Source organism: Filicampus tigris, chromosome 15 (genome assembly GCF_054856515.1).
Source record: "Filicampus tigris isolate MCC_2025a chromosome 15, RoL_Ftig_1.0, whole genome shotgun sequence".
NCBI lineage: Eukaryota > Metazoa > Chordata > Actinopteri > Syngnathiformes > Syngnathidae > Filicampus > Filicampus tigris.
In genome coordinates, this window is record NC_141231.1 from 1,417,853 (window position 1) to 1,478,800 (window position 60,948).

The window sequence follows — 60,948 nt, forward strand, 5'->3', positions numbered from 1 at the left end:
CAAGTTAAAATTAGCAAATGAGTCTGTGACTGTTGAAAGTAAAAGTGACCGACCAGACTTTTCATTGATTGAAGTTATGCTTGAATCAATTAAAGCTGATTGTCAGTGTAAAAATGAGACGAGATAATCATAACTAGTGTTTTTTTTTTTTTATCCAATCCTACTCTTTTTTTAGTTCCTAGCTTCTTTTGTTTTTTTTTTGTTTTTGAATAGCTGTTAGCTCTAGTGTTTCCTTATGGGGGGCCCTCACGTTGGGAGGTGTGGCTTCCTGAGCTATGTGATGGTTAATGTGGCCCGGCGGTCTCTGTGACTGTGGCGCCCCTCGTGGCCATAGGGTGTCATTCCTCTCAGCGTGGATGAGCTCCCTTGAACTCTTTCCTTATATGTTTCTCTGTGCCTTGCTGTTTTTTTGTTTTTTTTTTAATCACAATTCATCAGGTTAAATGTGTGTTTCGTGTCTGTGTGTGTGTGTGTGTGTGTGCGGGTGCGTGTGAGACAGCGAGCGCAGGTGTGCTTGTGGATATCTGTCTTTGTGTATATTTAGAGAGAGGGAGGGAAGGAGCGGGTCTTCTTTTTATGGTGTATTTTGATGTTTTTCTTGTACAGTGCTTTGAGTTGCATTTTTCTGTATGAAAAATGCCATATAAATAAAATTTGATTTGAACTCTCAGATAAAGAAACAGGACAGAATGTAGTTAAATGCGCAATGATACTTAACACCACCAGCAGTCCAAAATGTTGGTTGTAATAAAGACGACTGGCTCAAAGCTGCCAGAAAATATGCTCTGCAAAAATTACTTATCCAACAACAATTTAGAATGTTCTTTCAAGCCAAAAAGTATTTTTGATCTTGTTTTGAGAATAAAATACTATTGCAAGAGCAGAATTAGTAACCTTATTAATATTGTTTTAAGATTGTCTTTTATTTCTGACTTTGAAGATCCAAAAATTGGTTCATTTACATGCAAAATAAGCTAAATTACTGTCAGTCTCAGTTTGATGTTATAGTTTATGTTTTCAGGGGACTTTTAGCTGTAAAAAACTGTTTCAAGAACCTCCTAGTAATTAGTGTACCAATATCAACACGCTTCATTTGTTGTAATGTATTCCAGGGCGGCAGGGTATTGACTGCTTAGCACGTCCGCCTCACAGTGCAGAGGTTCTGGGTTCAAATCCAGCCCAGGCCCTCCTGTGTGGAATTTGCATGTTCTCCCTGCGCCTGTGTGGGTTTTCTCCGGGTTCTCTACACTCCCCCCCATTAAAGATTCAGCTTTATTTTGCCTAATATAGTGCTTATAATGTATAGTGTTAAACCACTTATTTTAAGGTATTTCTCTCTTTTCAAAAGCCAAGATTTTTTCTTATTTCAAGAAATCTTAACAAATGTAATTATCTTACTGCACTGGCCTATAATTTCACTTGTTTTTAATTCTGAATCCTCTCAAAATAAGCATGTATTTCTTAAATTTAAACAGTCCATTTTTGCAGTGTGTCTTCTATAGTAGCCACTGTTTATATTCAATATTACCTCCTAAAAACTTCTAGGTTTTGTACTCACTTGCTGTTGGTAGAAGTCATCTTTGATAATCTCCTCTTCATTATCAGCATAGTCTTCCACACCATCCCCTTCTTCTGCTGTCTTATAAGTAGTGTTTCTCTTTGCCACTTCCTAACACACATGCACACAACACATTAATGTCGACCTAAATCCAAGTCAAATGCATTACTGCTTGGGGTTGCAATGTGACAAACTGGAAATGTTCAAGGAGTGTGGAGTCTTTTGCAAGCTATTGCATTTGATGAACTTCACAATTCAACCACAGAAGCAACTCATCTCCCGCGCTTCTTGTTTAATTGCTGTCTCCATGAAACGTCAGCACGTAGGAGAGAACATCTCATTTCTCAACATATTTTTCTCTCCTCACTACTCGAGTGATTCTGTTGACTCCTTGACTTGCTGGTGTACGCAAACTGAGGAGTTTGCAAATGATTAAGATTCACCCATGGTCTCACCTCTCCCTGCGCATTGATCAAAACCACATGGACATCCTCCCCAAAACTCCAGGAGGACTGGTTCTTCCAAATCAGATCAGAGGGGGGTTTGTAGCTCATGCCAGCATCAGATGCCCAAAGCTGCAAACAGAGAAGGTTTCCTTGAGTGTTCATTAAAATCACATTGTGCTGAATTCTACTTAAAGGGGAAATCAACCCCAATCAAGAATATATTCCCAGCAGGCCCACTAGTTGAAACACAGCATTGTATATTGTTCAGATTTTTTGGGCAAGCTTTCTTTAGGTGTTTCAACTTTTTACATCAGAGGGTGACTTAGAACTCTTACCATGACTTTCTGTCCAGCCTTCAATGTATATTTAGGTGTGAATTTGAAAGTGGCTGTCACACTTCCAATAGTTTTAATCACTTCACAGCCCACCATGGGCTGGTCCTAAAACAAAGACAGTAATAATTAATTTGTATCGAGATGAGTACAAAGATGCTATTTTTAGATCTTACCTCATCACCAGTGTTCTGGAGGCTAATGAACTTGCCATCGGTGTCGATCTCATCGATAACTATGGGTCCTGTGGCTGAGGAGGCGTGAGCAATGGACACCGAGCTGCTAGCTTCCTGTTCCTCAACATCAACACGCTTCCTTTTTCCCTGAGTAGTCCGAACACTACGGCTGCTGGAAGAGACTCGAGACATAGTAACACGAGAGGAAGGGCTGGGAGACAGCTTCAATCTGCAATTGAAAGCCACGCGTGTTATTACACTGGCTGAGCTACACAAAAAACGGATTAGGTTGTTTCAACTGGCCCTCACCGTTCCTCTTCTCCTTCCAGAAGTTTGCGGTATGCATTGATCTCCATGTCAAGAGCAAACTTCACATCCAGCAACTGTTCATATTCATTCAACTGTTGCAGCATCTTTGCTTGAATCTCAGCCACTTCGCGGTCTTTTTCGGCCAAAAGTTTGCGGCTTGAATCTTTCTCCTTAGAGAGTGCCGCCTCCAGTTCTGCGATGCGACTGCGCCAACCACGAGTCTGCAGGAGATCAGAGAGATGATAATTGTACAGGATGTACACTTCCGAGTTACAATTGCAAAATAATCCAAAAGTCAATCACCATCAACATTTTAGCCCCCAATCAATACTTCAACAACACTTACTACTAGGGCCCAAATGATTATATTGGCCTATATTAGGCCTTTTGTGTGTGAATTGTATCCTCCTCCATCCACTCATATGCCCATTAAGATGCAATGCCTGTAAATATATGTACAAGAAGATTTATATTCATGCTTATAGACTAGTTAAAAGTGTAAATGTATCCATTTATTTGCTAACTCTGTTTTGGGTATGATGACATGCTGCTAAATACAATAAATACTGTGAACTAGGGCTGACCGATTTATAGCATTTGCAATATAATTGCGATTTTAGAATACGTGATTATGTAATCGCAAAAGCTGCAGTTTAAATGGTCATTACTGTATTGACAGCGAAGGGGCCCCTTCGGGGAAGGGGATTTACAGAGCGCTAAGATAATGCTGCCGCAGCTACGGCATGCTTGATCCTTTTCACCTAGCATGGTTAAAACGTCCCGCGTGTGGCTGGAAAAAAACTTGCCGTGTATGTGTCTTGTCTAATTTGGGATGATTTGGTTTCCGTCGTATGTCGGAGCGCGTGTGTGCGGAAGTGTCAGTCATGACGCCGGTGCGCGCCGCCGTTGACTTCAATTTACGTGTGTTCTAAGTTTGAGCACGCACACACACACACCCCCCACACACACACACGCACGCACACACACACACACACACACACACACACACACACACACAGACGTTAGTGTGTGGCTCCTTCAGCCACTACAAATAAAAACGCATCCCTGCAAAGTTGTCAAGCCGTCAACTACTAAGACGATGAATTCAGCCGTATGTTTCGAACCAAAAGACAGACAAAAAGATGTTTAATGAGACGCTGCCAAGAAGTAATGCCCACTGGCACTTATGTTTCATGTAACAAAGCGATATGTAGGACGTGGCAAATCTACTGATTTGTTGACATTATTGTTGTAATCTGCACTTGAGTTTGTTGCTTTACAGTATACTATCACTAGTATAGTATAGCATATACCTATGTTTACACCAGACGTGTGGCAGAATTATGTCGTGGTGAACGCTTACCAAACTGCACATCAGGGGCGGAGCCATGGGTGGGCTTGGGTGTGCACAGGCCCAAGTGAGATTCATGAAAAAATATATACTTTTACATTTTTTGAACTGTCCATACCTGTCAACTTGTACGTTTTCCCCGTATTTTATACATTTTTTGATCATTTCAAATTGTGTACGCCGTACGACAATTTTTGTACGGGTGAAAAAACAATTTAAAAACTCGTTTTTTGTTAAACCGATCTCGTCTTGCCCATTTCGGCTCTAATCCAGAGCATCCGTTAGCGATTCCGACTGCAAACTTCGGCCGACTTTCACAAGCAAAGTTCCCTGTAGAAACTGTAGAAAGTACAGAGAAAAAAAATTGCAACTCATATCACAATCACAATTTTTAGGGGGAAAAAAACAATCGCAATTAGATTTCCCATAATTATTCAGCCCTACTGTGAACGTATTCAGCCATTTTCTGTTTCACGTATCCATGATGGTGTCCTATTTTCTTCCTATTCTTAATGATGACACCATAAACTGGTTCAAATAACTCCACTAAAGGCTAAAGGCAAAGCTACAGCAGATTTTAGGGTTGTCTTTCTGAATCTTCTGCGTAATTCAGAGGCTTGTTGCAAAATAGACATATTCTTTATTTGTTAATAATATAATAGAGCTGTGGTGGCTGTGGTTTGCAATCACTTTGTGCATTCAATTATTCATAGCCACCCATGTAGCTTGTGATTCTAGTCATCCAAAAGCAAAGACTGATTGTGCATTTTGAAAGTGGCGAAAAATCCAAACAACCACTACATTTCACCTAACCTCTTTCTGTAGTCGTTCCAGTTGAGCAGTGAGGCTCTCAATCCTTAAGGTTGACTCTCTCAGCTCCTCTCGGGCAATGCTGGCTGACGCTCCATTCACTTCAGACAACCGACGCACGTTATCCATCTTCAAACAGAAACATCAACTTGATGCAGTTTGGTCTTACTGACACAATTAAAGAGGAAGTACGCTGGGCTGGTTTCTTCCTGACAAGCAGGAAATTAAGTCACTGAAGTGTTGGGCAGGTCAGCTCATTTGCCCGGTTGTCAGCAGTTAATGAGGAACAAGTTTCATCTTAGCTCGCAGTCCTTTGCTTGCCTGTGTGAATTGTTTGAATCAGTAGGTAATTTAATTGATGACTTGTTTTTTTTCTCTTTTGTAAGAGGATGCTCTACTTCAAGTCAGGTATATCAAATCAACTATTAAATTCACGCAAAGCAAGACAAAACTGAAACCTTAAAAGAAATGTGCATTACGTTTTGCAAAGTCAAAGGTGCTAAGGAGAATCATAAACTTCTTTTGCAACAATTAGGCAACTGCACTGTAATTCCATGTTTTAAAAGTAGAAGTCAAGTCAAAAATGTTTTTTACAATACAGTGCTCTGACCAAGTATTTGTCCCCTTCCCGATTTCTGTGTTTTTTGCATATCACTCCCAAAGGTTTCATTTCATCAACCGATTATTAACACATTGAGACAACCAAGGATACATAAAATGCAGTTTCTAAATTATTTTATTTACTCTTACCCCTAAGAGCGAGTTGTGCCACATTTGGCAGCAATATCTGAAAGTGATCGTTTGCAATACAGTCATTGGTGATAAGTCTTTCACACCGCTGTGGAGGAATTTTGGACCACTCTTCTTTAACTCTGCCATATTGGAGGGATTTCTAGCATTACTGCCTTTTTAAGGTCACATCACATATGCGATGTATCAGATTTTTTTTTATGACAGTCTGAACATCTCAATTCCAATTTTTTCAAATCCGACTTGGGTCGTTTCCATATGTGGTCCTAGATTGGATACCTATGGGATTTTTTTTTTGCCACACAACCGCAGTCTCAACGGCCAGGTTGCATATATCCGACATTGACGTCATCCGGAGCCCAAGATGCGCTCCGCGCAAGCAGACGGAAAGTGCTGGCAGCAGGGGGATCAAATCTACAAAGTTGTTTTGAGTAGGACTATTGACTTAATATTTTACTTTAATTTAATCCCACTTGAAACTTGAAGCATTAAGTGGACATTTATGGCGATCATAGTAATTCAGCAACGGCTCAGATCGATTCATTTTTACGCACGGCTATGACGTGACGTCATCATTAGTGCCGTCTCCATGAAACGAGATATGAAAGCGTTTCCCCAAATACTGTATTTATTTCTGCCTCCTACCTAATTGCTTTACTGTATAAATACCCCGACACGCTGGACCACATTTACTTCCGCAAACACAACGTCGGGAGTGACGTCGTCTCTTCTGCGCATACGGGTCACTTTGGTGACGCATGTGTTCATACAGCAGACAAGACCGAGGTCGCATTTATAATGTAATATGAACGCTTACACAAAGAAATTGAGCATTAACACCTGCGGTGTGAACATAGAACCTGTTAGACAAAGGCTATTTACCGGTAAGTGGTTTATTGATTCAACAAAGGTGGTGGCAATTGGTTTTCCACATAGGGTGAGATAGGTTTGTATCACCCGTCCCCCCTCTGCTTGGTAAATAAAATCATTAAAAAAATGTATCTTATCCTTGGGTTGTCTCAGTGTGATATTAAAATTGATTTCATAAAATGACACCTTTGCGAGTGATGAATAGGCAAAAAAATACAGAAATCAAGAAATCCTTTTTTTTTTTTTTACAGCAATGTATGTTCTAAGAGGCCCCACCAGGTTAAACACGGTATACAGATTATATTCCTTTTGTTGAAGATGAATGAAGCAGCACTTTCCACCCTTTTTTTATCTATCCCTGTGTGGCTATTTTGCCACTTGCTGTTGACCTGAAAATTACATCACAGTGCCAAGGGCAGGTTTTGGCAATTCCAGTTCTCGAGGGCCGGTGTCCTGCCCGTTTTCCATCTCTACCTGCTGCAACACACCTAGTTCAAATGATCATATAATCAGCTAATTCTGCAGAAGCTGGATAACGATCCTGATTATTGAATAAGGTGGGTTGCAACAGGGTGACAGAAAACATGCAGGACACCGGCCCTCGAGGACCAGAATTGTCCACCCCTAGCCTAGGGGCTCAGCAGCTTGCGCTTATCTTTGTGTTGAATCAAAGTAAGTTAAGTTATATGTTAACTTACACTATTCTATACTTTTTCAATTTTATAGTGTAACAAGAGTGTGAAGCGTATCCATACTTTGGCGATGTAAGTGCTCTCGATGCTATCTTTGTAGATCTTCATCTGCTCCTCATTTTGAACCCTCATGTCTGCTAGGGCCAGACTTAGTTTAGACTCATACTCCTCTTTGCGCCCAGAATCCACCTCCACTAGACGTGTCTCATACCGCTGCCGTGCTTCTTTCACTTCCTGTAACAAGAAATAAACCTACAATAGTCTGCACAACTGACAACCTCATGTTAACTATGGCTTAAATAAAAAAAACAGTAGTTTTAGTTAAGTCTGCACAATGTATCAAAGAAATGCAATATGCATATTGCAAAGACATGCAATACTTTCCTGATGGAATTGTTTACTTTTATCTGAATTTGACCAGTCAGACGCAAACTTAAATGTGCAACGCCACCCAATAGTTGGACATTATCGAAGGGAATTACAATGAATTAGCTAAGAATACAGTGAATTAGCTAAGAATACAGTGAGCTTGCTTTTTTTTTTTTTTTAATTCTCCCATTTGACAATTAGATAATAAAAATTTAATTTCTTTCAGTAGATGTTAAATACAGTGGTACCTCTACTTAGGAAATTAATTGGTTCTGGAAGAAATTTCTTAAGTAGAACATTTTGTAAGTAGAGACGCATTTTCCATGTAAATGCCCTAATCCGCTCCAAGCCCCCCAATATTCCGACATAAATGTTTTATAAAGCATAAAAATGCATGAAAACATGTAAAAAATACATGTGATTACTGCACAATAAATTAGAGTTGTGCATAATGTAAAAAAAACAAAGAATACAGGAAGGAATAAAAATTATGGTCGTTTACCTTTCAATTGCTGTCCTCATTGCTTTTTGCCCTCTTTGGTTCATGTTCTCTCTCAGAAGTGGTTTTTGCCTGGCGTTTTGTAAAGAACTGATTTAATAACGTGGCGACTGTCGATACATTACGGTCATATTCTTTGGCGAGATCAAACAAACGCATCCCCTTTTCATACTTTTCTATGATCTCTTGCTTTGTTTGGATGGACAAAAAAAACGATTTTCTACTTTTTTTCTTTTCCTCGTTTCTAATTCACGTAAAACTATCGGAAGACCTCATGGTCCGAGGGGCGAATGACGAGGACGATGCATCTATCTATCTATTTACCTATCTACCCGCACACATAGAGAGATACGGAAGAGGTCCCTCTTAGCCAATGCGATTTCCAGGAAGATTCTAGGCTAGCCAATGTCAGAGAAGCTATGAGTATGTTGCGTTCATGAAACTGCGGAGCTGCGACTAGCAGCCCATACTGCGAGTATCACCCCTTTCTTTTATCCTTCGTATGCTGAAATTTCTTTCGTAACTAGAGGCAACTTGGTTTCGTAACTTGAAAATTTCGTATGAAGAGACGTTCGTAAGTAGAGGTACCACAGTGTCGCAATATCGATATCGCTATATTTAACAAGCATATCGCGTATATGCACAAGCATATTATGCATGTTTTTCAAATCTCATGCAGCCCTACTACATATACATACATATACATACATACATATACATACATACATACACATATATATATATATATATATATATATATATATATATATATATATATATATATATATATATATATATATATATATATATATATACATATATATGCATGCTTTTTTCAGGTCCGATACCGATTATTGGTAGTCAAGGCGGCCAATAACCGATATTTGAAGCCGATATTTATTTGTAGAAAAAAGAAGAAAAATGGTGTCAAATTTATGAAAAATAAAAACTCCAACACTTGACTTCGTTTAAATGCCTTTAACCCTCAGATGAATAAGTGGGTCAAAAATGACCCGGTGAGGTTGCCTTTAAATATCTTCGTAATTAAAATTTTTTAGGGTTTCATGTTCCAGGTATTCCTCAAAAAACATGTTTTTGATATAATGCCACTCACATTTTTAACCTTTTATGCCTTTTAAGAAATTACAGTTTTTGTATTACTACCCCAAGCTTCCATAAGTGGGTCATGCATTTTCTACGTAATCCAATGGAAACCATTGATTTTTATCAACTTTAGCTGTCAGAAATAAATGAACTGTGAACCACACAGACTATATCAAAAGTTTCACCCTTCAGAAAGATTGTTTCACACCGCAAGAGCTGATGTGTGAAAGTATTATCTTCATATAATATTCTGTGTGTCTTTCATCATTGTTGTTATGATTATTTATCAAAAAATTAGCCTACTTTATAACTAGCTAACACTAGCTACCTATCTAAGATCGCTAACATTACTATATGTATTGTCTTAACGTTAGTGTGTGTGCGTGTCATTCATGATTGTAGTGTGAAAGAGTATATTATTATTTATCAACAAATTAGCCGACTTCATAACTAGTGTATATGCAAAAACGTTTTCTGGCCGTGCTGAGAAAGCAGGTGGTGCTGATGTATCATAACTAGCTAACACTAGAGTTAGCCAACATTACTATATGCAGTGTATGTGTGTGTGTGTATGTATGTGTTAAGGCTGCTAGATATAGAGGTGAAATTGTCCTACAGATGCTGGATGATGGAGGAGAGTAACAGGGTTGGACTCTTGAGTCTGAAATGAGGACCCAGACTATTGTCCAGGTGGCAGTGGAAATACAACTGAACAGAATCAATCTGATTCAGAAAATCTTTTATGTGTTCTCTGAAGAAGAAAGTGTCTAAATCATGTCTAACCGAATGAGTCGGAGGGGCTCTTACTGGAGCGAGTTACCTCCCACCCATAGGGCAGAACACAGAGCCACAACATCCTCAGAAGTCAGTCAGGGCCTGCACAAGGGCTTAGCACCACTGCCTCACCAAAAGATGCATGGGAGTTCTTTATCACTGATGATATCATAATACAAGGGGTTTGATGAAAAGATCAAACTTGGAAGGATGTAGAGTAGCAACAGCTACAGGAAAAGAATGGAAAAATGACCTTGGATAAAATGCAAAAAAAGATGAATTCATGACCTTCACTGGATTGGCCCTGCTTGCAGGAAGTGAGAAGAACTGGGATGTATCAATCCGTGAGTTATTTGGGAATTCTCTCCATAATCCCATGTACAAGGCCTCTATGGTTATTGGAAGATTTGCATTCACCATACCTTGCGCTTGGATGATCAGAGGATCACAGCCTTCTGACTGGAAACAGACCATATGGCAGCCTTCCGCAATGTATGAGACCAATTCCTGGTCAACTGCAAAAAGCAATTCATCCCCAGTGATGTGTGTCACTGTGGACGAACATCTTGTGTCATTCAGGTGTAGGTGCAAGTTTCTACAGTACATCCCAAGCAAGCCTGCCAAGTACGGCCTAAAGATCTTCTAGGTTTGTGATGCGCGCATCCCCAATGAAATAGATGGTACAGTTTACACGGGGAGAGAACCAGGGGAAGAAGTTCAGAAGAATCTGGGGGAAAACATCAGTTGTGTAGTAGATTTAGAAACGCAGGTCGCAACATCAAAAATGTTTAAAAGGGAAAAATGAAGATATTTCAAAGATGAAATCATTCTTGTGTGGTCCTAAATATAATACTAAATACTATACAAGTGATTATTCTTCAACAAAATGAAAAAAAATGGCATAAAACACAGATTCTTATATGGGTCCTTTTTGACCCACTTATGGAAGAGTGTAGGGTCCAGTCACTCGTGCATCTAAGGCTTAAGCCCATGTTTATTAAACAACTTTAGTGATTTACTAGATGTTAAAGCTTAAAAGATCTTAAAAAATAGACAACTTTGTTTTAAGTCTCACAAAAAAGTGCAAGGAGCTCTTAGGCTCAGCTGCATGTCTTATAGTTTAATGAAAGCAAGCATCTCCTTACAGTAAATACTTTTCTAATACTCCACTATAACTGAAATGTTTATATTTCACACATTTTTCACACACGTTTTAAAGTTCAAAAACATAAACGTGAATCCTCAACGCACATTCAAGACAAGGTCGATTCCTTTGTGTTTCTTGTGTATTGAACTGACTTTGTTGTATACTTATTGATGATGGTAGCAGCAGAATGAATTCTGATTTGTCTGGCAACTTATGGAAAAATGCATCCAAACTAATCGGGAGAAACATCACTTCAAGACAATGACCCAAAAACGAGCTGCCAACACAACAAAAGACTTCATCAGGAGTAAAAAGTCGAAGTTTTAGACTGGTAAGGTCAATCATATGACCTTAGGAGCATGCATTTCAAACTGACTGAAGGGAGAAACTCACAGAAACCAAAAACACTTGAAAGAGGCTAAAGTGAAGGCCTAGAAAAGCATTTCAAATGAAGAACGCAACAGTCTGGTGACGTCAATGGGTTGCAGGCTTGGTGCAGTTACAAGCAAGGGTTATTCCACCAAATATTAAATGTTATTAAACAAGTTATTTTAATAATGGCTGTTCCAATACCCTTGGTCACTTGCAAAATGGATGCCTTCGAACATCAGGTGCTCTGTCCTGAATTGTTTTACACATCAAAATAACAGCTGGATTTCTGAGCTTACTGTATGTCTCATATTCATCTTTTTATCTGAAACCCAGATGTATTCAGTATACAACAAAAACAAAGAAGTGACCTTGCCATTCCAATACTTTTGGAGGGGACTGTAGTAAGGAAATCCATAACAATGAGATCCATTCCACAAAAAAATTCTCTGACATAGGGGGACCACGTTAGGTAAACAAAAAGCAATATAGTGGGTCAGCATTGCACAAAGTGCTGGTGCATTCATTTGAACCGGACGACCTAATAAATAGAAAACTAGGAAACAAGTTAAAGCAAATCTCACACACATTCGCATACTGACGATAACCTCAATCGCTGGTAAAGCACAGTAAAAGTAAACCACTCACCTCCTGGTGCATGGTCTTACGAAACTCTATCTCCTCTGTCAGACTCTGATGGCGGTTTTCCAAGTCGACACGATGGAGCATCTCATCAGTAAGGTGCTTCTTGGTTTGGGCAAGATCGGAACTCAACTGACAGAGAAAGTTAAAGATTCTTTGTAATCATCGATCAAAAAATAATATTTTTTTGTGAATAAAATCTGTGATGATGGCTTTGTGATGTTAAAATCAATGTATAAAAACAAAACAGAAAAAGTGGAACATTATGTTGATATATTGTAGCCTATATTCAGTTAGTTTTAATTACTTTTTAAAATAGATTTGTTAGATTTTACTAGTTTTAGTTTTGGGAAAAATGCTTAGTTTTAGTTTTTTTAGAAGTTGATGTATTTGTCAGGTGAGGCTTTTTTTATTACAGTAACAAGTGTTATTTATTCATTCAAATAAAGATAACATTTGAAAAATGTATTTACTTACTAACAATGTATGAATATTTACTTACTAACGATGTATGAATAACTATCAACAAATAAAACATAACAGTCGACTTAAACCTAAGTGCAATAAGGCCAACAAAAGTGCAGTGCATTAATGTTACTTCTAAAGTGAAAATGCAGGTGAAACAAGCAACATAAAACATTAACATAAAAACCTAGCAATTGAACAGGAGAGTGCAGACTTGTAACATCAGAATATATGTCAACAAATTTAAGTCCCTTCATATAGACAGACAGACAGACAGACAGACAGACAGACAGACAGACAGACAGACAGATAGATAGATAGATAGATAGATAGATAGATAGATAGATAGATAGATAGATAGATAGAGAGCGAGAGAGAGAAAATTTTTTCCCCTCGAGCAATATGCCACACGAGACCCGTCTCCGTTACAATGCCTTTGCTTTTGTCCGAGACACAATCATAATCAAAATAAGCCCAATTGGGTCTCTGTCGTTTTCTCCCAACTTTCGGCATTGTAATGTTGTTTTAGTTTTGTTTTATACCCATCAGACCTAATTGTTTACGCATTACGTCACTTCAGACGTCGATGTGCCGCACGGCTATACAACTGTCGTAAAACCGGCAGCGCTGGTGTTTTACATTCTAAATGATGACAAAAGCTTACAAAGACGAAAACGAATGGTATTTTCGCTACGATTATCGTTCGTTTTTGTTAGTCTTGTGAGCAGACAATGTCGGTTAAGTTAGTTATCGTTTGGATAGGCTCCAGCACTCCCCGCGACCCTTGTGAGGATAAGCGGTACAGATAATGGATGGATAATATTCATTAGGCCAGAGCTAGGCCGTTTTTTGCCAGTCCGTCCTCTGTCCGTGGCTTGGGTACCCTTCTGTGCTCGTCACTCTGTCCTTATTCATAAAAATTATCGTCCTCCAACCCCGTCCGTCTTTGTCCTTTAAAGCGCTTCTGTTTTTACATTCCGTCAGTCCGCCCCACACACCCACCCCCCGCCGCCTTAAAGTAAAACAACAATGTTCTTGCATGACATTATTTCATGCTCACTAGCTGGCTAATTTCCTATGCACATCCACTAACCAGCTGGGAGTATCGGGAGTGGATTGAATTGAAACTGTTTAACTAAGATAGCTTTTAGCTGCCATCAACCACCGTCGGATGTGATGATGATGATGATCAAGATGATGATGATGATGAAGATGATGACGCGGGGCAAGCCAGGGGACATCACGATAACATTTAAGATTGCATAATAAAACAATACTATTGGGTTTTGTTTCACATTTTCACATATTCCGCAGTAAAAATGATTATTGCAAAATATGGCAACCTTATTTTAGGAGGAGACTTGCGGGTCATAGATTTCAGTGGGTTGTTTTTTTTCTCGGCAGTGAAATGGGCGTCTTCTCGTGGGCAGACAATGCCTGTGAGTATAATACTGCAAGGAGGGAACGCACATGAAAAAGAGCACTTCAGTGTTGTGCAGACTTAGCAGGCAGTCTTGCTTTTTAAAAGAACCCAACAACACGTCAGTCTGGACTTGACCCGGTTAGGGATGCTGAGAGGGACGGACGAAGACCTACCTCCGTCCTTGCTTAGTCCGTCCTTTTTAAAAGAGTTCTCATCCTCCATCCGATTGTCCACAAAATGGGCATCCGTCCGGGACAGACGGACAGACCGTCAAGTCCCAGGGACAGAATGCCCACCTCTGCATAACGTGTTGAATATTATATTTAACCCCTATAATCGATACAAGGAAATTGTTTTAACCTTATGTATTTTTTCTTGTAGATCAGCCATGGTGGCCTCCAAGATGGTCTTTTCAGACAGGGATGTAGTAAGTATGGCATTTTTTGCGTTGAGCTGCGCTTCCAAATCCTTTAGCCGGGCGTGGGCTTCTGCTGCATCCGAGTCCTTTTTATGGTTGCTGGAGACAAAACAGGGTACAACGGTTGAAACTGTGAGATGCCCACAAGTGGCCACATGAGCAGACTTAAAATGTAGTGAACACGCAATTACCAGGTACCTTGAAATTCCCAAGCACCCCCATACATTATTTAAAAGTTTTCTTCCATTTCAAGTAACTACCATTTTAGTCTCAATTTACATGTGATTGCCTTGATGCGCCCCCTTCCCTTTACATACATAAAATGCTAAATAAATGCGTTATCACACTGATTATGACGCGGATCCTAGTGGAGCAGAAAATACAGGAAGGCCAAAGGAAAGTAAACAGTTTTTTATGTCCCAATGCCCACCTCTGGTTATAACGATAATTTTCAAAACCAAAAATAACGATACGCTAAGACATAAAACTGTGTCACCTCTTTGTGCCTAATCCCAGATACAGCCATACAACCTCATAGTGCTAATAAATGTAATATTTAACTCTAAAATGATTTTAATACTAAAATTATTCTAATAATAATCAAAGCTAAGATGGGCATTTTACTACAATTTCCCAGTCCATTTATCGCCTTCCATCTACAGCCAGGGTACACTTCTGCCGTCTGTCTAATCTTTTTGTAATCGCCTATAAGACAGTCCGCCTATAATTTTAAACAGATTTCTGTTAGCGTTTCCTTCAACCAACTTCGATCAAATTCTACTAGCACTGCTCCCCAAACAATATTTGAAACGAAAGACTCACCGTGGCATGGAAAGCTCACTGTGCCTTACTATATGCATCACCTCGCCGCGGCCATTGAAGCCTCATCGCGAAAATAGACGATAGACAGTTACATAGACAAAAAAAAAGGGCTTCCGACTATGCTTGGTTCGTTTTTTGGGTTTTTTTTTTTTCGTCTATCGCCTACAAAATGGGTGTCCGTCATATGCGGGTAGACAGAACACGGAACGGTCCATCACATAGGCGGAATTCCCAGCTCTGAGTATTAGTATTAGTCAGAGCTGGGCAGTCCGTCCCTGGGCCGGACTGGTCGAACCCGCCGGCCCGGCCCGATGCCCATTTTTGGGGCGGTTGGGGGGGAGGCTGACAAATTTTTTTAAAAATGGCTGGACTAAGCATGGCCAGAAGTCGATTTTAGTCCGGCACACTAATCGGCCCTCATGCGTGTGACATGCTCGCGAGGCGGCAAACAATGATCTCAGCCTACACGGTGAAAGGCTTCTTTATAGGTTTCTTTCTACTCCTGCATCGGCGCGAGCGACAACTGATGTTAAAGGGTCTGTGGTATTGCCCCCCAGCACCCCCCGCCCCCTCTTGTAATGGTATGCCCCAGTTGTAGGCGCGGGTTACGTGATGTGAAAATAAGGAAATACAAACACACTTGAACAAACGATGTCTCACGACTCTTCTTACACAAACAACTGGCTCATTGATTCACATGACTGACGCATTGTGCCGTTGGTGACAGGTCTACAACACATGCCATGCACACATAAGGATTTGTTGCTGCTCTGATCGGTGCATTATATCACATTTTGCGATGACGTGCAGTTTCCCACACGTAGAAGATGCCCCACGCAGCTCGTTGCTGCTGCAAAGCAAGTAGGCTAGCAGCGTTGTGTGTGGAGAGAATTTAGTCACCCACCTTCCAGATTGTTTTCGCAATAAAATTAATTGCATCGTCTAGTCATCTCGGTCCCTTTATGGTTGTGGCAGGCACGATATCCATTGTGGTCGCTGTCTTTTTGAAGCAACGCCCCCCGACTTGTTTCAAAACAACTTGTGTCCACGAGTACATATATTATTATTTTTTGTTTTTTTGGAGTATATTCAAGCTGCGCGCAGCACTGACTAAAGGATGACGCAGCCACATCAAGGTGGAGTTCATGCACTTCTCTGGCGTCTTACCTATTTCCGGAAATACGCCGTAGCAAACCAGCGGTGTATAGTGGTTTGCTGGTATGCTTTTATTTTGAAGGCCGGGAAGGAGGGGAAGTTTGGAAAATAAATAAGTAACTTGACTACGACTTCTGGCTGGCTGTTGGACCCAAATAATTATACAATACGACAAATCCAGCCCGGGGTTCGCAATGCAAGTAAGCACACGCAAATTGGCTAAGTAGTACTGGCGCATTTGAAGCGTGTCCACAGCGGGTTCAAATTGTATATTAGCCAGCTAATGATCTTTAAAAAGCCTCTGCCATTAGAGCATTTCTCCCTGAGCAAAATCAATGGTCGTTCAATTCAACTCAGAAAAAAGTTGGTAATTATTTAGGTCAGTGGTCCTGAACCTTTTTTTCATGTCAGGGACCACTTTATGGTGGGACAGATGTTTCGCAGACTGGCAGGGGTTTGGTTGGGAGGACGCGTTGACGTACAGTATATTTGTGCTCAGTAACTACTTGCCAATGGAGGCCGGGGTGATAGCGTACATTCACGTTTGGGATACTCCTTTACAAAAAAAACAACAGTATATCTGTGCGCCAGAAACTAAATGGCCCGCGGCCTAGTACGTGGTTGGGGACCACTGACGTAGTGACAAATTATGTAGAATGTTAATGTACCTTCAAAGACAGATCCTGAAATAAGTGGGTGAGAAATGCAAACTACTCTTACAAATTTATTACGTCAGCATACACTGTGTAGTATTGTTATAGTCAAGTTAATCATTGTATCATATTTATCATATAATATACTACAGAATAAAAAATACACAGATCGCAAAACGTGCATTAAATGCGAAAAGAAAGAACTCTGCCGATCAGATATAAACAAGCAGATTGGTGTAGTCTAGAAACTTTCCATCTGAGGTTATGTCGCCTTGCCTCATTTGTACTACTCTACATGAGAAAGGTTTGTGGGAGGAGGGGATGTGGCATTTGATAACTGGCTTACAGACCAGCAAAGCCATGCAGTGTGATTGTTCACTGTATTATTTGAAACGTTATTTGTTCCTTCTTTTGATGAATCTGCACCAAAAAATGACAAAGGCTTTCTAATCCGTTTTTATTTGGCATTGTAATCAGTGAGGGAAGCTGATTTATTTTTATTTTAGCTCAAAAGATGTACACGAATAAAACTGGCATGATGTTGTCCAGTCTTTTAGGTGATTGCATATGAAAAATGCAATCTGACACTAATAATGACCTGTATGCCAGTTTACCAATTTCCTACTGATATTAATTTGAAATTTTGACCAGTCACACTCTCTCGAATTTCCTTACTTGCTGTAAGTATAATTTTATTACACAACGTTTGTGTTCACTACACCTGCACTATTTGGACATTAAAGCTTCATGCAACATGTGACCATCACCGTCACAAATATTACGTCATGTTCCCTTTACGTACTCACGTCACTTTGACTCTGATACGTTTTATTGTCTGAACTTTCTTTGTTAACTTGACACAAAGATGAATAAAAGTTTTGAAAAAATCACTTCTTCATCTTAAGGAAACGGCATAAGGTTACAACTGCCTTAAAATTAAAATATTTGTAAACAGTAGCTCAGAATTCAAAGACTTTCGCCTTCAGTAAAGTGTTGCACCAGATGACAGTCCACTCCACTTTCAATAATCCACATACATGCCTCAACCTTACCCAAGTAAAAGTTGCTCTTGCTCGCATTTGAGTTTTCCCAGCTCAATCTGCAGCCATGCCCGCTCTTTGGAGGAATCATCCAAACACCTTCTGGCATTGGCAAGCTCAGTGTCATATAAGGCTTTTATTCCACATAACTCCCGGCTTCTTTCCTCTTCCTTCTCAACAATTTTCAAATTAAGTATGTCTTTTTCAGATTCTACATTTCGGACTGTCTCAATATACACAGCCAGACGGTCGTTGAGGTTCCTGAGCTGCTGCTTCTCTTGCAATCTGGTTATTCTGGTGGGGCTGACCGGTGCATCACCACTGCACGTGCTCCTCTGGCCAGTCAGAGATGCAGTTACGCTTGTCATTGTGTAACTAAAAATGTAAATATACTTAGACAACCAACGTTGCGCTTGCATAGATATAAAGTTTCTATGGATTCCCTGCAGCGCCAGATATTCCCAAATATATGTGAGTATCCTATGTTTTCTACGTCGAATGAAAGGGGTATTGCTCGACAATATGGCGACTCATTGGAACTTTACGTTTGACAAAACCAGCCAATGGCATAGCTCAACGCAGTGCTTTCTTTCGTTTTTAATCTTTGGGTTCGTTTGAAATGTTGATCATCACTCCCCGTCAGTTGGTCGGGGCAGGCGTTGTCTCACTAGTTAGCTGAATCCAGTATTCCCGTGGTGAACAAATCAAGCGTACCCTGCCTCTTCTATTTACTATTCTGCTTGATTTTCAAACAAAAAATACTATACAGCACTGTACTTAATATTTAAATGTGATAATACGATAAATTCACAGTCTCTTAGGTGGTTTTGAAATTGCATTGTTTTATTCAAAATCAATCAATCAATTCTGCTTGAAGTAATATAGGGGCGTTACTAGGCTTTATGAATCAACCGCCCAGCTGGTTGAGGATGTGCTAACGTAGCCGCCATTTTGAACCGGGAGTCCCTGACCATTCCTTACATTCACTTGTATTGAGATAACTTGTAGGATCCAGCAAATGAATAATAACTCGATGAATTCTTTATCGGTTTTGAGACGGATTGGTTTGTTAAAAACATCAGACATGCAGTTATAATACAAGACACATGAGTGATTTTCGGAGTTACAAAGATGCATACTATAGCGTTTCTGATGGGTGCACATGGAAATGGCTTAAAGGTCTGTCATTAGTTGCATTATCTGTAAGGTGATAGTCACTGAGGGTTTGTTTCTGCCGGGGCAGCATATCAAAGAAACACAAAAGGGTAATGCCAACCACCATTTTATGCTGTTATTTATGAAAATCTCAGGGTTGTTAATTATCATACAATCCGCAGTCAGGGTTTCATGAAATAAAACACAAAAAAACCTTGTACAACACACTTATCATACAATCAGGAACAAATCCAAGTAAAAAGCAACATTTTGCTACTCTTAATTAACCCTAACTGGCTGGCGACCATACATACATACATAAACACACACACTGTACAGTGGACATCGAAGACGTCAAACACTAAATAAACACTCCATTCCAACGTCGTTGCTTCAGATCAGTCAATCATGTTTCCCAGTCTGCACAGGGCCAGACCCGATTTGGACACTTGCTGAAAACATTGTGGACCGTGAGCCCTAAAAATGGGATTTGAGGAATAATATGATTGGAATCAGATTTTCCTGCAGTCTGAACGCAGCCTTAGCTTCCTTAATTAACTAATTAAGTGAATGATTTCGGCATGACGTTGTGTTGATGTTGGTAGCAAATCTGATGACAATAAAAACTGGGATAAGGCAAGCTGAAATGTCGAGAACGTAAGTCAAGCTAGCTGTCATGCCACCACGCGCTGCAAGGGCCTACTTCAAAACAAAAGCTTTCTAAAGGCTATTTGAATTAGCGTCAATTAGCGTGTATAATTTGGAAAGCTTTTATTTTGAAGGGAACTTTTCCATTGGCAGCGTGCTACGTTATGAGTATGTTTGCAGTATTTTTGCAGCTTCCTTGCACTGGTGGAGCTAAAGGGGTGGTGGGGGGGGGGGGCACTGACAAGTTTTAGGAGTGTGTTTTATGGGAATTTTTGAACATTCATCCAGAAGCGCATTTGTGAAGTCACTGTTGCCCACTCAGCATCCATTGCAGCCTGGTCATCCTGGATGACCTCAATACGATAAAACACCTTTGGATTGAATTAGAGCATAAACTGAGAGCCAGACCTTCTTATACAACATAATATGGTACTGTCCAATGTTAGCTAAAACTGCATGAAAGTCCATTTTAATGAGATGAAGCGATGCAGGAAGACAACTTCAGAGGAGTACTTCTTCCTCAGGAACTGGTTGATCCTCCAATGCAACTTCTCTGCTTCAGTGGTCAGCTCTTGTATTGGTCAGTCTGTGCAAAATCCATCCAGGAACAGCCACCGAAGCGGTCATTGCCCGCTTCCCAAGCAGGAGTAGTTTAGTAGTAGTTTAATTAAATGGAAAAAATATAACTTGGTAGACCCATCAGGGCCTAAAACCCTTGCTGGAATGACTTTAGTTGATACAGTGACTCTTCGTGACCGATGCACATCTGTGCCTCATCATGGCACCTCTGACTGATATTCTTCTCCATGATGCACTCCCAGAAGAATAAGAATAAGAAGGTCTTTATTGATCCCACAGTGGGGAAATGTTCAGCGTTACAGCAGCAAAGATATAGGTCACGCAGAAACAGCGGCATAATGTAGCCGTTAATGTATAACATTAACAGCAAACATTCAGAATCAAAAACCAATGTAAATATTCGCAGTAACCATGTGAATATACACATGTATATATACACCAACATACATCTACACATAAAGTATGAAGAAACACTTTTTTAGCCTGTACATAGTATAGAGGAAAAAAATACTTTAAGTGACAGTGCTGCAGTGAAATATAAGGAACAGCATTGGATAAGAATAAAAATACAGCAGTGGGGTATGTTGAATATTGCACAATATAAGATCAGGTGCAGGACTGCACAATTGCATTAATGTCCGCTGGATTATAGAGACTACCCGATGTTCTTGTTAAACAGTCTGACAGCAGCAGGCAAGAAGGAGCGGTGGAATCTCTCCTTTGCACAGCGAGGGTGTAACAGTCTGTCACTGAAGGAGCGACAGGAGTGACAGCCAATTAACATGGATGATTGCTGAAAATAATGAACTGGACGTAAATACTTTTCAATACAATATACGGTTGTTAAAAAACCCTGGCTACGTGTAGACAAGGCCTAAGTCTCTGACTGAGTGAGTGACTCAGGCACACAATTAGCCCCTCCCTGGCAGAGAGGGCGACAGGAGAGTAAGGGAGCGGCCGGAACCTAAAGCAATATAGATCCAAACAAGAACCGGAGCACGGTATGGACTTTGCCAAGTGTGATTTGTGTAATAAAGTGCTCCGCTACTGTGGTAACACCACAAATTTACACAAACGTATGAAAAAAGCTCAACCTACAGAGAGCAACGAGCTCCAAGCAAATTTGAGGGAAGAGGAGGAGGGGGGAGATCCCCAAGCCAAACACCCCTGCAGACACAGAGACAACGTACACTGGCAGAGGCTTTTCAGCCCAAAAGAATCAACAATAGTTGTTGTAGTAGAAGTATTTTATTTTTTATAGTGTTAAAGATTATTACATTGCATTGTTTACTCTATTTGCACTTTCTGATTTTATTTTCAAAATATTGCGCAATGGAAGGTATTGGAAGGAGTTGTCAACTCGACATTGTTATATTTGTATTTTCGTTACATTACTGCTTATTTCGGTTTGACCCTCTTGACTTTTGTTCTGAAACAGTTGTAGTAGAAATATGTATCTTTTTCTACTGCTAAAGCATGGGCGCAACCAGCGCGTTTTTGGGGGTGCTCAAGCACCCCCAAATTCAACCCAAGCACCCCCACAAATTATAGCATTTTTAAAACTCTTTTCCTCAATAAAAGACAGGATATGCTTAAATATGATGAAGAACGCTAGATAAAAAATAAAACAAAACAAAAATGTTAACAACGCAGCATCGGAAATACTCGCCTGCCTCGAAATGGTTCAGACCATTTGATTCCCCTCTTGCCCCCCTCACCGCTCCTCCTTCGCTTGGCTCTTGTTGTCATTTGCGGCAATAGCGGTGGAGTCTGTGGAGGCCCCGGTGTATTGATGAGAGTATGTTATACAGTGGTTATGTTGAGCAACTATTTTACCACCCAATACCATGACTTTGTTATAAGCAACAGATATTAGTCCTCATTTTAGCTGCATTGAATCGAATGCAACAGTGATCAGCCTAACTTAATCGTTGCGTGTTTGTAAGCTATGTGTGTGGTCATCCTCCCAGCACCAGCATGGACATTCGCATTTTTTTCTGTAAAAAAGCACCATGTTCAGGTGACAGTGTATTACCCACAGTAACTATAAAGAAATACACAAAAGGTCTTGCTAATTTATTTGTATATTGTTGTCAGCACTTGGCGGCACGGTGGTCGACTGGTTAGCACGTCCGCCTCACAGTTCAGAGGTCGCGGGTTCGATCCCGGCTCCGGCCTCCCTGTGTGGAGTTTGCATGTTCTCCCCGTGCCTGCGTGGGTTTTCTCCGGGCACTCCGGTTTCCTCCCACAGTCCAAAAACATGCATGGTAAGTTGATTGGATACTCTAAATTGCCCCTAGGTGTGATTGTGAGTGCGGATGTTTGTCTCTGTGTGCCCTGCGATTGGCTGGCAACCAGTTCAGGGTGTCCCCCGCCTACTGCCCAAAGACAGCTGGGATAGGCTCCAGCACGCCCCGCGACCCTTGTGAGGAGAAGCGGTACAGATAATGGATGGATGGATGTTGTCAGCACTAGGAGAGAGAGGGGTAGAAAGGGAAGAGAGGGAATCTGGAGCCCCGGAGAACACAGGTAACACACTCACGGAGAAGCAAAATATGAATTAAAAAAAATTATGAATTGATACCGATTTTTATGATACTGAATTTTTATCTTCTTGGTAATAAAACAGCTTGTGTTTGATAACACAGAGGTAGATTATTTATTATTTATTACTCATTTAAATGACTGAATGAATATTTTTAATGACTGAAATATGTTTGTATGTGGTTGTTAGTGGAAAGGGAGAGAGAAAGAAAAGGGAGAGGAGATGGTGCAAGAACAGGAAGAGTGTGTGTACTCTATCAGAAATAAATGAGTAAAAACTGGGCATGGCGTAGTAATAGTGTTTCTGCTAACCACAAAGTGTAACGTGCTGTTCAAAAATGGGAAGTGACACTCCTGAACAGTGTTGAATGATCCTAAATCATTTTAAGTGAAATTAAAAAAATGTTTTGAATCAGCCAGACACTCTGGGTGCTCAGCACTCCCAAAGCTCTGAACCTAAAATCGCCCCTGTGCTAAAGGTTTTTACATTGTATTGTTTACACTATTTGAACTACTGACTTTATTTTAAAAACATTTTGCAAAGAGATGTATTTTAGTTGTCATGTCGACATTGTTATTTATATTTTCGTTACATTGCTGCTTTTTTTGGTTTGACTCGCCTGACTTTTGTTCTGAAACAGTTGTAGTTGAAGTATTTTATTTTTTTTTTACTGTTAAAGTTTGCACTGTAGTTATTTAATAAAAAATAAAACATCTATCCATCTATCCATCCATCCATCCATATATATATATATATATATATATATATATATATATATATATACATATATATATTTGTAAACAATATACAAACTCAAGGGGATCATAACATTTCCAAGCAAAATGTATCGTATCGGTGTCGGCCAATACTACCCTGTATTTACTTGGTATCGGGTCGATACCAAAATTCCCAGTATCACCCACCCCTAGCTGCAAGTACACAGAAGAATAATATACAATACTATCAACTCTGTACACAAAATTTCAGTTAATCACTTTAACATCACCTATATGCAAACTTCCATATTATAAATCATTATCCAAGCCAGTTCACACAGCTCTTTAACATAATTGCAGTGTCAGAAATCTGGATGAAGAATGAGAGAAGTACAGTATGGATTTTGAAATGAAAAGGCACAAAATGATAGAATAGAAAATTGGAATTGAGGTTGGGTGGCTTTGTATGTTGACAAGAATGTTAAATTTACTGCAGTAGAAAAAATGTGCTGGATTTGTTGTAATGTGTCACAATAGAAATAATTCATTCATTCATTCATTATCCCTACCGCTTATCCTCACAAGGGTCGTGCTGGAGCCTATCCCAGCTGTCTTCGGGCAGTAGGCGGGGGACACCCTGAATCGGTTGCCAGCCAATCGCAGTGCACACAGAGACAAACATCCGCACTCACAATCACACCTAGGGGCAATTTAGACAGTCTAATCAACTTACCATGCATGTTTTTGGAATGTGGGAGGAAACCGGAGTACCCGGAGGAAACCCACGCTGGCACGGGGAGAACATGCAAACTCCACACAGGGAGGCCGGAGCCGGGATCGAACCAACGACCTCTGAACTGTGAGGCGGACGTGCTAACCAGTCGACCACCTATAGAAATAATTATGGGGGAAAATAATGTGTATTTAAACTGCATATATAGAACAGGTTGCAATATATTTAAAAGCTGAATGGAAGAAATCTATATAGAAACAAACAAAGAAGATGTGTGCCCAAGCCCGGTCCTCAAGATCCCCTATCCAGCCTGTTTTAGGTTTATCCCTACAGCAACACACCTGATTCAAATCAACAGGATCGTTATCAGGCTTTTGCAAATCTTGCTGATGAGCTGATCATTTAAATCAGGTGTGTTGGAATAGGGATACGCCTAAAACAGGCTGGATAGGGGCTCTTGAGGACCGGACTTGAACACCCCTGGTATAGGGAATAGAACGGGCTTGATAATGAGATACAACAAACTGGCTAGGTAATACTATGTTGATCATTATTGTTATATTATTATTGTCGGATTTGTCATGGAAAACGATTATCAAATCAAATCAAATTTATCTATATAGCACGTTTCATACAAAAAGAATGCAACTCAAAGTGCTGTCCAGTAAAAATGTCCAAAACACAACATAAAAAGGAAGACCCGCACTCGCCCTCCCTCCCAACAAACCCAAAGATATATACCCGGCAGTACATCAGCACTCGCACCTACACACACACACACACCCACCCCACACATGCATACGAAGCACACAACCTGATAAACTTTGTTAAATAAGACATGACAAGGCACAGAGGAACCATATGAGGAAAGGGTACCCAAGGGGGGCTCGTTCTCCCTGAGGGGAATGACAGCCCACGGGCCACAGGGAGTGCCGCCATCACAGAGACCCCCGGCCCAGATTAGCCGGGGAGACCCCACACCTAGTGTAGAGGCCCCCGACCACCTGGACCTAAGAAGCCCCTGCGGTGACGCCCCCCGCGGGATCCTGAAGCACACGGGTAGCCAATGCAGCGATTTTAAAACTGGTGTAATGTGCTCCCGCCCTTATTATGTTTAAGTAGGTAAAAGTATATATACTGTATGTAGAAGGTGCATTCATGTTTGTTAATAATTAGGATGTACTTGTTTTCGAGTTCAATCTAATAGTATTCTATGCACAACTACATAAGTATGGTTAGTGAACTGGAGACTGTATTGCATTTATTGTGCACTATATATATCATGTTATAAAAGTCTTGTATGTAATTGACAGAATATTTCAGAATTGATTTGGTAATGGAGATTAAAGTGGCAGAAAGGGATAAGTTTACGCTTCTTCCTACTCCTTTTCCAACATGTTCTGTATGGGTAAGGCCTTATTTCATTACTGATGACTGGGTTGACAACTTTCTCGTGTTTATTTAATGGGAATTGGGAATGTTGATAAAGTCTTTCTTTGCCATAATGACTGGGGCTCAGTATCGCCAACTTTGCTATACTTAGCTTTTTTTTTTTAATTATTTTTGAAAAAAAACAAACAAACAAGCAAACAAATCCAACAACTTGTAGTATCATTAAAGACAGACTTCCTCCAGAGCAAGTGATGTTCACCCATCAGTGAGAAGCAATTAAAAAGTACATTTTAGATATGTCCTTTAAAATCCCTTTCTCACCCAGAAGTGTGTGTAAATTGTGCACTGTGTGAACTGAATTGGAATGAATTTAACCACCAGACACGCTCTCGGTTGCATTTATTTTATTTTTACATGTGGCAAAAATTACCCTTCATATATTGTAATAAGGCAATAAGGCTCTTGTCCTTTTTGGCATAATGATTCAGGTTTGAGTTTCAGTGAAATCATGTGACAAGGCTTGGCCAAATATTGTAATAATTTTACAATGACTTCAGTTTAAAAACAAAAAAAGGAAACAAACACACAAAACCTCACATGAATTATATACCAATATATAATCTCGGAAAAAAGATGAGCAGATGATTACTTCTAAAATGGCTTTATTTTCAGTGATATGCAACAGTAAAATCCAGTTTAGTAGGAATGTCAATTAACATTTATAACATTACCGTCCGGCTTTGCTCAATGAGGCAAAACATGGAGCTATGATTGATCTCACTGACCAATAGCTGTCAGTTTGCTACTCATTCAAAACGTCCTGAAATTTTCCCAGACACAAAAATCCGCAGGGCCTCATGCAGTCCGGGGTGGCAGCCTCTGTTTGTAGATTCCAGCCAACGCTTTGGCAGCACTATAGATCATCTGCCGTTGTGTCATCCCCGTCATAGCCAGAAGCCATTCTGTTTTATCCATGTTGGGCAGGCTGCGTTCCAGAACATCACCTACTGTCACCATAAGACCAGACCATCGAAGGCTGTAGTCTGGAGGGGTCAGGGACTGAGCCTGTAGGCAGATGAAAAACACATTTTATCTGGCATACGTTTACATCTTGTTGGCCAAACTGTTGAACAATATGATGTTGGTTGTTTTGTTGTTTTTTTCTGAGGTGATTAAAAACTGAAAAATGAATTACTCTGAAAAATAAAAGTAGTCATAAATTAGACCAATGATTAGACATATGAATTAAACACTCGCTGGGGAAAAAAAAGAAGTGAATTTGTAAAAGAAATGCAAAGCGATGAGTGGAAACCCAAATCATTTAGATGTGTGTGTGTGTGTTATTATATTGTGCCCGGTAGTGTATAGAGCCTTTGTGTGTCTGTACAAACTCTCTTCAATGTGTGAAGTTGTTTTTTTTTTTACTATTGAAAAAGGACCCGAAGAAAAAAGGCTGAAATTAGGTGTGACATTTCATTTTCACATCTAGCTTAACTTTTAATAAGAGATCAACGTAATAACATAACATAAAATAAATGCCTTTTTAAACATACTGTGCTTCATAGGGCTGGAAACGTTTCTCGATATAAGCATTTGATATCAGTCAATGTTGATAATTATTGATTTTTCCCTTAAAAAAAGCAACAGTTTTTGTATACATGTTAATGTAGTGCAATGTGCAAAGTTGCTCCTCCAGCAGTACACTGCAAATGCTTATTAGCGTTAGCCGCCCAGCCACTAGGCGCTCGTCATCGACCCCCACCTCCAGGCCTGGCTCCATAGGCGGGCCCCGGTGACCCGCATCTGGGCAGGGAGAAACGTTATCCAATGATATTGCTCATCATAAGGGTCTGTGAACCGAGCTTTGTCTGGTCCGTCACACACGACCTGTTTACCTGTTTTAGATGGCTCCCTCCTCCAAACCAACTAATTCAAGTGATCAGCTCATCAACAAGCTTTGCATAAGTTTGATAACGATCATAATTATTTGAATCAGATGTGTTGGAGGAGAGAGACATCTAAAACAGGCTGGACAGGGGGCTCTGGGAGATTTATCGTGGCATTAAAAAAAATAAAATAAAAAAATCGAATTCTAATGTGTCAGTACCCCAATGTGGCCAGAGCTGCGACGGCCCTTTACAGCTGCTTGCAGCTCTAGTATCATTATGACCGTTTAGTTGACTCAGTAGAAAAGTTGAAACCACAAAAAAAATCTGCAATAAAAACATGCACATACACGTTCAAAGGCCTAAATGTTGATGTCACTTAGCAAACAGAAATACAAATGCTCAGTAAACTTGGTGAATACAGTAAACCCGCCTCCATCGTTTCCGGTTTGCACTCATGCTATTTTGCTGATATTTTTGGTGCAACTCAATTTTGGGGGTTATTTTATGGTGAAATTCCACTAGGTGGCACCAAAGTATCGTGTACAGCTCTAAATTTGGAAGAAGACAAAATAGTGTCAAACATTTTTTGCTGAAGAGATTACAAAGATATTGGCTGTGTCTGGATGTCCCCACAATTCCTTTTTAGTGCACTATAGAGGGGTCACGCCATTTTGTAGGGGTGTCCGAAGGTCCAGAGAGACAAAAAAATGTAGTGAACTCAAAACTATCCACAATGCACTTGGAAAAGTAGTGAGCACTGAGGGTCAATCAACAGGTTAATATAGACCACAAGGCTGCTACTGTATATACTAGTGCAGGACTATAAACAGGTGTCAAACTCTGGTCCTCGAGGGCTGTTATCCTGCTGTTTTCCGTCTCTCCCTGCTGCAAAACACCTGATTTAAATGATCAGGATCATTATCACGCTCCTGCAGAGATTGTTGATGAGCTGATGATGAGCTCATTTGAATTAGGTGTGTCGCAGCAGGGAGAGGTGGAAAACATGCAGGAATACGGCCCTCGAGGACCGGAGTTTGACACCTATGGTTTAGAGCAGGGGTGCTCAATCCCGGTCCTCAAGAGCCCCCGGGATTGAGCACCCTTAGTTTGGGTGATAAGGGTGGACATCGAATGTCTTAATCTGCTCCAATCCTGCTTTTCACATCGACAAAAAGTAATGACTGTAGGTGTATTTTATAATGTACATATTTGGGCATTATTATTGATGTATATTGTGAGATGGTATGTTAAATGTGTTAATTTGGAAAAAACAGGATTTCTTTATTGTAAACACAACGATCAGTGCAGTGTTACAAGGGTGGTTGTCAGAAAGTGTGGCCAACTGGATGGTCAAACGCTGACTCACTTTGAGAGAGATTATTTTCTTGCCTTTAACAATCAATCACCAGATTTCCCATTTTACAGTATTGGAGACATACTGTATAGATAAAATAACTTGACTGAGATAATGAGATTTGTGCCGTTGTTTGTGTGTGAATATATTTTGAGTGGTGGAAAATAGACATTGCTTCATGACATGACACACCCATGTAATTAAGAGTTTGTAATAACCTTAAAATGCATGAGCTTCAAAAACAGTTACCGATATACTGCCAGAATGTCAATGCAACACAATTCTGTTTAATCGAGTCCAAGGTGCCACTCACGATTTACTACTGTATATTTCCACTGAAACGATTTTAGTAGGTTGAACCTGAAGTTCAATGGGTTCGCAGCAAAATACCATGTTAACATTTAATGTTTTAATTTTTATTTATTTTTTGAATTCGATGACAATAAAGTAAACTGTGTGTCAAGTGTGGGTTCCTTTTTATTGGTAACACGCATTAAATAAAATAGATTGATAAATTATTTCATGCAAGTTGCACATACTTGTTCTTTAGTGTATTCTTGCGCGAGTCATCAGGATTTGAACAGCACACAATTCAGCTGCAGGCATTACGTATTTTGCAAAGCCAACCCTAACCATGGTGTCTATCGTGCCTGGAAAGTAACAATTCTAACATGACGGCCATTGTTCACCATTCAGAGTTCATTTTTTACGTACGATTGATCATTTTCACCAGTTTTTCAACTGAATACCTTTGTATGAATGTAGTGAAGCTGTTCAAAAGTATAAATAATTACTGTATTTTCCCAAAGATAAGCTGCACCTTTATATAAGCTGCATCCACTCTATTTTTAAAAAAAGAATGAAAAAAACATATAAGCCACACCTATGTTGAAAAATTTTATATGTACTGCATTTACAGAACCATTTTCAACTGGACCTGAACAGATTATTTCTGAACAGTGCCTTTGAATACGGCAGCAATTTAGCTGATTGCTCCAGTTTGTCATCTCAACGTACACATACCACCTTAATTCATAACCTAGTGCATAGCGCCCTCGCCTGTTCAACTCCTCCACCTGCAGTCACATCCTGTTAATGACAATTGTATTGTATTGTATTAGGGCCGTTCGATTTAGCCTAATAAGAAAATCCCGATTATTTTCTCTTAAACACGATTTTATGATTACGATTTCTTTGTAAAATTAAAAAAAAAAAAAAAGAAAAATGAAGTATTTTGAATGTCTTTTATTTAAACTTAATTTTCTTTCTTTGAACTCAAAATGCCAGTCAATTTAACTTAATACACACAGAACAATCCATTCGGATTAACAGCATTTTACTTACACAATAGATTTCAGATCTGTTCTTAATTAATCCAACAATGAAAGAAGAAAGTGCATATACCATCTGAAACGAAATCATCAACATGAGAGAAGGTAGACAGTCAAGTCTGTAAACCAAACAGTCTAGTCTGTCTGCAAGTCATTTTGCCAACCAGCTAGTGACTAGCCTTTCATCTTTCTCCCTGGTCTTACCTAAACATAAATCAATGATTAGTGCAAAACTGTCACTCAATAATACAATGTACTGTACTTAAGTACGGATGCATGGTCCGGCTGGACCAGAGGTCCGTTGTAGAGGAGGAAAAAAAAGGGACGCCTTTCAGACGTTGAGTTACTTGCTCACGGGTTGTATTGTACATGCGGGGCACACACTACACTACAGATCTATTTTTGCCCGATTTATTAACTAAACGCTCACTTGCCTGAGCAAATAGCAGAATCGCCGGTAGCCATGGATGTTGTCGTTTCGGACTGCGCGCTCGTGGAAGAAAGTGGAAATGCAGAGGAAACTATGGTGGCTTAGATGCACCAAAAATAACAAAATTGAACGATTTGAACGTTTTTACATCGTTTTATCCAGAAAATTCGGTTATGGTTCAAAATCAAATCTTAATTGAGCAGCCCTATATTGTATTGTATTGCAATTCCGGTTAGACCGCCCCTAGCGGCGTAAGAAAAAATCCACATAATAGCCGCACCGTTCTATAAGCCGCAAGGTTCAAAACCTAGGAAAAAAGTAGCAGCTTACAGGCCGGAAAATACGGTAATTATTAATTTTTTTTTGAGTGCTCACCACCCTGCACTATTTGTACAACATTTATGTGAATGTATGTTTTAAAATGTATTTACAGATCCTTAAAAAAAACAGTGACATAAATATGACAAAAACATGCCTTACATACGGCATTTCTATATCGCAGGTTTCACTTATTGCGGAGGGTGTTCTGGAACATAACCCCTGCAATAGTGAGGGTTTACTGTCTTCTGTAATAACTAAATATCCATTCATCCACCTGCTATAGCCATTATCCTCTTCCTAAATAATGACACATTTGTCATTCACTTGTGCTTTTGCAATTATGTTTTTAGGTAATTACTCATGTATACCTGCTGGACATGTTCAAGAGCCAGGGGGGTTGCCTGGGTGAAGACCTCCACTCGGGTATTATGACCTGGGTCCTCCAGGATCAAACAGCCTATGTCAAACCACCTGAAGACAAAACCAGCATTTTCAAGTTGTAAAATTAAAGTACATCGAGACAAATGTTGGTATGAACCCAAAGTGTGGGTCTCTTTGTATTAAGAGAAGGAAAAATCATTTGACTATTAAAATAAATTGTCATCAGTAAATTAATTCGTTAAGAGTCATTCCCGAAAAACAGAATTTACAGAATTTCTTGTAGATGTGACCACTAAGTGCCATTCTGTAGAATCAATTTCCAAGTATTGTGCGTTTTTCTTTGGAACTGTCACTTCAGACATTAAAAGTCATAACCAATAATTACTGTGGTCTGGTGTACAGCGTTTGGGTTCTGCTCTTAAACGTGACAGTACAATCTGGCAGTCATGGATCCAATACACAGTTTACCGTCACAGACCCGCTATGAGAAGATTGTGTCCGTCCTTCAGCAGCACCAAGCAATGATACCTGCTGCTGCCGCTGAAGCGAAAGTCGGCTAATGCTCCAGCACTAATGGTGTCAGCAACACAGATGCAACAGAAAACGTCTGTTTTGGCCAGTTGTTTTGGTTCCTCCATCACCACCGCTGGCTGCAGCACCTTCTCTGCCTTGAAACACCCCTTACAATATTATGTGGGGAATCTTGCGGTCTTTCCCTGACTAACTGCCCCACCAGCAACCCCACACTTTTGCCTCTGAAGAAGCCATGGTTGCTTTCATTATCAATCATCTGACAGGGGAGGGCTTGTTTTTGGGGAACCACCGAGCGGGAGAGACGGTTTTCCTGCGCCTCCTTCCAGCCAGTCTCCGAGAAGCTCTGCATAGTTTTTTTTTGGCATGGGGGCTTTTGGGTCTGATGCAGCACAGGGCTTGATGAACATGCATCAGAAGAACCAGAAGATGGTAGCAGACCATTCTGTTGACTTTTGCATCACGTCAATCAAAGTGACTGAAATTCCTCAGTCCTCTACTGTGCGTTCGTGTGCATCCAGGCTCAGAAAAGGGAGAGGAGAAGGGAAAAGATGGATTGCCCACTATCAGCCCGCCCTTGGCCTCCATTCTTTGGTCACCATGTCCAGAACCGTCCAGCAACGCACCCCCCAAAAAAACCTCTTTGACAATGTTGAGTTTCATGCTTCTTCTGCCTCTTTCTTGGGGTACATTGTGATGTATGATACAGGGATGCATGAAGATGGACCCAGTTGAAGTATTGACAGTCATCTCCTGGACGGTTCCAGACGCCCGCAAGCAGCTGCAACAGTTCCTAGGGTTTGTCAACTCCTACCGCCACTTCATTCACAGCCGTTTTGATCTATCTTACGAGGCAGCCATTTTACCCTTTGCTGTCGACTGAAAATGACATCAATTGCTCAGGGTTCAGGTAACGGCACCCCTTGAGATGGTTAAAAAGGGGTGGATCTTTCTGCTTAATTCATATTCCACAACTAAAAATGTATTAGAATGCCAAATGTAGACTAGTGGGGCCACATAGAACATATTCTGATTCTGATATTGTAAAGAAAATTTGGGGGTTGACTTCCTCTTTTGTGAATGGAATGAGGTTCCAGCAGCATATCTAATGTATCCACCAGTTCCTCACCAAGGAGCATGTTTTATGAGTGGCTGGACTGACAATCGCTGAGCCATCTCTTTATAACTATGTAGGCTATGTCAACATTTAACAAAGCTATTACTTTGTAGCGGCAGTGTTATTTAAAATGTTAAGTATAAAATCATAGAAAGGAATAAAATGAAACATCTACATATTCTATTTGAAATACTGTACTAGGTTTATCGTTTTTAAAGACAAACTGAACTTCATCACAAACATGTCAACACAACTTGAGAGTGTGTGTGAGTGGCTGTACAAAATCTTCAAGGAGTGTCTTACTTGTCAGGAAAAAGCTCAGCAATAAATTTTTCCATTGAGACCACTGGCTGCTTCTCATGGATCACACCCGATCTTCTCAAACTATCAATGCGCTCCTGTGCCCCCTGCGCCACACAAGAAACAAAAGCAGGTCAATTAGTAATTTACATGGCACCAGGTTTGGAAACTTCTTGCTATGAAGCAACAATACTAATGATGTTATTTACTGGTTTGGTGTGTAGTAACATGTCGGAAAATAGGCAAACATGTTGATGATCGTGTTCAAAAGTAGAAGCTTTCAAATGTTTTATTTTGATTCAACAAAATGATAAGTGTGCTTTCATGGAGGACAACATAAGTATGACAATATTTACTCAAGATACTAGACAATTTTTACTTAAACTAGGTCTCTAAATGATTAATGGATTACCAAACTCATTATCAGTTAAATTGATAATGGATTAGTTGTCAATTACTCAATTAATAGCTGCACCTCAACCTGAATGTCTACACAATTATGAGTAAGAGTAATAAGATAGCCTAGAGGGAAACGAGGGCGCTGTCTGTGGGTGAAAAAAATGCCATATCGTCACGTAACCAAACCAAACCCAGAAAACAGGATTGATGACTATACTGTATGTATGTCGTCACAATGAGCAAAACAACAAGGGGTTGGTGACATGATTATGTTTTCTTTGGACAAATGTTAAATACATGTTGGCTTTGTCATTTATTCATACGATATATATCTGATATGATACATGTTAACACAAAAAAAGCCGAAACATCGCTACTGTCATCTTTAGTTATTATGTGGTGATATTTTGTGTTTGAAATAAATACACAAATAAATAAATAAGTTGTTGTAGACGTTTCCACAGGTGCAATCTCATGGGCCCCTTTGCCATTTACCTGGGCGAGGAGGAAGTGTTTTTGCACATTTTGCTGAATGTGGAATTAGGTTGCGCATATGCCGGATTTTGAAGCTAAGGCAAAAGATGGAAAAGAAGTGCCATTGCACAAACATTGGCCATAGCCAATACAACTATTTGTACAGCCCTGAAAATTTAATAGAAATAGATAAAAAATAAATGTTTTTTGAGAACTGGAAATACAAATAAAACAATGTTTGTGATAGCACACACGCACCTGCAGGCACAAACACACACATGCACACGATACATAACACCAGACTTGAGTCCGCCATGACAATGTCATAACTATGCTTCTTTTTTACTCACACAATTTTTAGATGCCGTATTTCAGCAATTCAACATTATGTAGGCTGCATTGTCTGCAATTATCTAATATATATTGGTTCTCAAACTTTTCACAAGTACCACCTCCAAAAGTACTTAGCTCTACAAGTGCCACCATAATTAGTGACATTAAAATACAGTAGCATAGTATGCCCAAATTTTCATTAAGGCGGAACATTTTTTTTTCAAGAATATGTTCCATGAAAGCCCACTAGTTGAAACAGGACATTCTCATCAATACTGCGTTTTTGGAATAAGTGTTAATTCACTCGTTTTTAGCCATCTACCGGAACCTTGGTGTCCTCTTTGACGATAATCTTTCTTTTGTTCAACACATTACCCAAATCACCAAAACCGCTTTCTTTCACCTCAGGAACATTTCTCGCCTCCGACCCTCACTTTCCTTCACTGCTGCTCAGACCCTCATCCATGCCTTCATCACCTCCCGCCTTGACTACTGTAATAGCGTCCTCTACGGCACAATCTCCAAACTCCTCAATAAATTACAATACATCCAGAATGCTGCCGCCCGCCTCCTCACTCACACCCGTTCCCGTGATCATATCACCCCCATCCTTAAAAACCTCCACTGGCTCCCCGTTCCCCACCGCATCCAATTTAAACTCCTCCTACTCACCTACAAAGCCCTTCACAACCAGGCTCCCTTCTACCTCTCCGATCTTCTCCACTCATACACTCCTTCCCACACCCTCCGCTCCTCAAATGCGAACCTCCTTGCCATCCCCCCGACCAAGTACAAAACCCGGGGGGACCGAGCTTTCTCTGTTGCCGCCCCCACCCTCTGGAACTCCCTTCCACAACACATTCGTAACTGCACAGACCTCATATCCTTCAAAAACACTCCTCAAGACTCACCTATTCCGCCTTGCTTTTTAACATCACTTAATCTTTGCTATTTTTTCTTCTTCTGTTGGTTTTAACTGTTTTTGTTTTAACAGCAGGTTTTATTTTACTCACCTATTTTTGCTGTGAAGCGTCTTTGAGTGATATGAAAAGCGCTATACAAATGACATGTATTATTATTATTTATTATTATTATCATTGGGGGTGGCAATTTTGTCTTCTGTCGACTGAAAATGACATCATAACCGCTCACAACGACCAATCACGGCTCAGATTAAAAAAACAGGTCAGCCGTGGTTGCTCGTTGTGAGCAGTTGTGATGCCATTTTCAGTCAACAGAAGACAAAATGGCTGCCCCCAGAGATGGCTAAGAACGAGTGCATTTTGATGCATAACTTATGTTCCATAAAAAATAAAGCCGTGTTTCAACTACTGGGCCTGCTGCAAACATATTCTTGAAAAAAATATGTTTGGGTTGACTTTCGCTTTAAGGAAATTGGCGAAATAAGCATATTTAACATCTATTATCCACTGTATATTATCCACTGTTTGAATATTACCAATGCACTTAAATATAGGAAAAATGAAAACTCGACTTAAAGCGGAAGTCGACGCAAACATATTTTTTTCAAGAATATGTTCCCAGCAGGCCAACTAGTTGAAACACGGCATTCTGATTGATTTGGCGTTTGTGCAATACAGTATAAGTTAAGCAGCAAAATGCACTCGTTTTTAGCCATCTCTGGGGGTGGCCATTTTGTTTTCTGTCGACTGAAAATGACATCACTGCTTACAACAACCAATCACGGCTGACCTGTTTTCTGAATCTGAATCACGGCTCAGATTCAGAGACTGCTCACAACGACCAATCACGGCTGACCTGTTTCTATTATTATATTCCACAAACGCAAAATTAATCAGAATCCGTGTTTCAACTAGTGGGAATTCTGGGAACATATTCTTGAAAAAAATATGTTTGGGTTGACTTCCGCTTTAATTGAGGCCGGTGATGTCTGCAGTTCTTTGGCGGCTGTTCTGGATTCTTTTGTAACCTCCTGTATGCGTTGTTGTGGCACACTTAGAAGTAATTTGGTTTTGCCAGGCACTCCTGGAAAGGTTCACTACTGCTTACACACTAAGTTTTCTCCATTAGTTGATGGCTTGGCTTGGCTTGGACCAAGGTTCGCTGGAGTCCTAAAGCCTTGGAAATGGCTTTGTAACTTTTTCCAGTTTGATAGATTTCAATCACTTAGTTTATCATTTTTACTTGAATTTCTTTGGATGGTTATGTGATGTGTTTCTTTTTGAGAACTACTACTTCACTTTGTCTGACAGGTACTACTTAAGTGATTTCTTGATTCAAAAAAATATGTCCTGATAAGGGTCTCCTACCCCCTTTTAATAGAGTCAATATCTATACACTGCATTTACCACGATTGTCTTTGTGAAATTTTAAAATTGGCACGATGATCAGAACATTAAAGGGTACGAAATAATTTTTTTTTTTAAAAAGTCTGACAAACGCAAAGCGGGCATAAACATACATAAATACCACACATGTATACATATACACATAGTGTACCTAAACACACTTAAGATAAGGATGTTTTTCAAAAAACTTGAGTGAACAGACCTTGAGTCCCGCTGCATAACCCACAGGCTGAGGGGCAATGTTGGAAGGACCGAGTTCCCCTGAAACCATGGCCATTCCAAACACCTCCTGAAACGCATCTCGGACTGCGTCAACATTCATCTCTTTGTCTGATGTCACAACAATGTCAATGTCCCCCCCAGACTCTATGGAGAAAGAACACAGCCTTTCAGATAATTGTCTTCATCATCATATGATGTAAAATCTGTTTTTATATGGAAGTTAACAAGGCTAAGATTCTGTGTCATGCCAACTTCCTTATTGGTCAAGGAAGATTTGTAATTTCACTACAACTGTTATTACCATTGGATGTTTTGTGACAGTTAGCTCATTCACTGCCAGACATTTCTAACCCTCTTTTGCCCTAACGTTTGAAAAAAATAAAAGTAATATAAGTATGGGATTGAATGGCTGGACTATGAAACACAAGTCAATTCGTCAATGGCAGTGAATGGGTTAAAGGTATGTGTTTTGAGTTATTCTAAGAGACGCTTACTGATATATGGAGCCATGCCAGGATCCAGAGTGGTAATCATAGACTCTACAGAATGTTTGGTCTTATCCAGGACTGTTTTAACAACAGGGTTCCCAGCCACGCCCTAAAGAGAAATCAAAGAACACTATTGTCACAACATTTACTGGGCAATGAATGGGCAACATTCTGTATCATTTAAAAGGCAGTAAAATCTCAAAATTCAGTAGCCTGTGACAACTAAAACTTCAGGAGAAATATTCCTCTGAATTTTCACAGAAAAAAGAGATGAGCCGCTCTGAAGGTTGACATGAACCTGACACTGATTGTGCCTGCAGGTGTTTTAACACAATTAAATATTGCATTGTTGAGTCGGTTGGGACAAATGTGCTTGTGTCATTTGGTTTGGGAATCTTTGCCCTGATTCCTCAATAAGCAGCAGGGCTAAGTCAACAATAAAATATAAAAGTATGAAATGGACATACTGTAGCAGGTGAGATGTTTAACATTTTATTATGTGACCCTGATACGATTTATTTCTATTTCCATTATTTCTAATGGGGGAGAAACATGTTTCAAAATATATATCACAAGATGACTAGCAAGCCCAGAGCAGATTGTGGTTGACTGGGGATCCACTGTACAACTAAAATACATTCATTAACTTCATTAAAGCAGAAGTCAACCCAAACATATTTTTTTCAAGAATATGTTCCCAGCAGGCCCACTAATTGAAACACGGCATTCTGTTTGTGGAATGATAAGCAAATGACAAAATGACATCACAACTGCTCACAACAACCAATCACGGCTGACCTGTTTTCTGAATCTGAGCCGTAATTGGTCGTTGTGAGCAGCTGTGAGCAGTTGTGATGTCATTTTCAGTCGACAGAAGACAAAATGGCCGCCCCAGAGATGGCTAAAAACAGGTGCATTTTGCTGCCATCCATCCATCCATTATCTCCCGCTTATCCGAAGTCGGGTCGCGGAGGCAGCAGCTTCAGCAGGGAAGCCCAGACTTCCCTCTCCCCAGCAACATCCTCCAGCTCTTCCGGAAGGATCCCAAGGCGTTCCCAGGCAAGCCGGGAGACATAGTCTCTCCAGCGTGTTCTGGGTCGTCCTCGGGGTCTCCTGCCGGTGGGACATGCCCGGAACACCTCACCAGGGAGGCGTCCAGGAGGCATCCTAATCAGATGCCCGAGCCACCTCAACTGGCTCCTCTCGACGCGGAGGAGCAGCGGCTCGACTCTGAGTCCCTCCCGGATGGCCGAACTTCTCACCCTATCTCTAAGGGAGAGCCCGGACACCCTGCGAAGGAAACCCATTTCGGCCGCTTGTATCCGAGATCTTGTTCTTTCGGTCATGACCCACAGCTCATGACCATAGGTGAGAGTAGGAACGTAGATCGACCGGTAAATTGAGAGCCTCGCCTTTCGGCTAAGCTCCTTCTTCACCACGACAGACCGATACAGGGTCCGCATCACAGCAGACGCTGCACCGATCCGCCTGTCGATCTCCCGTTCCATCTTACCCTCACTCGTGAACAAGACCCCAAGATACTTGAACTCCTCCACTTGGGGCAGAATCTCATCCCCGACCCGGAGAGGGCACGCCACCCTTTTCCGACTGAGGACCATGGTCTCAGATTTGGAGGTGCTGATCTTCATTCCGACCGTTTCACACTCGGCTGCGAACCGCTCCAGCGAGAGTTGGAGATCGCGGCTTGAAGAAGCCAACAGTACTACATCATCTGCAAAAAGCAGAGATACTGAGGCCACCAAACCGGACCCCCTCGACACCTCGGCTGCGCCTAGAAATTCTGTCCATAAAGGTTATGAACAGAATCGGTGACAAAGGGCAGCCTTGGCGGAGTCCAACCCCCACAGGAAACGAATCCGACTTACTGCCGGCAATTCGGACCAAACTCTGGCATCGGTGGTACAGGGACCGGACAGCCCTTATCAGGGGGCTCGGTACCCCGTACTCCCGAAGCACCCCCCACAGAACTCCCCGAGGGACACGGTCGAACGCCTTCTCCAAGTCCACAAAACACATGTAGACCGGTTGGGCAAACTCCCATGCACCCTCGAGGACCCTGCTGAGGGTGTAGAGCTGGTCCACTGTTCCACGGCCAGGACGAAAACCACATTGCTCCTCCTGAATCCGGGATTCGACCTTCCGACGGACCCTCCTCTCCAGCACCCCTGAATAGACCTTGCCGGGGAGGCTGAGGAGTGTGATCCCTCTGTAATTGGAGCACACCCTCCGGTCCCCCTTCTTAAAAAGGGGGACCACCACCCCGGTCTGCCAATCCAGAGGCACTGTCCCCGATGTCCACGCGATGTTGAAGAGACGTGTCAACCATGACAGCCCCTCAACATCCAGAGCCTTTATGAACTCCGGGCGGATCTCATCCACCCCCGGGGCTTTGCCACCGAGGAGCTTTTTGACTACCTCGGTGACTTCAACCCCAGAGATAGGAGAGCCCACCTCAGAGTCTCCAGGCTCTGCTTCCTCAGTGGAAGGCGTGTCGGTGGAATTGAGGAGGTCTTCGAAGTACTCTCCCCACCGACCCACAACGTCCCGAGTTGAGGTCAGCAGCACCCCATCTCCACTATAAACAGTGTTAATGGTGCACTGCTTCCCCCTCCTGAGACGCCGGATGGTGGACCAGAATTTCCTCGAAGCCGTCCGGAAGTCATTTTCCATGGCCTCCCCGAACTCCTCCCACACCCGGGTTTTTGCCTCAGCAACCGCCAGAGCCGCATTCCGCTTGGCCAGCCGGTACCCGTCAGCTGCCTCCGGGGTCCCGCAGGCCAAAAAGGCCCGATAGGACTCCTTCTTCAGCTGGACAGCATCCCTTACCGCTGGTGTCCACCAGCGGGTTCGGGGATTGCCGCCACGACAGGCACCGACCACCTTGCGGCCGCAGCTCCGATCGGCCGCCTCAACAATGGAGGCACGAAACATGGTCCACTCGGACTCGATGTCCCCCGCCTCCCCCGGGACGTGGGAAAAGTTCTGCCGGAGGTGGGAATTGAAACTCCTTCTGACAGGGGATTCTGCCAGACGTTCCCAGCAAACCCTCACAATACGTTTGGGTCTGCCAGGTCGGACCGGCATCTTCCCCCACCATCGGAGCCAACTCACCACCAGATGGTGATCAGTTGACAGCTCCGCCCCTCTCTTCACCCGAGTGTCCAAAACATGCGGCCGCAAGTCCGATGATACGACTACAAAGTCGATCATCGAACTGCGGCCTAGGGTATCCTGGTGCCAAGTGCACATATGGACACCCTTATGCTTGAACATGGTGTTCGTTATGGACAATCCGTGATGAGCACAGAAGTCCAGTAACCGAACACCGCTCGGGTTCAGATCGGGGGGGCCGTTCCTCCCAATCACACCTCTCCAGGTCTCACTGTCATTGCGCACGTGAGCATTGAAGTCCCCCAGCAGAACGATGGAGTCCCCAGGTGGAGCGCCCTCCAGCACACCCTCCAAGGACTCCAAAAAGGGTGGGTACTCTGCGCTGCCGTTTGGTGCATAAGCACAAACAACAGTCAGGACCCGTCCCCCCACCCTCAGGCGGAGGGAGGCTACCCTCTCGTCCACCGGGGTAAACCCCAATGTACAGGCGCCAAGCCGGGGGGCAATAAGTATGCCCACACCTGCTCGGCGCCTCTCACCCTGGGCAACTCCAGAGTGGAAGAGTGTCCAACCCCTCTCGAGAGGACTGGGACCAGAACCCAAGCTGTGCGTGGAGGTGAGCCCGACTATATCTAATCGGAACCTCTCAGCCTCACACACCAGCTCAGGCTCCTTCCCTGCCAGAGAGGTGACATTCCATGTCCCAAGAGCTAGTTTTTGCTGCCGGGGATCGGACCGCCAAGGTCCCCGTCTTCCGCCGCCGCCCAGCTCACACGGCACCCGACCCCTTTGGCCCCTCCCACCAGTGGTGAGCCCATGGGAAGGGGGACCCACGTATCCTTTTCGGGCTGAGCCCGGCCGGGCCACCAGGCGCTCGCCGTCGAGCCCCACCTCCAGGCCTGGCTCCAGAAGGGGGCCCCGGTGACCCGCGTCCGGGCGAGGGAAAACGTGGTCCGTTAATTTTTCTCATCATAAGGGGTCATTTTGAGCCGTGCTTAGTCTGGTCCCTCACCTAGGACCTGTTTGCCATGGGTGACCCTACCAGGGGCATAAAGCCCCAGACAACGTAGCTCCTAGGATCATTGGGGCGCGCAAACCCCTCCACCACGATAAGGTGACGGCTCACGGGGCTGCTTAACCTATATTTCACAAACGCAAAATTAATCAGAATGCCGTGTTTCAACTAGTGGGCCTGCTGGGAACATCCATCCATCCATCCATTATCTGTACCGCTTCTCCTCACAAGGGTCGCGGGGCGTGCTGGAGCCTATCCCAGCTGTCTTTGGGCAGTAGGCGGGGGACACCCTGAACCGGTTGCCAGCCAATCGCAGGGCACACAGAGACAAACATCCGCACTCACAATCACACCTAGGGGCAATTTAGAGTATCCAATCAACTTACCATGCATGCTTTTGGAATGTGGGAGGAAACCGGAGTACCCGGAGAAAACCCACGCAGGCACGGGGAGAACATGCAAACTCCACACAGGGAGGCCGGAGCCGGGATCGAACCCACGACCTCTGAACTGTGAGGCGGACGTGCTAACCAGTCGACCACCGTGCCGCTGCTGGGAACATATTCTTGAAAAAAATATGTTTGGGTCGACATCCACTTTAACAAAACTTTACTTGACAGAAAATACTTATTGGAGAGAAACATGTTTTCCCCAAACTGCTGCTCGTAACAAGTAAAATAGGAAATTCCCTGAATATTTTAAACAACACTGTCAGTACACAATCGGACAAACAAGAAAAAAGTCAAACGTCAGCATCATTGAGCAATGGTTTTTATATTATGTTTACAGTAATTAAAGTTGAGTGATTTCTTTTAGGTTAAGCCCGGTTCACACGGCAGGATAATCTGCCCGATTTTAGCCCCGAATCTCCCCTCCCGACAATCGTAGGTCAGGGTCGACTCTCGTAATGGCTCCAAAGATGATTTTAGGAGATAATCTTGCCACGTGTGGTGTGCTCAGATTGATCTCTGCCGCTCGGAAGGACGTCCAACCTCACATCGGGGATATTCAACATGTTGGATTCTTTTGGCCCGACTTCGCACCATGTGTGCTGTGCCCCGAGGACAAATGAGCACGCAGCCGGTTGACAGTGACGGACAGCCAATCAGAAAGCAAGGTGACGGGGTGGCGAAGAAGCGCGGTGGGAATCCAAAATGAAAACAGTCATGGCGCAACAGAGCCCAACGTCTTTTCATTTGGAGTCACTTTTTTCAAGGGCTGTCCCAAACGATTATTTTTCTCCCGATTAATCTATAGACTATTTTTAAGATTAGTCGATTAGTCTAACAATTGATTTTTCGACTAATCTAGGGATTATTTATGACTTGACGATTATTAATTCCCCAAAAAACACTTCTGAAAGCTTATTTAAATTCTTTGTTTATTAAAGTAAAAAAAAAACATTTGAAATTGAATGAACAGTCACATCTCTATTAGGAAGGCATCATGACGTGTGAACATGAATGAGGTATTTATCGATACATAACGATGAAACAATGTGTGCGTGCCAAGGGCGCCTAGAACGTGGCTATTGGGTGGGCCTGGAAAAAATCAGGGTGGGCCTGAATATTTCTCTCACTGAACACAATCCTCCTGTCCCGACACATCGTATATTCAAATAAAATGACAAAATGAATAATATGAAGTTCAGATCTTCCTTAGACAACTACAATTATGCCATTCTTAATATTCAATAAAATAAAATTAAAAAAAAAAAAAAACACAAATTCAAAAATAATTTCCTAATTTACAAAAAAATTAAAAGTATTGTTTTTCATGAATCTCACAGGGTGAGCAGTCTGTCAAACTGCACACCCAGGCCCACCCATAGCTCCGCCCCTGGTGCGTGCATGTGTGAACAGCCCGAGTAAAAGAATTAACAAAAACAAATAACTAAAAAATATATATCAGTTTGCTTAAGCCTGAAACAGATAAAGCAGTGCATACTTAAATATTATAACAATGAAAAAGCACACATTATATATTAGTACAGTCACGGACTATGGTTAGCAGGTCAGTGTTTCCTCTGTTTTTTTTTGTTGTTGTTGTTTGTTTAAGCAGCGGGAGCAGGACATCATCCTAAATACGGTCTGCATGCTGTGCTGCGCCCAGTGCCCACAGAGAGCTATCCGGAGCAGATAACTGATGTTGCGTGTTACTGTTTATAGATACATAAAGCAGCGGAACCAATGTAACATTACCTACAAGCACCAGCACAATTTGACTGGAGTGGAACAGCTCCGTGAACGTTAGCTACATAATGCACAAAGTTGAAACAACGCGGCGTAACTTTGACTGCAAACCGCTGCTTCAAGAAATGAAACATAACGATGCACGTTAATACGTCGGACATAACAGCAATTTCAGTAAAACCGGAGGATATTAGTTAGTTAGATGGACTTAGGATACTCCAGCTTTCTGCTTACTCTCGTCTTCCAGTAGTACTCCTGAGTGACGTCGCTTAAGGTGTTTGTTCATGGCCTATGTGCTGCTGTGGTACGCCAACTCAGCTTTACAGAGGGTGCAGATGACCAACTCGCTCGACCTTTCTTTGATGTATGTCCATACTTTGGACGTTTTGTCCGCTTTTTAGCGGTATCCGGCGCCTCCACCATTTCTACTGTGCGCGCCTTGTTTACAACTGACGCAATGCACATGTTGACATATTTACGTCATCGACACTCGAGCGTACTTACGTGCCGACGTATTTTACGTCATTGACACTTGACGTCGACGGTATGTTGTGCGTCCCGACATATTTCCGTCATCGGCCACGTCGACTATGCCGACTAGTCGGGACAGCTCTACTTTTTTCCACTAAAAATAATTTGCAAACTAGCACCACCGTCAAGACACGACTTGAGACCCCTTCTGCCTTTTCATCTGCCATGTTTGTTCACTCCGAAGTCTCGTTTAATATCAAGGGGTTTTGTGAGGTTTTCCGTCTGACGTGAGAATATCTGTGAATGAATGTGGTTCGCGTGTGATGTGTTGATCTTGCTGTGTGGCTGCACACCACACACGGTTCAAAACTGTATTACGCATCATTTTTTCTAGTCACGTGTGGGGTCTCTCAGAGTTTGGAAGTTGGCCGACAATTTCAAAATCCTGCCGTGTGAACCAGGCTTTAAGCAGGTCGGAAAAAAGAAGCCAAAACATTTACTAAACATGTACCTTGAAAAAGCCCCATATTCCTCCACTGTCACTGTTGGCTGCGTATACTCTGGGATCTTCTTGCTCCTCAGGAAAAGTAATTGGGGATCTGGCATCTAAACCCCCGGTCATGGTAGGCTGCTGAACCATAGGGTTAGGCACTACACCTGGAGATGAAGGGAAAGCCATGACACCATCCACTGTCTCAACAGAATTTGATATCGAGTATGCTGTTCCACACGTTACCTGGAATAGAGGTTGGGCTGGAAAACGTTGGCATCAGCGGTGTCTGTGGTGTTCGACCAGCATGACCCCGTGTGATGTCATATCCTGCACTCATGGAAAAATTGGAAATAGGAGGCCCAACAGGAGGTGCACCAGAAGAAAAGGAAGGCGGTCCAGTGGAAGAGCCCAGGGGAGGCACAGAGACGGAAGCATTGGCATTGAAGGGGCCGGCAAATGAAGCCGGAGGAGGAAAGATGGAAGGTGGAGTCAAGGGACCGCTAAAAGCAGGAAGGGGGGGAGCACTGATTGAGGGGGAACAAATGGACACTGAGCTGGTGCCTGCAGCAATGGCATGGCCTGGTGGATCTGAAACACACATTTTAACACTTGATTTTACTTTTTGTCTAAAGCTGGTCATCCATTTTAGACATTAACTATTGTATAATTTTTGGGGAGGGATGGTTCTCCGAAAGTATGGTCCAGGAGTGTGACATGAGAGCCCAAAAATGAACAGGTAAAAATTATATACCAATCAGTTTAATGAAACACAGCTGGACTCCAATAAAAGGAGCAGAAGCACCTCAAGGAAGATCAGAAGAAATGACAGCATGTGAGTTAAATATGGAGGTCGCTGCAAAGGGTCTGCACGATATGTCGTTTGAACATCGCGATTGCGATGTGCGCATGCGCGATAGTCACATCGTAGGACGTGCGATGTTTTAACTTTTTTTTTTTTTTCTTAGAACACACAAACTTTTGTTTTGCTTCATAAAAGCAGCAAGCTACTCCGTGCTCTAACACAGCCTGTCTCGCTCACACCCTCCTAGGGATGGAATTTCAACTAATTTGCCCGCCGACTAGTCTCAAATTTTATTTGCGACAAGTCGAATAGTCTATAAGCAAGAAAACTTGAAATGTAATATATTGAATTCAAAGTTTAAAGTGCAAATGTTTTGTGTATTTACAGTAGGGGCTATTTTAGCCCAAACATTCAGGACAGTTTGTTCATTTAAATTCTATTGATTTAACAACAACTGACTGAATAAAAGTGAACAATTGAAAGAGAAATACATTTCTGCTACATTTGCCAATGCAATGTATGGCATTTATTATGAATAATGTAATGAGTAATGGTACCGATTCCAAGTCCAGCAGGGTCTCATTCGCCATATGTTAGGTGCATTATCATGCACACAGGCGACAGCTTTATTTTCTAGTGCCCACGTACCCATTACACTCCGCAGGAGAGCAGCCAAGTTTTCAGCTGTGTGTCTTTCCTCCAAGGCGCATGAAGCACACAGCTGCGGAGATGTCCTTCGCCCACATACGTTACACATGTTATAGTCATGTAAGAGTCGGTGGCTATGGACGTCCATCCGTCTGTAATTAAGGTATTGGCCACAGCTGACCCGTTCAAACGCTTGTAGTATCTACTCTTTCATTTGGTTATGGCTACTCTCGAGTTGTGGCGTTATTTTGCGACTTGGCACCATGTACTTAGGCTCGATATACAGCATTAATTTTTGGAACAGTTTGCCCTCAACAAAAGAAAGCGGCAGCATATCGCATCATTCTACAAATTAGTTGGGTAATCTTTGCTGTGCGGTGATCATCGCAGCGCCTCGCTGGAAAAAACGCTCACGTTCACATCGAGATTTACTTTGGATGTGGTCTCTCATCGCTCTGGGAGAGTGGTTGTAAGCGAGTTTATGCTTACAAAGCCTGCAGACGACCTTGTTGTCATCTGCTGCATCAAAATACTGCCAAACGGTGCCATTGTTTTTCGTGGTAGCTTCGACATCTTCAGAATTTACTTAGTGTCCCCGCACCCTACTATGTGTGCGAGTGGGCGGGGGGAAGGGAGCAATTCTCTCTTTTGGTGCTCAGCTTGTTTACAGAGGCCGAGGCACAGGCGTGAGGAACAATTTGCGTGATACTAATGCAGCGTTTAATCGATTAGTAAAATACTAAACGTTAAATAAATCGTAGACGGTTAAACGACTAGTCGCGCACATCCCCACCCCCTCCCTCCTGCCAATCAGTCACCGGCCCCTCCCCCTCCACTCTCACAGCCACTGCTGTCTGCTCTGAGACGACATGGAGGAGGAGGAGACGACGGCAGAAGCAGCAGTGGATTTAGTCCCCAAAAGAAAGTCAACATCCGAAATATGAAAGTATTTCGGCTATAAAAAGGAAGATTCAGAACAAAAAACATCCTTTGCCAACAATGCTTCACCCTTGTTGCTGCAATTGCCATCACAAGCCCCCGTATGACCAGTTCAGGTGGGACCCGAGGTGAAACTGTTACAATTATTGCTAACTATATTAAAACTTTTTATAATTAAAAAATACAGTAACTTTAAAAAGTCTATGAAATTGTATACACTTTAGGCACTGAAATCTTTGAACGTTCAACAGCATGTTGTAACAAATTGGGTTATCTGTGTTGTGGTCAGATTTGTGTGTTGCTGAGTTGTGATGTTTCCGAGGTTCATGTATGCATCGTACGGCAAGCGAGTGGAGCAGCGGAGAAAGAAGAGCGTGAGCAGTTGTACTTGGATTCATAAAAACGTTATAATTAAACTACGTCTGACGGCGCGTTCCTGGAAGACCATACAATAGGATAAATCTCGCTATTTAAGTTTGACGTTTTGGGCTAAAAAGACTGCTTGCTTCCTCGTCTAAGAAACATTCACAGTCGGATGATACCGTGCATGTTAGACGTGCTAGCCGCTAGCCGCAACATAGCCGCCGATTTCATGTAGCAATGTCGGCACACAACTTTCGGATTTATCCACGCACCTTTCCCCATCGGCGATGGGGAACAGGAAAGCCAGAATGTTCTCAAACAGGAGACCGCAGTGTACGCGGGCACCTTCGAGCTGTGGCTCTTTTCTGGCTCTCTCTTTTGTGCCGCCACTCTCGTCTCCCGCATGCAAACAGTCAGCGTCCGTGCTTAAGCTCGCGCTAATAAGTGGACCGAACTGAACACAAGTGGACAGAACGGAACATGCCATACCGAAACGTATTAATACACCCGAGTGTACCATCACACCCCTAACATACATACATAGATACTTATATATATCACCCAGTTAAAAAGACTAGAGAGGTTTGTAATTTACATCATAGGTATACATCAAGCGTGAGAGAATGTAAAAAAAATAAATAAAATTTAATCCAGGAAATCACAATGTATGATTTTTAGACTATTTGTGAAAATGGGTGGCCAATAAGTATTGGGCAGCTAGAAAACAAACACCTCAAAGACACAGAGATAAAATTGTACAACTGCACAAAGCTGGGATCAGTCAAATTGCAATTGGTAAACAACTTTGTGAGAAAAAGATCAACAGTATTAGAAAATGGCTGACAAACTCCCTCGGAGTGGGGCTCCATGTAAGATCTCACCTCGCGGGGTTCAAATAATCCTGAGACCAGTGAGGAATCATCCAAGAACTACACGACGGGAACCGGTCAATGATTTGAAGACAGCTGGGACCACCGTCACAAAGATAACAAGTAACATACAACGTCGTCATGGGGTGAAATCCTGCATCGCCCGAAAGGTTCTCCTACTACGCAAAAATCATGTAAAGGCCCATCTGAAATTTGTTGACCATCTGGACGATCAGGAGGATTGGCAGAATGTGATGTGGTCAGATGAGACCAAAATTGAACTTTTTGGTTTAAACATCATTCACCATGGAGGAAGAAGAATGCAGTGTTGCATCCCAAGAACACGATATCTACTGTGAAGCATAGGGGTGGAAACATCATGCTTTGGGAATGTTTTTCTACAAAAGGAAGACTGGTCCGTATCAATGGAAAGATCAATGGGGGCCCTGTATTGTGACATTTTGGGTAAAAACCTCCTTCCCTCGGTCAGAGAATTGAAGATGAAATGTGGCTGGGTCTTCCAGCATGATAACAATCCAAAGCACACAGCCAAGGGAAAAAAAGGACTGGCTCCGTAAAAAGCATATCACGGTTCTGGAGTGGCCTAACCGGTCTCCAGATCTCAACCGAGTTGAAAACCGGTGGAGGGAGTTGAAACTCTGTCTTGCTGAGCGACAGCCCTCAAACATCACAGCTCTAGAGAAGATCTGTGCATAGGAGTGGGCCAAAATATCGACTAAAGTGTGTGTAGACCTGGTCAAGAACTTGAGGAACCGTTCGACCTCTGTCATTGCCAACCAAGGCTACATTACAAAATATTACTAAATAAAAGTAACTTTTGCTGGATGCCCAATACTTATTGGCCACCCATTTTTACAAATAAATTGTTTAATAATCATACAATGTGATTTCCTGTTTTTTTTTTTTTACATTCTGTCTCTCATGCTTGATGTGTAACTGTGATAAAAATTACAAACCTTTCATCTTTTTAAATGGGTGAACTTGCAAATTTTTTTAAGTTGTCCAATACTTATTGGCCCCACTGTAGATACACATAGAAAGTGGTACATAGACATAGATAGTTATACAGTGCGATTTCGTTTATGAAATTTGGTAAAAATCCTCAGGAACAGAATCCATACAGATGTCCTACCTACGCTCATCGGTGGAGGGCTGACTGAAGCAGCTGCACTCATTGGTGGTGTAGGGCTACTTGGAGGTGTAGTCTCAATCCCACTCTCTTCCATCATCTCCTTGACCTTCGCCGTCTACGTAGGGGGAGCAGAATCTGTGCAGTATTTTTTCCTGTTATTTCAATCATCATCATTATCATATATTGTAGTGTTGCACGGGATACCTGTACCAGTACCGTACCCCGATTTTACGGCGTCAAAAACAGCACGATACCATTTTTTTAACACCAGTATTTAAAAATGTATGTACATACATTGAAATATACATTATGCTTATATAAACATAAATTAGAGCATTGATCTCATTATTTAAAAAAAAAAAATCTGAATTGGCTAATTCTGTGTCCAAAAAGCAGAGAAGCTATGCAGCTGCATAGCTGGCATTTTACGGTCAACAAAAAAGCTTTCCCCCGCACTCACCCCATCACAAGATCCACCAAAAAAAAACACACACAGGTGAGTGCACTTACTAATAAGTAAAACCACACCCACCGATGACATCACCAATCACTTGTTAAAGTGGAGCGTGCGCGCTCCCGGCTCGTGCACAACACACAAGCGCAAATCCCAATGAGGAAAAAACACCCATAAACACTAATGGCTCCTACAATCCGGCCCCTAATTATTGTGTGCTAATGATTACCCATCACCACTAACATGTAGGACACAAAAATTATCGTAATTACAAAAGGCATGAAGCAAATGAAAAGGTACAGCGTTTCAGCAAAAAGAGCTGTTTACATCATATTCAAAAATTGAAGAAGTTCATTCAGGTGTGTCCATGAATCAAAGTCCAAAGCATATGTCCACAATCCCAAAAACTTCACTGCTCATCTGCTTCCTGCAGAAGGCAGACCTTTGTAATTGGGCGATCCAAATCACTTGACTTCGTTTTGATCTTTACTGTACGCACTAGTCCATGTTTGTCCGAAATCATATCCAAAACTCTTCCGGTAATCCATGAATTACGCGGTGCCATTTCATCCACAATCATTACGTCATCTCCAGGTACAACATTCCTTCGAGCACGATTCCATTTCTGACGTTCTTGCAATCCTGGAAGGTATTCCTTCAACCAACGCTGACAAATATTGCACTTGTTTCAAGCGGCGACGAGCGTAGATGTCATCCTTATCAAACAATCCAGGCGGTAATGATGGCTGCGATTTGAGTAGCAGCAGATGATTAGGAGTTAGTGCCTCTAAATCGTTGGGATCGGTAGATGCCTTTGTGATAGGACGGCTGTTAACAATGGCCTCCACTTCGCAAAGCACAGTCACCAAGCCTTTGTCATCCAAAGATTGAGTCGTCAAAACCGAGTTCAATACTTTGCGAACTGAGCGTATCAACCTTTCCCAAGCTCCTCCATGGTGTGATGCAGCTGGGGTATTGAAAATCCATTTAATTATTTTTTGCAGCAGCATATCATGTATGAGGTTATGGTTGAACTTGTTAATAGCCTCTCTTAATTCACGTTCAGCTCCAACAAAGTTTGTACCATTGTCCGAACGGATTTCCAGAACTTGTCCTCGCCTGGCAATAAATCTTCTGAGCCCGTTGATAAAGGAATCTGTGTCCAACGAGAACAGAACCTCAAGATGGATTGCCCATATATCTAGACATGTAAAAATAAGACCATATCGTTTCAAAACAGCACGCCCACGCTTCACTTCAAATAGCCCAAAACAATCCAAGCCAACATGACTAAAGGGGGGTTCGTCTGGAGTTATTCTGCTGTGAGGTAGATCAGCCATTTTCTGATGTCCAGGCATAGCAGACAATCTATGACAGGTAATATACTTTGCCAAAACCTGATAGCAGCACAGGCACCAGGAATCCAATATTTTTGCCGCAGGTAAGAAAGCATATGGTTGCGTCCACTCTGACCTGTAACTTGATGTACATATCTAAGATAAGATAAGATAAGAATGCCTTTATTGATCCCACAGTGGGTAAATTTTCAGTGTTACAGCAGCAAAGATATCGGTTACACAGGGACGGCGGCATAATGTAGCCATTAATGTATAACATTGACGGCAAACAAAAGGATTAAGCCAGAGATATGAAGGTCTTTACCGAGAACAACTGGATGTTTTCCTTCAATTGGCATAGCCGCTCTACTAAGCCGCCCCCCAACCCTTATGAGACCATCATCCAGGATTGGGTTTAGCTTGTAGAGATGACTCGTCTTCTTCACACACTGTCCCTTTTTCAAGCTTATAAACTCCTCAGCAAATCTTGTTCTTTGACAAAATTGGATCACAGCCTTCTCAACAGCAACCAACTCCTCCACTGTGAGAGCATTATTTGGCACTTGGTCTTTGAAATGTTCCATCTGGAGCTTGGTCTTTCCATTCAATTGTTCTGGACTCAACTCTTGCTTCGCGAGAGTTTCCCTTGCTTGCCTTCTGTGACATACCAGCGACAACAGAAAACGTTTGAACTTGAGAAGCCAACCAATGGCCTTTATCAAACAGTGCCAGGAGGAGAAATAGTTGATTAACGTCTCCACTGGGCTTGCCTGCCCAATTTGTGTTGCATTCACCATGACAGTTTTGACTTCTGGATCCGCCAACAAGAGATTTGTGTCTTTTGTGTGAAAATCTCGGGCAAGTCGCAAAAGTTGTTGGATTCCACACCAGCCACTTCCAAATCAGACAACACGTAGCTGTCCACAACTTGCTCTTGTCCCATCGTTCTGAGGAGAATCCCAAACTTTCTTCCTGTTAGATTAAGCTGATTCATTAGTCTTTCGGTGCAAAACAAAGAAGTGTTTTCATAAGTTATGAAAGTTTTGTGCCCCTTTTTGGACTTCACCTGGACAGGCAGTATTGATAATGCACAGTCCTGCTTACCGGCCCCAGTCAAGGCACTGGACTCTATTGACACTACATCACCTTCTCCAACACTTTCTGAACCACCATTGGCCTGTACTTGCTTAGTTCTGGGGTGAATGTGCAACAATGTAGGGTGCTTCAAATTGCAAACTCTGCACGTCAAACGTCTTTTGCATTCTCTACTTCTGTGCCCAATGCACAAACAACCAAAGCACATTCTTTTTTCCTTCAAGAAAGACATCTTTTCATCTTGCGTCTTTTTATCCAATAGAAGGCAAACATACAAAGAATGTCCAGCTCCACAAAACAAGCATGCCTTGACCGGTAAATTCTTCTCCCTTTTGTTTACAGGCTTCATTTTCTTTTCAACAGGTGCCATTGTAGTGGCAAAACTACTGCCTCTAGCCCTTGTACTAGTCTGATACGTCCCAGCTTTAAACTCTTTTTCCAGTTCCCGATAAATCTTGTATATCTCCAAAAAGAGGATCACTTGCAATCTTAACTTGCTTCTCAATAAATTCCACGATGTCACGAAATGTAGCTCTGCGATGGTATGTTTCTTGCAGATGGCAGACCACATTTCTCCATGTATCTCTCATCTTATAAGGCAGTTTTTTCACAATGGTTTGCATATTGGTGGGCACATTTAGGTCACCTACAGACTCTCCCATTGAGTTGGAGCACTCACGTAGCAATAGACTGTCGGCTTGCAATGCTTTGAGATTTTCTGCTTTTATCAAAGGCCATGAAAGCACCTAGTCCATGTATGCAGAAGCTACCTTAAATGGATCTCCAAAATGCTCTTGTAGCAAAGCCTTTGCTTTAGTGAACCCATGAGAAGGTGGTAGATGTTGACAGCTTCGAACCAAATCCTGTGCCTGACCTCTGGTGTATTGCTCAAGGTAATACAAACAGTCTTTGTGATTTGGGAGTTCTTTCCTCTATATTGTGTTCAAAAGCTCTTATGAAAGTTTGATATTGTAATGGATCTCCATCAAAAACTTGTAAATCTTGTTTAGGTAAAAGAAAAAGTTATTGCTGTTTGACCAGCGAAGATGTAATTTCATTTTGTTTCTCCAGCACTGTAATCAAACGTCGATCAGATGTATTCTCAGTTGTAGGTGCAGCTGTGTCGTAGAAATAATTCCATGATGTGCACCTGCTGGTAATGATGACAGACCGGCCCCAGTTAAGACAGAATCAAACTTGGTTTGCTGATACACTTTGGGTCTCACAGCAGCACCTCCAGTAAAAATGTTGTTCTTTGTGCACAATGGCTCAGTGGTAAATGTAGGCACAAATGTAGCAGCTTCCACATTTAACACTGTTTTTAGCACTTTCCAAATAAGAGTTCATTCCATTAGACTTAGCTGAAATATGAGAGCCTTCTAAAGCCTTAAACACATTCACTCGGGCCATAGATGCCGCAAATTCCATGTCCATTCCTCCATTTTCCTCAGCAGTTTCAGCTTCTGCTCTTAAACGAGCTGAAGAAGTACTGGAAGCAACAGACTTACAATTGTACTACGTTTTTTGGGTTTTCCATTACATACATTAGAAACACTGTCGTTAGGTCCAACATCCACAACAGCACCTTTTGGATTCATCATGGTTCCTAACACACACGTCTCTTCGTTGGAATGTTGTCCTACATATGGATCAGATGCTTGTCCAACAACGCCCCCTGATGGAGCTTCAAACAACTTTGGCAACTCCAAGAGCCATTTATTTGCCTCTTCCATAAAGACAGATTTATGCTCCTCAACACTGGTAAACCAAGCATTCTGTTTTTCTTGTTCTTCAACAGGAACCATAGCAATAACGGCATTATGAAGCTGACTGGCTCCATTAAACAGACTGGACACATGTTCAAGGCAGGATCGAACCTTAAAACCACACCCACCGATTACATCACCAATCACTTGTGAAAGTGGAGCATGCGCGCTGCCAGCTTGTGCACAACACACAAGCGCAAATCCCAATGAGGAAAAAACATCCATAAACACTAATGGCTCCTACAATGAGAATTGAAGTGAAACCAAAATTATATATATCATTATTACATTTATATATGAAACATTTCCACCATTAATGTGACCTATAAGATGTAATTAAAAAAAAAACATTTTACAGAGGTGATGTATAAATAACTGCGAGAATGTGGCTGCACAAGTGTGCACACCCTCCTATAACTAGGGCTATGTTCAGAATTAACCATTCACATTCACTTGGCGTCTACTAGTTCAAGTGCCCATGATTAAACCCCAAATAAAGTTCAGGTGTTCTATTACGCATTTCTTGACATTTTTGTGGTCGCAGCTTGAAGCACAACCCGTGGTCCGCAGAGAGCAACCAGAGCGTCAGAGGGCTCAGACAGGAGAAGGGTGCAAACGAATTTCAAAGGCATTAAATATACCGCGGAACACAGTGGAGAAAGTGACATTGCCAGGAACTGGCATCGTCATTCATCAATCGTCAGCAAAACAGCAGTCCGTCAGTGATGGATAGACGGACCAGCCCGTCACATCGGAGCTACAAGCCATGCTAAATGCTAAACTAACCTAAGATTCGCACGGCTAGCTCGTTTAACATGGCAATTAAGTGCTTTGGTGATCCGAGAACATTTTGAACAGACGTTTGGCTAGAACCTCAGCAAAACAGCAAATTAATACATGTCTGGACTGTGGAGAGAAAATCTACTTGCTAAACTCAACTGGAAACTGGAAAAGAATTACTGTACGCTACGCCCTACGTCAGCCAGGAGGCTATAAAGTTAGAAAAAACGTATATTAATATAGCATAAAATATTAATTTGTAATGCTATTCATTTGTTTTCACAATAGAGTGCTGACTTTTTATTTTAACTTTTGAGGTCTGCACAAATGTTACCAAAATTACATTACAGTCAATTAATCTAATCTTTAGTAGCTAATTTTGTGTTGTGAAAATACTAATGTTGGGATCAGTTATCGCAGTTTTAATTGACATTACATAGTTGCCACCATCATCAACACAACACAATCCCAAAATCATATTTAGTCCCTATATCAATATTGTGGTACTGGATTACTTTGTAATGCGCTCTCCATGCTTAAAGGAAGGGAATGTGCCTTAAATTGCACTTTGAGATATTTTTCATGAGGGGGAAAAAAAGATCAATAAAACCTTGTCTTTATCTATTTTATAAAATACTTTTGCTCATTAAATAATTAAAAAAAAACATTCAGCTGAAAATGTCTGGCAGGATACCGTATTATTTTATACACTGTAGGCCTACCGCGTATAAAATAAGAATGTATCCTGTCTTTGACTGCGTTATTAAATCGTATGCACTGTACCACGTATAAAATAAGAATGTAGCCTGCCTTATATTGCGTTCTTTAATCCTAAACGGCCATATTAGACATTAGGAGTTGATTTTTTTTTTCATGGGCAAAAGCGTTTTAGTTAGAGTTTTGTTTTTGTTAGAGTATTGACAGAGCGGCAGCGCTACGCGAACATTCTGTGTGGGGCAAAGTAACTGCTGTCTGTAGGGTATTAATAATAATTTGTCCCCCCCATGCATTTCATGTAGCCCCCTAAGGCTGGGCTCTGGTGACGGATCTGGGGTGGATACACTGAAACGCGTTTTGTCTGGACGGGGCCTTAATTTCATGGTTAATTCTGAACACAGCCACATCCCCAGTTTTAAGATAATGTGCACACTTGTGCAACCTCATTATTTCAGTTGTTTATTTTTACTTCCTTTTAATAAAATATTGTTTTACTCAATTAAGCTGAGGAGGTATAGGTCACATTAATGGTGGAAAAGTTCTGAATTAAATGAAGCTCTTTGTCTAATTTTCATACAACAAAAACCTGGCATTTACACAGGTGTAAACTTAACATATCCATTGTACATTTAATGTGAAGTAATGGCGGGGGAAACCTCTACAGAATGTATTTGTAACACAGATGGAAATACGTCTGTGTAGAGACAAAATAGTTCTGAGTACACCCACTGTAGGCCTTTTTCGCCCCCCAGTTTTGGAGTGTTAATCAGTTTGTAACACAGCGGATTTGTTTTACTTTGTTGAACCATTCGCTGAGCGAGGACCCATAAGCACCGCTCTTTACACTTTAAAGCTTGGTTATGAACACATTTACACTACAGCGAATCCAATCGAACCACTGTTCAAATCAGCTGTACAGTACACGTGTACACGGCTATTTACAAATCAGAAGGAAAGCCCAGTTCTGAAGACGTTCGTACGGCTTGTCAAACGTTAAGGGAACACGTGTCGTTGGACATTACGTGTATATAAATTGATAACGCAACATAAACAACAGCCTTGGTACTCACCTGTTAGCTAGATGAGCTCGATTTCCCATGAACATACACAGACTCACTTTGATGACGCCACGCGTTGCCACGTCTGCTCACGGAGACGTCTTCTGGACTAACTCCTCCCACTATTGGAAGAAGCCGGATGCGCTCCTGAGCCCTGACCCAACAAGAACTATAAACACACAAAACTATACCTCTGATCGACTGAATACAAACGTGAATTGCACAATAGTTGGTCAATTCTTTGCAATGCATGAGCCCTAATAATAAAGTGCTTTATCAAAAAGTGTTAACATATGTCAGCAAGCTCGTAAGAATATTGCATCCATTTCATGTTTCGAACTACTTCCGACGATCAAAACAAGGCGAGCAGTATATGATGGGTATCTAAACTGACACCACGAACTAGAGGCAAGGCCTAATGGTAGTAGATAGGAACACAATATGAGGCAATTAAAAAACACAAAACTAACACCATTCCACTTTTCCAGATTAGGTTTTTACGAAGGTGTCCACCAATTACCTTTGGTGCTCTTGTCAGAATCAGTCATCATGTAGACTGTAGAATAATGAAACGCTGTGGTCTTATTATACTGTAAGTGGCCAAACATTTGCACACATACCAGTACAAGCATATGTAAATCTCTTGAAGGTGTTTATTTAACTTTTTTTCCCCATTGGCTGTACATGGTGGCGGCACGGTGGTCGACTGGTTAGCACGTCCGCCTCACAGTTCAGAGGTCGTGGGTTCGATCCCGGCTCCGGCCTCCCTGTGTGGAGTTTGCATGTTCTCCCCGTGCCTGCGTGGGTTTTCTCCGGGCACTCCGGTTTCCTCCCACATTCCAAAAACATGCATGGTAAGTTGATTGGATACTCTAAATTGCCCCTAGGTGTGATTGTGAGTGCGGTTGTTTGTCTCTGTGTGCCCTGCGATTGGCTGGCAACCAGTTCAGGGTGTCCCCTGCCTACTGCCCAAAGACAGCTGGGATAGGCTCCAGCACGCCCCGCGACCCTTGTGAGGAGAAGCGGTACAGATAATGGATGGATGGATGGCTGTACATGAACATACTGGCATGTCCGACATACACTCTGCCCCACTAACTACATTATAAAGTGATTAAGTGCTATTAAACCAATTATAAATCAAATTACCCATTTTACTGTCCACGACAAGTTATATGATTAATAATAAGAATAAAAAGTTATATGGTTATGTATATTCAATTTTTATAATCATATTGAACATTTTGGAAATCCCTGGAACTGCTGTTCACCCTGTCATTATGGAGTGGATGTCCCTTTAAAGTGGAAGTCAACCCAAACATTCTCTTTACAAGAATATGTTCTATGCAGCCCCACTAGTTAAAATATGGCAGTCTGATTAATACTGCGTTAGTGGAATATAAGTTAACCCATTAAGGACGGGAGCGCATAACCGCGTTTCTACCACTAGAACCGGGAGCGTTGTTGCGTCTTTCTACCTTTAAAGCCGGGAGAGCGGATACGTCTGTGCCGTTTTTTTAAATCCAATTCTCCGTCTTTTAGCCAATTTAATGCATCAGAATATACACGTGATGGTGTCGCGAGACCGCGGAAGATGTCCCGTAATTTTTTCAAGCCGTAATGGCCGTCGATCACGGGAGCTCTGAAATAAGTAACGGCAGTGATATATAGACGATGCGCTTGTGGACTTTGAACCAGTGGAACCAGTGGAATGTGATATGATATAGTTTGTAGACAATGACAATAATGACGTCTTTGTAACAGAATAGAGGATGGTAATTACCACAATTCTTTTTCTAAATTAAAATAGTGCTTCTCTTGCACTGACATGTAATTTTTATATCTTCGATTGAAACAGTAAATAATAATAAACTCTGCCTGTGTGAAAGCCATATGTCTAAACTCTCAAATACTTTTGGAATTATGTTTCTGTCTGCTCTTAATTATTTTGTAAGTTATGAATTTCTGGGAAAACTTAATGTTTTCAAGGGTAATTCCAAAGGCGACCTTAGGTTTTGGGGAGCTGTTGAGCCAGGCGCTTTAGGCCTTAATGGGTTAAGCAGTAAAATCCACCCATTTTTGTACATGTCAAGAGTGTGGCCATTTTGTGAGATAGACAAAAACGGATGGATTTTAATGCTTAACTCATATTCCACAAACACAATATCAATCAAGTTTAAAATAGTTGGGCTGCATAGAATACATTATTGTAATGAACATTTTTGGGTTGGCTTCCTCTTTGAGGAACCCACTGATGTTTTCATTGACATTACTTCCAGCATTGTGTTTAGTGGAGGGCCTGAAACAATGTACAGTTGCAGAATAAACATTTACACTTGTTTTGTAATTCAAGTGTGTGCGTGTAGTTGGATGTTGTCACATTCAACATGTTCACTGACGATACACAATCAGCTAGCTGAATGAATCAGTGAAGGTGCCCCATGCGCTCATAAAATGCTACTATTAGCCAAAAATGTCCACCCTGTCAGCAAGCTTACATATTTCCCCATTTGATTGTACATTGTCTGCTTGCTGTCAATTTATGGGGGGAGGGGATTGTCTGAGCTGGACATTTATGCATTTCTAACAAAAGAACTTCACCAAATACAATTCTTATGAAGTTCAATGGAAAATCTCAATGTTTTTGCTAAAAGTAGGAAGTTTCAAGGCCCTTATGGTGTTGATATTGACTCAACTATGGGAGGGGCACACCATTAACCTAGAGGCCATAACTTTAACTCAATTCAGGAGGAACAATAGAGCTTTCAATCTGTTTGTGGAATACTGTCTGCATACTTGTGGTGTCTTGGTTCTGCCACTAAGGGTACTATAGAGATGAGTATTGAGATGAAGAGCAGAGAGAGAGAACAACGAAGAGGAGATACACAAAGAAGAAGGTAGAACAGAACAATAATACAACGTTCCTGAAGTTATATGATGAATACTGTTCTTAAATAAATCCACGTGCACACCGAGATCAACTTGCTTCTTTGGAACACAACATATTGGAGACGAGGATGGCGGCTCTGAACTTGAGCCAACCGGCACCCTTTCTTCAAACAGTCGATGATCCACCAGTGCCATTCCATTCAAAGCGTGGATACGAACTTTCACGAATTATTTGCTGGCGATGTCCGACTCGGAATTATCGGAGGCACGAAGACGTGCACTGCTCATCCACTGCTTGGGTACAGAAGGTCAGAGACTTTTTTACACACTAACGATTGCCGATGACAAATACGACAAGGCGCTGGAAGCGCTTACGAGCTTTTTCACGGCAAATGTGATGGCCGAACGTTACCACTTCAGACAACGAAGCCAACGCACTGGTGAGACTTACGACGTGTCAGTTTGGAAGTATGGAAGAGGAGATGATTAGAGACCAACTAGTTGTAAAAACGAACTCTGCGCGCATCAGGGAGTGGTTGCTACTAGAAGTACCCCTAACACTCACTAAAGCATTGTCCATTGTATGTCAAGTAGAGACTGCTGTATCGGAGGCTAACGCTATGTGCAAGGGAGCACCGGACAGCGATGTGAACATTGTTCAACAGGGACCATTGTTTCATTAACACAGGAAGTTCGAGAATCCGGTGCATTCTCCTCCACCGATGACAAAGAAAACATGCCACAGATGAAGCTCATTCCAAGTGTTACAGGCATAGCCTGAGGCAGCTACGTGGCGTGTGACCTGTGCTGGTGGCGGGAGAGAACCCGTAAGGAAAGTGCTGGTGTGGTAGAGAAAAAGAAGGAGACAAAAAAAAAAGAATAGAACCCCGATACTTGACGCCTCGTTGTCTTTGTCCACCACGCTGACTGCAG

General features: G+C 41.8%; 2 protein-coding genes and 1 pseudogene across 4 annotated transcripts in view; 1 reads left to right on the plus strand and 2 right to left on the minus strand.

Annotated features, from left to right (window-relative positions):
* lmnb1 (lamin B1) overlaps positions 1-18,726 on the minus strand; it is a 19,533-nt gene extending 807 nt beyond the window's left edge. Inside the window, exons 1-10 of the mRNA XM_086053664.1 lie at positions 18,187-18,726; positions 14,447-14,603; positions 12,205-12,330; positions 7,358-7,528; positions 4,986-5,111; positions 2,822-3,042; positions 2,513-2,741; positions 2,340-2,444; positions 2,014-2,133; positions 1,559-1,669 (exon numbers count right to left, since the gene is read on the minus strand). Coding sequence (XP_085909790.1) covers positions 1,559-1,669; positions 2,014-2,133; positions 2,340-2,444; positions 2,513-2,741; positions 2,822-3,042; positions 4,986-5,111; positions 7,358-7,528; positions 12,205-12,330; positions 14,447-14,603; positions 18,187-18,593 — 1,773 coding nt within the window. The 5' untranslated portion in view covers positions 18,594-18,726. The remainder of the gene's footprint in view (positions 1-1,558; positions 1,670-2,013; positions 2,134-2,339; positions 2,445-2,512; positions 2,742-2,821; positions 3,043-4,985; positions 5,112-7,357; positions 7,529-12,204; positions 12,331-14,446; positions 14,604-18,186) is intronic.
* LOC147135092 (uncharacterized) lies at positions 9,152-10,686 on the plus strand (annotated as a pseudogene).
* Positions 18,727-26,331: 7,605 nt separating the features above from the next.
* prrc1 (proline-rich coiled-coil 1) lies at positions 26,332-57,265 on the minus strand. 3 transcript variants are annotated; one of them, XM_086053956.1, is made up of 9 exons: positions 57,139-57,265; positions 49,920-50,034; positions 45,389-45,733; positions 45,164-45,309; positions 37,849-37,951; positions 37,335-37,498; positions 33,600-33,703; positions 31,636-31,738; positions 26,332-27,007 (listed from the first exon to the last, which is right to left on the minus strand). In XM_086053956.1, exons 2-9 carry the CDS (start codon positions 50,014-50,016, stop codon positions 26,798-26,800), a joined length of 1,272 nt encoding a protein of 423 aa, XP_085910082.1. In that variant the 5' UTR covers positions 50,017-50,034; positions 57,139-57,265; the 3' UTR covers positions 26,332-26,797. The 3 variants fall into 3 exon arrangements, with proteins under 3 accessions (XP_085910082.1, XP_085910081.1, XP_085910083.1); XM_086053955.1 differs by having other exon boundaries at positions 49,920-50,054; positions 57,139-57,259; XM_086053957.1 differs by having other exon boundaries at positions 49,920-50,071; positions 57,139-57,192.
* Positions 57,266-60,948: the final 3,683 nt, after the last annotated feature.

Coding starts and splice junctions, on each gene's coding strand:
- prrc1 (XM_086053956.1), bottom strand. CDS start 50,016: ATGATGGAAGAGAGTGGGATTGAGACTACACCTCCAAGTAGCCCTACA. Junction 37,952..45,163: donor GAATATGGGGCTTTTTCAAG/GTACATGTTTAG, acceptor ATTTCTCTTTAG/GGCGTGGCTGGGAACCCTGT. Junction 31,739..33,599: donor GCTGAGCTTTTTCCTGACAA/GTAAGACACTCC, acceptor TTTTGTCTTCAG/GTGGTTTGACATAGGCTGTT.